The following is a 60,518-nucleotide window of genomic DNA, read 5'->3' on the forward strand; positions in this document are numbered from 1 at the left end:
TCCACACCTATTGTACGGTAGAGCTGTTACCGGTTACTTCCTTTTGACACTATACGAAGTACAAACTAGATAACCAATTTGATACCAGAATAATTCTCCTTCAATGTTGGAAATTAAAGCACTTTTACTCCTATAGGTAATAATGGACGAGTTGACACAAATCACATAGTAAACCATTACATTTGTCATAATTCATAACTCCACGTAGAATCTAAAATCGATTTTTTACGAAAACTGTTGTTACGTATATAATATTCCTGTTTCCAGTGATTTTGTATTCGTTTTTCCCTATTGTTTTTAAATTGACTTGGAATTTTACCGATTAAAATCTCTCAAAATAGGTAAAAACTAGATCCAATTTGCTAATACATATTATTGAAACTAATACATTTTTCGCTGTGCTTATAGAATCAAAAATTGAATTGAAAGTTATAATCTTTTATTATTTATTTTAGACTATATTTGTATTAAATAGGTAACAGACAACAGCGCTATCCGTAGTTAATGCTCTCGAGCTTTGATATTTGTCAAGTATTAAAAATTTTCGAAATTCAAATAGATAATATTATAATATGTGATAAGGCGTTCAAAAATTGTAACAACGTGTATTAGTAGATAGTTATAATATTATATTATAATCTAAAAATCAACTACCTATAACCTAACTTATTTGTACTTATTAAAATAATTAATAATATATACATATAGGTAATATATATAAATTGCCATAGTAATTAATTGTTATGCTTCCTGTAATATCCCACTAACATTTATTTCATACAGTTGTAATTTGTAAATCAGAATATATTATTAAAATATCTATTAAAACAATGTCATATTATGCCTTTCTGCCAGATTCAAAAATATAGCCCGGTAAAATCTGTAGAACCAATTCCATTGCTGTTTGAATAAGCTCCGATACATTTGGTATACCTTAAAATAAATAAGAACAATGAATGTTTCATTCCAAACTGACAAACGTAAAATGTATGCATGTAAAGTGTTTTTCTTTTTAGCTGTAAATATATGGACAAAAATATTAAATAATTATTTTCCATTTTAACCCATTACACAAATATTGTATTAGTTGAATTTCTTTTACTCCAAAAACTTTAAATCCCTTTCTATTATTCTATAATTTTATACCCCACTTGATCAGTGTTTCTCAATCAAACCGTTTTCGTACCACCGTCCACAAGTGCGTATTAGAACGCCAAGTCCTATTCGGTGTGGAAATCGAACCGCTTAAACCTGGAGTTCGTTTATTCAATATAAAATATTCCGTTTTCGAAATGCGTTTGGCGAATCCGCACCAACTAAGATATAGCGTAATAGTGCCAATAATATAGTAATTAATTATATTGTTATATTGTTACCTAAGGTTAGGTTTGACGAAAAGAGTCCCCAGTTTTCGATAGTTAGGAACGAATCATACAGTTAAGAGACGAACATACATCAGTCACATTTCACGTACATGGATATTACTTACTTGTAGGAATATGCACAGCTTTACACCCCACATAGACGACAGTTATTTAAGATTTTATTGTATTACACATAGTAGGTATTAAAATAGTCGTGGAACACATGGTATGATGATATTTAGTGAATACTACAGATAAATATTAAACACAAGTAGGATTATTATGCACATTTGAATATTGTCGTCGTTAAATTAAATAATATTATTAATAAAACAATAGATGTTACGAGTATTAGTGTATTTATTTCAAATTGTATAAATAAATAAATATTACCTATATTATATTATTATATAAACCTATCCAAACTATTCAATATTAACTATAACATTTTAATCATTCATATAGGTATATAAAAGTTATAATTATAATTATATAGGTATACCTATTTATTTATAGGATTTTTTAATCATGAAAAATGGAATTTTTATTTTACGTTATTCATACCTCCAGATTAATTTATTGTTGTTTATCAATAATCACTTATAAAATGCGTTGAACTACTATTGTCATTGTTTACCCATTTGAATAATTTTTAATACTATGATAATATATAGTTACCATAACTATCAACTTCAGGTGGGACTGATTGAGTTTGAACAATTTGCATATCTGGAGGACCATTACCATCTATATTTTCTGTTGTTTTGATTGTTTTGAAATACCGTATAATTGGACCACCGTCTGTGTTTCTTATCATATTACTTAGAGTACGCGTTGTCATGGATCCTGAATTCAGTGCATCCATTCGATTAAACCCAGTGCTTTCAATGTCTTGTTGCATCTGAGGTAAGTCAGTGTTAATGTTTATCTGGTCCCCTTGTCCGGACTGAATATCCGTAAATGCAGGAGTAGTTGAGCCCGTCTTTGAATAATCAGAAGTATAATCTTGATCAAATGAATATGGATATGGGAATTGTGGTAGTGGTGGTGGTTGTAGATTTTGTTCAAAGTATTTCTGATATTCACCCCCAATAAATGGTCTAGAATCAAATGGATTTGCTTGTGGACCTGGGCCATGACCTGGGTGTGGACCTGGACCATGACCTGGGTGTGGACCCGAGCCATGACCTGAATGTGGGCCTGGGCCATGACCTGGGCGTGGACCATGACCTGGGCGTGGACCATGACCTGGGCGTGGACCTGTACCTTGACCTGGGCCTGGACCAAGTCTAGGTGATCCGAAATATTGTTCTTGTTGAGAATCTGACTTATATAATGAACCAGTATTTGGTATTTGGTATGTTAAATATTGATTTGATATATCAGTATTGGGTAATTGATGATCGTTAATCAGTTGACTTCCCATCTCTCCTTGTCTATTCAAAACTGTTGTTATATCTGATTGACTGTAATTTAATTGTTGGTCTGGTCCATGCTCTTGCATCATGTCAAATAATAAATTTGGTTGAGGTTCACGTCCCATCGATGGAGGTAGTGGTGGTAGAAATCCGGCAATGAAGTCGTCGTTATTTTGCTTTGGTTGAATCTCCATAGAAATACCTAAATCGTGACTCCCTGGTCCATGATGTCCTTTTGAACTTCCATTACTTTCACTACTATCTCTTTTATTTAACTTTCGTTCCTTATTACAATGACACGACTTCTTTTTATCCATAGATGACTCATCTGAAGAACTAGCTGAAGATGAAAAAGACTTACTTTGGCCTCCTCTTACATAATTAGTTGATGAATAATATTCAGAATTTCCTCCACTTCTATTTTTTGATGATCTTGTATTACGACTATTTTTAACTCTTATTTGCCCATTTCCTTTACTTTTTCCATATGATATATTTTTTGATCTGCCTCCTTTATATGTTTTCTTTTTACCATTTTTCTTTCTTTTTTTCCCCTTACCATTTCCTTTACTATACCCATTAGATATAATATATGAAGAATAATCCCCAGATGAAGCTCCATCCATTAAATGGCTGGAAGAAATCATATTACCATTATACTTACCATTATTATTATAGTTACCACTATCCATACCATTACCATTACCATAACCATAGCCATAACTATAACCATAACCACTGCTTTTTTTCATTTCCAATATTATCTGAAGATATGATATGATTTGAATTTACGATATCATTTGAGGTAGACATTCCGTCGTCAATATTGTAATCTATTTTGTTATCATTTAAGTCATCAAGTTTAATTTCATCAGCTGCTCTTCCATTTTTTATTATTGTTGTTTTGGTTTGTACAAACGAGCCTGGATTCTGAACAGCTCCAGTTTCAGATATTGAATTTCCGAGTGTATTAAATTTGTTAAAACGTATTTGTTGTACCCCGGATGGGATCCCTTTATTAAATACATTATTGTCCCTATCAACAGTTGTAGTAGTTACTGTATTATATCCTAAAGGGGTTGTTATTGATGATGCAATATTATTTGAAGATGTGTCTTCTCTATTAAATCCTATACTAGATGTACCTAAATCACCATAATCATTGTTGTCATTTATATTATGTTGTTTTAATATTGTAGTTTTCGTGCGCCTGAATGAACCTCCTTTTCGAGGTTTTCGAGATATTCTTTTAGAATTATCAAAACCATTTCCTTCGATTATATCTTCTGTTGTTGAAATTGCTTTTATTTTACTATTTTCATCCATTGAATTGGATTGTGAGGAACTTGAACCTGCAATTCTATCATTGTAATTTGTGTTTGCAGAACTCATTGTAGATATGATACTATTTGAGGGTAGTGCGTTTAAATGATGTATTCTATTATAAGATTCATTCAATTCATTTGACGGACTTTCACTTGTAGTTGTTTTTGTCACTGTAGTGTGTATTATATTTTTTTTATTACTTTGTAGATCAGAAGCTTGTTGTGAAGGTATTGATGGTAAACCAATGTTTTCCACAGTACCGATTACACTTTCTTTCAATTTATTGTTACTGTATATATCTTTCATTGATAAATCGGTTTTTGGGAAATTATTTCCATCAGATTTTTTTATAACCGTTTGTTTTACCACCTTTGTAAAAGTAGTTGGTACATTAGATTGTTGGATGATAGGAATCGTATTAGGAAATAACTCGTTATTTATCTCTTGATTTGTATGAGTTGTTGTTGCATATTTAGTCATCGAATCTCCATTATGTTGAACTAATTCAACTCTATGAATAACATTGGTATCATCATAATTATTAATATCATGAAAGTCGTCCAAGTGATCTAAATGATCTAAGTCATCAGAGAATGGTTCATGATCAATGTCATTGACACCTTCACATAGTGCCAAAAAGTTTGATGTTAGCTATTAAAAAAAAAGTTTATATATGGTTAATCATTGATTAACTAAATTATTGTACTAAATAATTTTTTAAATCATAAAACAGTTTATAAGAATAATATTGTAATATTGTAATTGTAATTTTTATTTATTTAAAAACATGTATTAATTAAATATTTTATACGTAATTAAGAATTATTTGAATTTGTCTACTCTCAAAATTACCTAACCACTATCACAAAATTAAATACCATGTCACAAAATTACCAAATTTTTATAAATGGCTTTTGAACTGCTATAGAAATTAATCAAAGGTCGTACAATCATTACAATCCTAAATATACGCATATATTCTAGTTTATTTTTTGCATGTTGATTAAAAAATGTAATTAATTATGTCTAATTACTGAAATTGAATGTGTAATTTGACACTTTGTAAATTTATCACGAATATAACCTACTTTACCCTATTGATATAGGTATCATTGTATAAAAATACATAATAAATACAAGAATTTGTCGACTTACCAGTATTGCCGTAATTAAATACAGGTTAGTTCTAATCTTCATTGTAAGGCTGTTGTAATTATAAACTGAAACTGTTTGAAAATGTGGTATTTCGTGATGTTATATTGTTTAATAACTGATCGACATAATTTGTTAATGTCAACGAGTCAACGTATGTCAATTATGACGTGAGTGTTTCTTTAATTGACAAACAAATGATTGAATAAATAAATTACTTTTATTGTCAATAATATTGGCATACTTATATGATACTTTTAATTATCGGATAGACAGTTAAATGTGTATGTATTCTTTTAATGCGGATTCAAAATCCATATTATCATTACATATTATACTATGGTTATTATTTGTAGTTAACCAAATTGTTTTATAGTTCTCAATAGACAATAGTAGTATATACCTAGTATTCATTGTTGCAAAATATTTGTTAAACATCTATGATGGCGCCACTGAATTAAATATAACAGAATTAGTAACATTTTAAACATGTAATGGCACGGAAAACATATTTCTTTGAGCATAGTTTTATAATATTTTTCCAAACATATAAAATCATTTCGTAAATTTAAAAAAACGTATGTATTAATAAATATATATTATAAATTAATATTCAATTTTATAATTGAATAATACCATAGGATATGTCAATACATTTAAACATATTTTTTTTTTTAATTACCTATATGGGGTATTCAAAAACACATTTTATTTAGCGTAATAGCGTATGGTTTCAAAAACATTAATAACATATTATTCAAAATATTGTATGATTATATTGTATATATTATTATTTAAGTAGGTAAAGGTTTTTAATTAATTTTACTCACAACGTAGTACGTGCACCTACTTGTGTTTAAGTACCTACTTACCTATTATAATTCTCAAATTGCAATATTCATTGAAAGCGCATTGTATTATTTTATTTTATACAAAACTGCTTTACCAGCTCCCCCTTTTTACATGATTGTATAACACTGCTGTAATAAAAAATGTGTAACATGTCTATTTTCTAGTTACCTAATGATTGTTTCTACAACAATTTTGTATAACATACAAATAAAATGGTTGGACGTTCTGAAAAGTAAAAAAAAAATGTAATTTTATATTTTATTTATTAATTCGTATAATATGTACCTTGTTCAAGAAAAATACTTATTGCAACGTGAAATAGCTGGGTTCAGGAAGATTTGATTTTAATTATTAAAAATTCGCCGTTTAATCCACATGACCCAGTTTGTTATTTATTTATAGTGTATACTCTATAGATAGTACTCTATACAATAATATTAATACCTATACCCATTTTCAAAAGAGAACTTACCGCTTACGCGCTTGTCGAATGATTCGATTGGTGCGTCGAGAACCACGTGATCACGCTAACAATGGGACATCGGGATGCGCGCCGCCGGACATAAATATTGGTCGTCTACCGGTATGTTCTCTTATGAAAACGGGGGGTACTATTTTAAGGGATTCCACCCGGTGATTTTCTGTCTTTCTCAAATACACGGGCGATATAGGATTTTAGACGTATATTCTTCGCTAAATATACCAATTGATCTAATGAAGCGATAAGAGATGTGAAAACAGATTTGAATTCATCGTAAAGTCTACTTGAAATCGACTTTCCCACATTTTTGATTTTAACTTCTCCAAAAATTGAAACACATCAATTTTTTAACTACTCTTTTATAAAAACATTTTTAATATTATCCCCGGATTCCTAAAAACGTTATATTAAAAAAGAGTAGTTAAAAAATTGACGTATTTCAACTTATGATGGAGATGTTAAAATAAAAAATGTGAGAAAGTCGATTTCAAGCAGACTTGACGATAAATTCAAATCCGTTTTCATAATTCTTATTGCTTCATTAAATCAATTGGTATGCTTGGCAGTTGGCAGAGAACATGACAATTATCTAAAATCCTATGTATCGCGTATGGTGTTAGACAAAAACAGAAAATCACGGTATCGGATCCCCGGTTAGGTTAGGCGCCCGGTGCCGATGCCATTTTGTCCTCAAAAATACACTCTGCGGGAATAACGATACCGCCTTGTAGAATCAACCAAATTTCATAATTCTTTTTTTAATTGCTAGAGGGAAGTATTCTACAGCCCGCGTCGATCTCTGTTTTTCAACATTTTATTCTCAAACTTTATAATATGTCTAAAAAAATACAAGATAAAAAGCATTTTTTTACAATTTCTTTAATACAATTATTTGAAATAAAATACAAAATCAGAGATTGATGCGGGTTGTAGGAAGTCTTCTTCTTTCAGATAAAAAAAAATAGTCATCAAAATCCGACAATTCTACAAAGCTTGAGAGTTATTCCCGTAGTCATTTTTTTTCGATATAATACACCCTATCGACCCCGCCTAAATAGGTATCGGGTAGAAGATTAGTGAAAAAGTCTCATAATTGAGGTGGGAACTAAAATATAAAATTTAATTTTCAAATTTTATAGAATTGTTGAAAATTTGAAAAACTGGCACCGGGACCCTTAATGTGTAGGTAAATGGTTATAGTTATTTCTTGCTAATTATAATCACAATTTCGAATAACTGTATTTTTTTTAACAACAAAATATTTCAGTTAAACTATATGAGTTAAAGTTTATAAAACATAAAAAATAATATTGTTTACCTACCACTTTTTGCAGTCAAGATTGGTTTGTTTAACTACATATATTTTAAAATAGCTATAATATTATATACTTTATTTGGAATGATATTATGTTTTAGGTCCCGATATTTCTGAGTGCTTGTACCCACCTAATACCTACTTGAAGTTTATGACATTCATTACAATGCATTGGGGGGGGGGGGGGGGGGGGGATTTAAATGTCGTATTCCAACACACCAAAGTTTTTTTTTTTTTAAATCGGCGAAATATATTTAATTACTTATTTAATATAGTATATCTTACAGAAACAACACATAAAAAACCCGAACCCCTATGGTAGCTGACAGCTGTGCGTAACCAAGATAATATTACTTCGCAATAAACGCCAATCACTGTTGCAATCAGTGGCGGCTCGAAGGAGGTATATTTGAATCATGTGATTCATAGAAATATTAATGGGTGGGTGGGTGGGTGTCCTGTGGTTGGGAAAGTTAGTTTGAAGAAGTTTTAAAAGTTGGTAATTCAATTAGAAATATAATGTTCATGATTTTAAATTATAACAGTGACAGTAATTTATTTTATTTTTATTAAACATTCATATAGGTAATTTATATAAAAATAATTTATAATTTGTTAGGTAAGACATGATATTCTATACTATAAACTAAAAAACTTTAAAAATAACAAGAAGTAATGGTTACTTATAATCGTTATTTGAAAGTGCACATAAGTAATTTTTAAGGTTGATCGGAAATTTAAAAACGTACCTAATTTATTAATGATAAAAATGTAAACTTGGATAAATAATAATTTATAATTATAATTATTTTAACAATTATTAAAATGTGAGTCAAGAAAAAAAAAGTTCAAGCCGCCACTGGTTGCAATATTGCACAAATATCTTGAAATACTGAAAAACAATGCAGTTTAGCTCACGGGTGATTTTTGGGAATGTTTTAGGAAACCTTTTTTTTTATTATTCATTTACGTAATTTACAATCTATACAAAGTTATGTACAATGATACCTACGCAGATCATTCCACGAATCTACTCGAAAAAAAGTAAATTTTAAAACTATTAAATACCATCGAGTTTATTATTTTAATGTGTGCATGCATTTATATGATATGTATCTACTATATAAACCAACTTTTTTGGTTGGTGGAAGTAAATGTTTCAATCCCCGCCCCCTCCCTCAGTCATCACAGCAATTACCTAATTACGGCAAACGTTGTTTGAGATTGTAAAATATGTGCTTCGGGCTTCGATTCTATTAATTAATGTTCACATGTTTGGTGTGATTTGTATTTATTTTTTTTTATTATTTAGTTGTCGCAGGCACGGAACTCGCGTTTTATTACAAGCTCAAAGTCTAAAGCTGCTGTATAACTGTATTTTTATGTTTAAGGGCATTTAATTTTACATTTAGGCATTTCGCATTTATAGCACAGCATGATGTCTAAAAAAGAATTTATTTTAACACGTCTATATTATGATGTGTATTTAATGAAGGAATCTACTACTATTATTTTCCAATTATGTACCTAGGTTTTCTTTTATCAGACATAAAAGTAAACGTAACTTAATTTTGTTTACTGCCAAAGTTGAAAAGATATAATATAAATCCTGTATCGTTTTATAAATGTTGTAGCCTTGAATGTATCATTGTGCAGTGTTGTTATTATTTGTCATATAAGTTACCAATTGTGTAATTTTACTGACCAAAATCAGAATTATGTTTTGAAACGTGTGTATTCATATACTTACAGAAAATAAAGTTTTCAGATGCCAACTTTTAAAGGTAAATGTTCTTACAATACGAATCTGAATTTGATTGAATCCTCTTGCAGGTATTACCTATATTGTTGTATTATTGTGATTTTAACACTGACGGCTAATTAAATTCATTCGTTCGTCTATACTTAATAATTTTTATTTAATAAAATCCAATCCACACAATTTTGAAACAAATCTTTTAATTATAAAACACAAGTATTATTTGTTAGTGTAATACATTTTAACTGTAAAAAAAGTCAAAATAATTATTTTTATACCTTCATTTTAAATTATTAAAATAACACAGTACATTTAAAAATAACAAAATTAAAGTTGAATACACGACTGAATAATAACGTCTTTATATAATAACATAATACAAGTATTGTATGTCGGGTGGAATCTGGATAAAATGGAAAATTGAGTTGGACGTAACTGAGTTTACGTAACATTAGCAACATTGGTCCTTTAACAGTTCTTGTACTAATTCTTCTATGTCCTAATTAATGACAAGAATACAATTCAAAACATTACTTTAGTATAATTTATTTATATTTTATGCTATTATCATCATAACTTGAATGATCAATTTAAACTCCCACTTAATACTATTTGGTTCGATTTGCTTATTTATTAAGTCTTTACCTACATTATATTATTATGATATCTATTCTTTTGTTTACTATTTTAAAATATTTTTAATTTTTAACGAAATGAATAAATTAATCTTTGATGCTATCGATCTATACTTCTATTAAGTTCTATTTTATATAACAAGTGCAGTAGTGCGCTGAAATTATAATATTAATGTTTACCTTAAAACTGTCTGTCGCCGCATACCGTTGAACGGGACATCCGTTCCTGTCTACTACAAATTTGGTAAAATTCCATTTAATAGTTCTGAAAAATTGTCACGTGCATTATTAAATATACTCAAGTCTACAATACAAAAAAATAATGAATTTGAGTTCTGGCAGCATTACTTTGCGTTGAAAGCACCCGGTAACTTATTCTTGAGAAATCTGTACATCGGATGTTGTGTTCTGCCATTTACACAAATTTCCGAAAATACTTCAAATTCAGGATGGTTATTTGCGAGCTCTTCGGCTGCGATATTCCCACCGATGTTCTATTATGCATGCAAAAATAATTTTTAATGACTCATAATTCATAAGTGTGTAATATGTATGCGAGTTCTAAAAGCACTGTAGCGGTAGGGCATAAGACGAAAAGACATATACTTATAAGTTATATAAGTTATAAGTTATTGACAATCGTTATAACTTAAAAAGAATTATATAGTTAAACGTAGTCCAAAATCATCGTAATGATGTATCTATATTAGTAAAAAAACTTATACCTAAATTATACATACTACAACCTGGTTAAAAGCAAAAATTGTGAATTTTCTAAATATAATATAAAATATATTTTATTTTAAATTTTTAACTTATATAAGATATAGCTATTCTATAATTATATACAATTTATTAAAAAAAACTTATCGTGATTTTTTTAGATTTGACATTTGCTTATAGGTATATTTTGGCGTTATACACCGTATTAAATCATTTAAAAATTTGTTTTTTGGATATGGCGCTTACTTGTATGCGTCATACTAATAATTAAGTACGAAGATTACAAATTTCCTCTGTAAAGTTAATTTACTCTGAAAATGTACTATCTTAAACGTATATGTAAAACTAACTAATACAAACGTGTTGTACACTTGTATACCATTTTTTTATAGGCCTAGTCGATAAATTATGCTTGGAATTTTCAACAATTTAAATTTTAAAGCGCTAAAATGCACCTTTATACCAACAAATCAATTCATAATTCAACGACAACTGATGAAAACAACAGTTTACAGTAATTAATCAAACATGCGGTTCATATATTATAGTCATTACCTGTAAGAAGTCGTTGCTGGGGAATACCAGTATTTCTAAGCCACATTTCCTGTACTTTTGGGCAAATTCCGACAGAGTGCAAACGTTGTCGTATGTGAAACCGCATGCTGACGCGTAATTCACAATGATCAACACTTTTCCACTGCAATCGAAATATATTATACATATTTTATCATCGTAATTAATAATATATTATTATTATTATTATTTGATGTATGCTTACATCACGTGGTCGTGTACCAAAATAGATATTTGTGTACAAGTCGGTCATTCAGTATGGTTTAATATTATTTGGGCGGAAGTGGTGGTGGGGGGGGAGGGGGGGCTGTGTCGGCTGTGTCAATAACTCACCAACACCGATAGAAGTACAGCTAGTACAGGACTACCTATATAAGTCTAAATAAAATAGTTTAACAAGGATCCTTAGTTTTAACTTTTACCCAAACAGCATTTTGTAATGATAATATTATAATAGTATTACAATAACGTTATACTAATATTATTCGTTATTACAATGTTATAATAATATTATTAATCAAAAAATTGCTGTCTGGGTAAACTATGAAATTAAGTTAAAGTAGGTACCTCCTCTTTTGTCAGATTTATATTCAATTAATCAGTCCTATAAAGTTATTATTAAATAAGAATTCAAACCCGTGAAGTCAATTGCGACAATACATTGGCAAACATTTTTTGGACTATTCAGGTCCATTTATATTCAATTCAATGCCACGAGCCCATATTATGTATTATTGTGAGTATTAAATCATCATGACTTGATTTATTAAAATAAAAAAATAAAAATAAACTACACTTTTTTGTGATTTTGACAAATTTTATCAAACGCTTATAAAATAAAATTGTACCAATGTATTTTCGATATTTATAAATTGCTTTTAGATCAACTTATATGGAACCAAGCTTTCAACAATTTTACATAGGTATCTACAAACAAAAATGTTACCATACATGTTATTATATCTAAAAACGGTGAAACATTTCAAATGTCTTTGAATAGCACAAAAAGATCCAAACTATTTTGAATTTGTTTGTGAATGAATCATCCTGTAAATCAGTATTATAATGGTACAGCTCTTCTTATATACATACACATACACATATTAACTACCTATATAATATTATATAATCGCAAACATGTCCTGAACTGACTGATCAACGTACAGCCTAAACTATGATATCTAGAGACTTCCATAGTACCATCGTACCACCATGTAAGGGTGCGCTAAGAAAAGATTTTCCAAAATTTGTATTTTAAAGAGGTGCTGACACAAAGACTTTGAGATGCATGATAGAAATCAAAAATTGTTTTTGTTGATAAATTGTTGTCGCTTAAATTACATTGGTACATGTTACAGATTATAATGATTTTTCTATAAATGAGTGGAAAAGAGTATTTTTTTTTAATAATATATAATATATGGTAGTCATTGGTTCCTTGGGCAGATGAGATAAAAACATGCATACAGTTGTCGCGTTTATGGCCTCAAATAAAGAAATTATGTCTTAACGCAATTATGAGAGTTGAGTGTACGTTTGTAGCTCACGCACTCAAAAACTATATTAGACAGATTTTGATGAAAATTTCAAAGCGGTCTTAGAGATAGAGATAATATCAAGAAAGTTTTTAGAGAGTATAGGTAGTCTGAACTACGTTCGAAAATATACCAAGTGTTATATCCAATCCGCCACAGACGCATTATCCATCTCGGTCGATTTCGTTCACACAAAGCTAGCGAGTTACACTGACGCCGAATTTACCGTGAACAGAGGTCCACCTACACTAAAGCCAAGATATACACCAATAAAGCGCTATATTTTTCATTTTTTTCAAGGGAGAAGGTGGGTTATAAGGTACTGCAGCTACAGCAATTGTACAAATATATTTGTAATAGTTACATATAGGTTAGGTTAGGTTAGATTATACCGGAATGGATGAACAGGATGAACGAGACAACCAGGGTGGCGGACTCCGGTCGGCCCTAGAACACAGAAGGAAGGTGCTAAGTCTCAAAACTAACTTAAATTACCATAAATGTCATGTTTAGGGGGGGTAAGTCGGGGTATTGTCCCGTCTACCTCCCCCGTATGTATAAAATATTTGTTTGCTTTCAAATAAACGATGGCGGCGTCGCGGCAGTAATGCGCAAGCAGTTCCCGCGGCGTCGTCGGTTATAAACTGGAAAAAAAAAAAAAAAAAAAAAAGGTTAGCCTAACCTAACCTAACCAGAATATGTATACCAGCATCTGTACTTTGAAGCTTAGCCGTCAAAGGTCGTCGATCGATCCAAAATTGTTCCAAAATTATTTACAAAAACCTATATGCGGCGCGCACTTACACGTATTGTTTCAAACAAACGTTCTGTCCGTTGGGTTTTTTCGCTGTGTATTTGTAAATGTTGCCGCACGAGTCCTCGTCGCAGTTATCCTCCTCCGACGATTTGTCGCATCCGGAGCGTGACGATTTGTCGAAGCCTGTGGGTAACGATTCAGAAATGTCGGCCGGCGTCGGCCAGTCGAGAGTTTCGTAGGGAAATCCTTGGGAAACCCTCGCAGCAATTGGCTCCGCCTGCGATAACAATTAATTAAATTAATAACTCGTAAACGTGTAGAGTATCTTGTTTGCATAAGCATAATACAGTTACAGAATATTGTTTATGGATTCGCGAACGATAATGCGTCAGCTCAAACCTTCGACTGAACATAATATAACAATAACCCGCGAGATATAGAATGTTCCGACCATAATATATACTCTCGTAGTCACAATTAGGCACATCCCACAGCAACACGCACAGAACGACTTCGAAGGGACACCCTTAAACGTCGTTTTCAGATATGGATGGAACTATAGATATTAGATAATAGATTCTATGGGGAACGAGAAAATGTGTGCAGGTAACTTATATTAATTTTAAAATGGTAGTTTTAAAATGTTTCTAGTTAATAATAATTCATAACATTTTTCATTTTATAACCTGCTTGAAAACTATTAATAAACAAGGTTACTCGTAAGTTGCATAATTGTTAATAACATTTCAAAAATATTTAAGACTCATGTTTAAACTTGTTTTGCTATAACTTTATAAGCATTTAAGATAACATTTTAATGACATTGGATATTCAAATGTAAATTAACGATTTTAGTGTTTTTTTTTTGTAATTCAATAAATATTACTGTAGAAACTTTTCATCATTCCGTACAATTTTATTATCTGTATACAAATAAACCAAATGTATGGTCTATATCATTAAGCTACGTTATCACAAGCCTATATTTACACAATTCACGGTACACGCATTAAATATATTTAACTAAACACATTAAGATTTAAGACTATAAGACTTGTAAGTTACATATTATGACGCATATGATGTTGTTTGCGGCAAACATTGTTTAAACCAAACGAACTATGGAAATACTATTAAGTAATAACAATAGGTATATAATTTTATGTATAATATTATAACTTATAAGATAAACTATCCATAGAAATAGATTTTGCAGATCTGCCAGTCTCCTGCTTCTCTCAGAAACGTTTTTTCGTATAGGTATCCGCAATGATTTTACTATTGGATTCAAATTTACTACACATATTCTATCACAGTGACCTACTCAGTGACAATATTGAAACGGGGCCCATCATTCTTGTCATTTTTTGTATTACACAGTAGAGACACGTTCTGTACAGCGCACAACACATGCGACGTTAAATGCCCTTTTTATTTAAATAAAAATGATCATACATATTATGTTTTTAACCTATAGCGTGTTGTTTAAAATTTTGATTGATTTAAATATAGTTATTTACATATTATTATTAAGTGATTATATTGGATACCCGGATCGAAAATACATGAAAACTTATCAATGCTTATTTATACTAAAATGTCTTGAACCGTAATTTGTTATTACTTAAAATAATCTAAATATACTGTCACGAAATATAAGTCGTTACACACTTAATCAAATTGTACTACCAATTTTCGAACTACACATAAAAAAGGCCTAATTTTAAACATTTATACCAATATACCATACAGCAAAAGCGAGTCCTCCTGCAGGTTTTTAGTTATCACACTAATAAACTTATAAGTTATAAAGAGTAATAACTGTAGACCGTTAACTGTGAACTATATACAGTTCTAGTTCTAAATTCTAGTTAGGTATCCTATCTATAATATAATCAAGGTTATAAATTTAATGCACTAATAACCTGTTAAATCAGATTTGTATCGAACTTATAATATTTCTTCCGCGCAAATTTTACAACTATACGATTATTAAAACATACTACATAAACATAAGTTATATATACATGATACCTTTAAATGCTACATGTATTGTATATAATACATATACATCAATATAGACATCATAAATATCATATTAATTAGTATATCGCTGTTGTGTTTAAACAACCCTCGATAACTGTGACCGGTGTGACGTGTATACAATAATATAATGTGATATGAGTACTATAGTGTATACATATATTTTATGAACGAGTTTGAGTGTATATATAGGTACCACGACCGATACCGGGGGTTGCAGTGCAATGTGCTGCAGGTGGAGGTGGTGGCAGATCTCCTCCTGGCTCCTCTCAGCGCGTGCGCGCGCTTTTTCGCCCCCGGCGCTAACATCATCGCACAGCGGGAAACTTTAACGGCCTACCGTTAAGCTCTCTGCCCACCACCATCGATGAGACGGAGTTTGAAAAAAAGTCGGGCGTCCTTCCCGAACGACTGCAATGATATAATATAATCGAGCGCTACGATTGGCGAGTGCCGCGAATTTTCACCCCTCCTGTAGCGTTCGATCATATATATATATATATACACATATACCTACTTAAGCTAAATTACAGCCAGGGGAACAAAAAATAAAAACATCGTACGATAGAATTCGTTACGATGTATCAGTGATAAAACTTAAAGAAATATATAAGATTGTCGGCTTAGGTTCCGGGTTTGCGCTGTTGCAGTCAGATTATACGACAAGACTCACTTTTACGCATACGGTATCGATAGTCGATATAAATATATGGGCACAAGGAGCAATACACCGGCGATCGATGTCCGGGGAGGGGGTGCGTAGACTTAGTTTATTTTTTTTCATAACTGTACAAACTGCAAATAAGTATTGTTTTTGTTAGGTATCTATAGTTTCTAAACTAAAATTGTTGGTTAACAGCAGAAGCTTTAGTACTATGTGCAAAATTCCGATATGATAATGAAAACGGGGTCTTCATGCGGTATACATAATTTTGGCTAAAAATGCTCAAAAAAATAGAAAAACGCATAAATATGCCAAATAGGTAAAAAAAAAACCTCTAAATATACAAAATTATGCAAAATTAAACTTCACATACTTAACCATACTACCTTGAAATGGACTTCGATGTCATCTAGAATTAAACTCGATTTAGCGAGATTGATCTGCAAACGCATGAACTTACAAGCCCTGATTATGAGCAATCCTCAGAGAATAAACATATTCCCAGTAGATCCTATTATGACTTTATCAAATAAGTTTGACCACCCCAGACCCCTGAAATATATACCTATACCTAATATATAATGCATATATAATGTATCCATAGAGGTATGCCATATGCGTAACACGACTTGATGAATTTTAAAATGTATACATAATACATGTGGAGATGGAACTGTGGATGGTTCATACATATAGTTCAGGCCATTAAATCGTATAATATAATGCGAGGGAGAGTAGTGGACTATAAGCACTTCCCCTATCTATATAGTTTCACTGTCGCTGGGCGTTTGATAAATACATAGGTAATATATTTATCATACACAAATACTTGACCATATAATGCAGGTAATATTTGTCAACATACATTGTCGACTTTTTACTTAGGACCTACTGCGGAGTCCGGGACATAGCTGGTGCTACCGCGATAAATGGAAATTCGCAGGAAAACTGAAATTATATACGTATATATTAAACAACGGGGTCGAATTCACCACGAAGTTGACTTTAATGTCCGTCACGCGCGGCTTTATACACCGCCGCCGTGTCCAGCATGCAAACTTTTCGTAAGTCGTTTCCCCACAAGTATATTGGACGCGTATCGCGCGTGCGCGAAAAGAATGCGCCGTAATCATCGTGTGCGGCGGGGGGAGGGGGGAAATATAATATAACCGTAACAAAACGTACAGCATTGTTGACCTACACTCACGTTTCGCCCCGTTCGATAGATAAACGAAGAGAGACGATATTATTATACCTACCACACGATAAGTTGATGTAATAGTTCTTTTGAGTGGTATTTTTAGTAATTAATTAAAAAAGTTCGATTCGGTAACCGAGACCGTTTTAACTTGTCCGTGTAGCATCCGATGATGTAGAGCACTATAATATAGTCACTAAGACATCAACTGATCAAATACATAATATATATATATAATATTATAAATGTGACATACACATATTATTATGTACGTATATATAATATTATTATCTATATAGCTGCACAGTGCGTGGTTGGCGCGTTCGTTTCAATGCGACGCATTTTATTTTTATGTTTGTTTGAACACACGGTAAAACATGGGACGCGGGGGTGCGATACAGTACGATACTATGTTGACGTGTGTGTACACGCGAGTAAATAATAATCGAACTGTATAATAATCATAAATGGAACACACACATTGGTACGATTTAATTGCGTTGTATACGGTATGTGTTTCACTGTGTTTGTTTGACTTTGTGCTTACATATACATATATAAACGTAGGTATATAATCTACTCACCTCCGGCCTAAACTTACTTAACTAGGTATTTGAATTCTTCATGAACATTAGTTATTCCAATTTAAGAATATCTACACGAATTAGTATAATATTTGACTATGTACATCAAACTTCTTAATCATAAGAAAAATTAAAAATGTTTTATTTATTTTTTTATTTAGGTAGGTAAGCAAAAACGTATAGAAAATAATAATTTGTGTACCTACCTTCTAATAAATATTCTATTCATTATTTTATGTAAAACATATTGAAAGAAAAAATACCTAGGTATGTAGCTAGCTAGTATGAGAATACTGGACACTGATTAGAGGGGTGTACGTGACAAAGCTTCCCAACGAGTCAACATGTCATATACATATATGCGCAAATAATTAATTGTGAAAAAGAAAAACGTTTCAATCACAAAAAAAAAAAAACACTAACTAGCTCTGCTGTATAGTATGTTTTGAATGTACCTTATTTCGTCGTTTGGAAGGTAAACCATTGCGTCAACGATTCTACGAGTTACGACAAATCTGAACGAAACATACCTAATTCAGAGAGAATCGCGAATGAGACTTTTGAACTAGCATCTAAGAAGAGTTTATTTTATATTATCATTATTCATTAGTATTTTTTTAATTCGTTAAGTCGAACTACTGGTTAATGCCAAATAGGTACATTTCTTGCAAGTGCTTATATGTATATGTATAATGTATCAGTAAATAGTAAATACTGATAACCGACGAAGCGTAGAATGGTGTGAAAATTTTGAACGTCCATTGTATAAATAGCATTCAATTAGTCTAAATATTTAAAAAATTTCACTCAGTAAAAAAAATAAGTTTCTAGACCCTACGATTAATATCTATATTTTGAATTACCTACAAAAATTTACAACATTTAGCATAAGATGCTTAAAAAATGAGATAATATATTTTCGATATTATTTAATTTCTATAAGAAAAACTAATGAGAAACCTTGTACTGAGTTTTAAAACATTTTATTTTGACTGAGAAACAGAAATTGTATTGATATAGTTCAGAAAACAATTAATATTATCAAATTATCTACAAATTTCTCAAAAACAGCAAAATATATTTTCGTTTAGAATCTAGGATGGCCCCGGTGACTTAAATCTTTATTTAGTATAAACCATGGTTGAGTAACGACGATAGAATGAGTGATACTATAGATAATATGGAAATCTGTAGGCTATTCGCGAGCAAAAAAAAAAACGTCCGGTTAACCACTTAAACGATATTATTATAATTATTCTTTATTAGCATTGTAATGAACGTAGTTTGCTACTTGCAGACCGTTCATCCGGCCGATCGGTGTGTCGGTACATAATATACAAATTAAATATTATTATTTATTACTATTTTAACGACAATGCCCATTAAGGTGTACCTTCCTATGTTTTGTGCAATTGCCATCTTTGACGTTACATAATTATTATTGCAATTTCATAGGCGTGCCTAATTACAAGCATTAATTTACCTATACTATATACTATTTACTTATAAATTATACCTAATATAATTTATAAATTTTCCATAATAGGTAGGTACAATATATTATAATTAATAATTGGCAATACGGGTGATGTTACTATATTAATGAGGAAGTGAGCAGCGTTACAGGGTTGGTTACCTACCCACAAAAACACATGCCGTCGTCTTCTGTTTTACTTATTTCTTTTTCACGAATTAGTATAATAATTAATATATTATGTATGGTGCCTACGGGTTACATTACCTAATATAGTAGTTCACTAGTTCATACCCAATACCATTGATTATACAGAGAATCTACTATTCTAGAGACATCATTTTGAGAATTTATATCAGATATAATATCATATTATCATATCACTACAATTTGATACAAAAATCCAATTTTTTAGATTTTGACATTTTTCAATGACATTCTATTATAATTATAAGTACAAATCTTTTTTTACGTATTTAAAATGTTCAACTATTACATAGATTTAAATGTTAAAGTACCTATTCCCTAATAGCTCTTTTTAATTCGTCAACGTTACGCGAACTTAATGCATTATTAAATCGGCTGCCATTCGTCGCGAACAAACGTTAATTAGTAGACATTTAGCGATAGCAGGTACCACTATAATATTTACATAATACTTATGTATTATTTTTATGTGCATCCGAGACTCGAAAGTATTACAAAATGTTGTATTTTTACATCTGTCTCGGCTCGTTACAGCGTTTGCGGCAGGTGCAGGGTCGGTCTATAATATCACGTACCTACAGTCTTACGGCGTACCTATATATTATTATATATTTATATACCTACCTATTACCTATACATTATAATTTATAGCTATTGGTGTTGATATGTCATACACTCATACGTACTACGTACCTACTATTATACAAAATATAGGAAACGTTTCTATTTTTGCTTCTCTTTGGAACGATCTCGACACGGATAATTTGGTTTGAATAATAACAATTTCAATTTCTACGGTAATTACTAACAAATAAGTACTACCAATCACATTTTTTTATTCTGAATTATACCTTATAAGTTCTTATACTAGTAAGTTATAAATGGCATAATATAATAGCGTACCTAATACATCTATTTAAGTATGTACAATAACTTCTTGTCTTTTGGTTGTATAAGTAAGAATATACCATCTAAAAAGAAGGATGTTGTAGACGTAGAGTAGTACCTTTGGATGGCACTATGGCGGGCAGGTAATTGGTTAATATACTTATTATAATATCGTTAGAAAGTTATGAACATTGTACATATATTTACTCGTCGTTTTTCTAAATTACCTATACATTCACGGTAACATCCAATAGGTCTTATATATCAAATTTGACATGCTGCTTTTTTAAAAATAACTACCGATCAACAAACCATACATTACTAAAAGGATGTACATAGTACATGAACTGGTATATCTAATATAAATAATTAATTTAAATAATATTTAGACCGAGTGCGTACGATTATAATTTTTAACATTTATGAAAATTGTACTGAACGACCTCTAACCTAACCTACCAAGTTGGAATAAAATAAATTGGAGCATTATGCATTTAGCTTAACATATTTTAGAATTCAATTTTAAATTGTTTGATTTTTGTCATAATTTTGATTGTTGATAGGTTATCTATTTATTTTAGATTCTGAGCGAACTGATGAATCTAACCTAACCTAATATTGATTTTACAATGATGAGGTTTTTTTTATTTACTTTTTGTGTATGTAGGTTAGTATACACGACAAGTAATCAAAATAATACTTTATTTTTTAACTATGATTGTGGTTTTTATTTAGATCGAGTTAATACTTTTAGGAGGTCAAAATAGAAAATTCTCACTACTTATCAATAAGGTCAAAAAACAATAAAAAAATTAAGAAAAACGGGAATTCTTGCGCAAAACCAATTTTTGATCAAAATCGATTTTGTTATTTTGTTGTAACTCAAAAACGATAAACTGTACTTAGATACTTGAAATTTTTACCAAATGTTTATATTAGCATTTTCTGTAACTGATTAGATAGGTACCTATAATTGAATATTATTTTCTTTAAGTCGTTAATGACATTTTGCTTGGCTAAAATGTATGAGTATTTAAAACAAGATTCCTCATAAGTGGTTCATTTTTTGAAACCAAGAAATATAAAAATACATACTCCTTTTTTTTATAAACATTAGAAGTTCAAACTCAGACTAAATTAGATATTTAAATGAAGAATAACGATTATAGTTATTTTGTTGTAATTTAAAAATATTGTTCATGTACTTGAAACTTTTAAAGTACATTAGTATTTTAAACACACAATGACATATTCAAATGCAATGTTTTATGCAAAAGTTAATTCAACATTTACTAATAGTAAATTAAATTACATTAATAGCAATAATGTCATAGAATATGCTTAGTTATATTGGCTGGCCGTCTAATCTCAAAATCGTTTTTCGTATGCAATGATTTAGGTATCATTGAATTCAAATTTAACACTTCCATAACAGTGACTCACTCGACACAAACCTGCTGTACAGTGTACAGCAGAGCGGTACTCACTAGGTACTCCACATTTTTTATGAAATAGATAGGTATTGTTATTTTACATTTTATCATACAAATATCATATTTGAAATATGGAATATGATAATTTATTACACAATGAATATAAGATACATTTGCATAACAATACGAGTTCAATTAAAATAATAATAATAAGTTAACTATTGTTCAGTGTATTTCCAATCAACAAATTGTAGATGTACCTAATTCTAATAATGCACCTTAACATTATATAAATATTTATTAACGTGTATACTATGTGAACCTGCACTGAATACATTACCTACTGGCGTATGTATGAAATTATGAACATAAAAAATTTGTGTATTAATTTTATTAATTATGATTTATCTATATTGTTTTCTATAAAAACAAATTACTTTGTTTTATAAAAAAAAAAAAGGATAGGTAAGCGCTCTATTATACTTAGTTTGATGTTGACTGTATCTCCTTTTTGAGTAAATCACTGTAATGTATAGATATCTTAAATTTTAATTCAACGATAAGTCATTAAATTCGAAAACTTTGATTCTTAGCAAAGACGCCTTATTACAAAGTTTATATTTAAACTTTTAAAATTTAAGTATATCAAGTATAGAAAATGCTAACATAAACATTTTACAAAAATGTTAAGTATCTACACGTATTTGTTTTTATATTTTCAAGCTTATTGACCGAGTCTACATATTTTAAAAATTATACGCTGTAAAAAAATGCTAATACAAACATTAGGCAAACATTTCAAGTATTTACAGTTTTTTTTTGTTTTCTAATTAAAATAACAGCTGACTCAGTTGAAAGTTAATTTAGTATTTTTCCAATTGTAAAAGAAGTAGGTACTGGGAATTTTTAATTTTACTAATTTCGGTTCATATGAGCAAATGAGTATGGTCCCAATGTGTCCACATTAAGCGGAATCCACTGTAATAATCAAATTAGGTAAATAAATTTATAAATGTTGTGCAAGTGAAGTAAATTAAGTAATATATTTCAGGTATAACTCTAATGTTATTCAAACAGTCTTATCAATTTACTTACCCAAATCATAGCGGCAAAAATTAGAAGAATATATTCTGGAACCTTCATTTTTTTTTTTTATGAACGTTAACTTTTAAATTATTTGTATGATGTTGATAACCGTTTGACAGTATTTTATGTGCAGCTGCTCTTTGAAACTTGATACTTATAGATTTATGCAACTGCCGAGCTGACAAAATGACAGGATACATGATTTAGTAAACAAATTGTAAATAAAAACAAATAATTGATTTGATCCATATTTTAACAAACAACAAAAAGCATGCATATACACAATTTTATTGCCTTATACATTGAAGATCAAAATTATGATTACGCAAATAAAGTTTTCTAAATATAAAAAATAAATAAATAAAACAATTCTTAATAGCCAATAGGTATAATATCTTGCAGCCTTATTAATGTAGTGAAAAACAAATTGAATCATTTAAATAGAATAAATTGAGATATGAAAGATTATAATTATTATTTTGATCATAAAAGCTTTTACAAATATTTTTCCAAATTCTTCTCCAAACCCTGAAAAATATAAAAGTAATATTATAATAAAACTGTACACTTTAGAGTTTAGATGAATTATCCTTCATTTTTAAATGAATAAAATAAAGAGTTTAATTTACACTAGTGTTATACCAACCAAATACTTGATACAAATTATTAAGAAACAATAATATTCTAGTTTGGAAATTATTCAAGCAAGATTATAATATCTAAAATATTTATAAAAATAGATTAGAGATTAAAGATAAATAGCTCTGATATAGCATTTTCGAACGATAAACTTGCAGTTGTATTGATTCATAGTGACAATGATAAATGGAGGAAGGTAAATTTCCATACAATAAATACATAATGTTTTTTTTATTTTGGTAGTTATTTCTTTCCTAGTAATTTAAAAACTTTTATTGAATTCAACGTTAAAATAATATATAAATTTAAACATACACATTTGTAAATCAATTAAGTATTGCCCAATATAAATTATTTACTTAGGCTGAAATGAAAAATTAAAAAAGTATAATAATTACCCTATGAAACTTTATTTTAGTAAAACTTTTACTATTTAAATAATTTAAATAAAAAACTATATTACCAAAGGGCTAACATTAGCAGCATGCCTCTCAACGGGTTGTCCATTCTTGTCAACAATGAATTTGGTAAAATTCCATTTAATAGAACTGAAAGGTGAAAATAACAATTATGAAATTAAATTAATGTTTAAATTACATATAGTAAACTTATATGAAGAGGGACTATGGTGTCCGTTCTGATGCCGGTTTAAATCTCGACCACGGGCAGGCAACTGTCTAGAGAGAGCCGCCATCTCTCAACCGGGCATGGCAGAAACCTACAGGTTCTTTACGGGAAATTCTGCCAAAACCAAACACACGTGTTTACCAAAAACCTACAGTACCCTTCCCCATAATTGATAGAACAAAATGGCCTAAGTTACAACCATGACCCCTACAATAGCTAATGGCCATAGTTGCCAGGCTCTAGACCATTAAAAAAAAAGCTTATATGAAATTATATAGACACAATTTACAGATAAATAATAATCATATTATAACATTTGGATAAATTAAAATTAAAACTTAACTTTTTTAAGTGTTTTTTGATGAGCAATACTTTTAGTATTAGTGTAAGTATACATTTATCTACCTAATAGGTACCTATTAATTATAACTATTTATAAATTATGATATTTTTTTTGTAGTTTTTTTTTACCCTTTTTTAATATAGGAATTAGATGCAATCAAAGCACCTACGTATAATTCAATGTTTAATCTTTTATTTTTATGTTTTAATGTAAACTCTGGATCCACAGCTGGATCTCTTGAACTAGCCTACGGCGGGCCCCATCTAAAAAATCTACTATGACAAGTCATAATTTAGGTGATATTGTATCCACATGATTATAATAATAATATTAATAAGGGATTATTTAAGTTAATACTATATTATTATGTAAAATAAATCGTAATATTTACAATGTATAAATTAGAATATATTCTGAAAAGTAGATATTACAAAAATTAACAAACAATTAAATAGTATTTCATAAACCATAATATTATACATAACATAAATATTAATTTGTCTAAAGAATCATTCAAATATTCATTGTCAGTACATTAAAATATAAAATTACGATGTTTACTTACTCAATCAATAAACCGCCTTGTTTTGATTTCAAATATTTCCATAATGGATGTGCGTCATTGCCATTGACATCAACTTTTTCAAATATGTCAAATTTAACATTTTGTTTTGCAGTAAAGCTACAAATACTATCAGCATCACCAGGTTCCTATAAAATATATTATGATATAAGCAATGGGTTAAGTATAAATAAATATGTATAGCATTGATATCCAGATGATAATTGTATCATTGGTAAGCAATTATTATCAATAATTTTAAAGTAAATTAGATTTTAGTTCTTATCAGATATTGATGAAGATTATTTAAATATCTATATACTGCTTTTTAAAATGTCATATTTAATATAATATATTGATACATATTAAGCATACATAGTGAATATTGATGTTATAATTAAATCATTTTAAGTATTTAAAGTTTAGAAGAATTAACAAATATTAAGGTTAAATGCTTCCATAGCTGAATAAACCTAAAATTAAATTGATATAAAACCATTGCAGATAATGGCTAACTAATGATACAATTAGTAACATGTAGGTGTAATATGAGAAGTTCAATATATAATTGAAATACATAAAAATTAAATTCAAAACATATTATATTGACGTCCGGTCAATCGCCAACATGGTAGTAGAACATTTTCCACTGGTGATAAGGACATACTAATTAGACTATTTTGCATACTAGTCTTATTTAGACTCATCAACAAATTTAGATATTCACTTATTAAAATAAGACTGTTAAAAATGCAAATATGTTGCACATATTATTTTTAATATATTCAAAAACTAACTATGGTATTTCAAATGAATAAATGGAAAAAGTAGTTAGTAAGATTTAAAATAAACATATTAAGATGTTCAAATAAATTTTTAATATCAAAAATCATAAAATGGTTTATTTTAATACCTATAGCTTGAAAGATTATATACGATTCCTCATAAGTTCATCTTATTGAAATTAAAAAAAAATTAAATTTAAAGTCACATAATAAACGATGGGCTGGAATAAATTGTCCACATACGGCAATGGTCGAGCGGTAATCCCTAAATTTATTATATTACATAGAAACATGATTAAATTAGACCAATTAGAATATTAAAAATGGTGGAAATTTTAAAAAGACTAAAGATAAATTAAAATTTTTTGGTTTAAATAAATTAAAAATACTCTATTATTATTATTGTAGATTTACCTGGCCTCCAAATTGATTACACGGAAAACCGAGAATTTTTAACCCTCTGTCACGATACTTCTCATCTAGCTCGATTAACTCTTTGTAATGCTTAGATGTATAACCACATTTGGATGCTACGTTTACAATGATCAACACACAACCTCTGAGAAACAAAAATACAACAAAATAAAGGTTAGTTTTTATGAAGCTGTTTCATTATAGTACATACTTGTATTTTTCCAACGAAACATCTTCTCCCTTGATATCTTTTACTGTGAAATCATACACAGATTTGGCATTCTTCCAATCTTCAGCCATTTTGTTCGTTGTGCTACTAAGATTTTTGCTCTGAAACTAATGCATACAAATAAAAACCCTGACTTATTATATAATTTTTAGTAGGTTCTAAGGAGGCTTTGAAATGAGTAATAGGTACCTATGTACATAGTTCCAAAAACAATAAAAATGATTACATAACTATCATCAATACATTACTTACAGACAAATAAAAGCTAAACACCAAAGCAACTACCAGTACCAATACAAACAAAATGCTACTAGTTGAAATGATTACCATTTTTTAATTAAAGAATGTATATTAATTTATCAACAACACCTATAGTTCTTTTAATGTATATTATCAGTAGACACATTGACCTTGATGATAACCCATGGTCATATAATTATCATGTGTAGTAACGTTGTATAAACGTTTAGTTATACGTAGAACTAGTGTAGTTATATTATATTATATAAAATAATAATATTATATTTTACCTATAAAAATTTCACATTTATATATTATTTACATTGTTCATGTAAATAATAAATAGCATGTAAATTGGTGATAACAATTTATTTATTTTACAATTTCCATACAAAACAACATTATTTTGAGTTTAATAGGTTCATAACTCTGCCATTTTTATAAATATATGTTCAACTCTATTAATTTGAAGTATCTATTACTAACATTAATTACTACATAAGTAGAACATTTGCAACTTAAATGTTCAATAATGCACAATATTCTGTATCGTCTGTCATATTTTCACTAATGAAAACATAATAATATATTACTATGGTGACAACAACACTAACACAATTACCGATAAGTATAATTGTTGTATTACTAGCGACCCGCTCATGGGTGCAATTCTGATACTAAATACTACAGAATGTCTTTATGTACAACGATTGTGTCCATAGCAACCTTAAATAAACAAAAATGTCTATCGTACATCTCAAAATTCCTGTTTGAGCACCTCCCGGGGGTATTTCTCTACTAAATCATGCATGTTATATACACATAAACCTTCCTCTTGAATCACTCTATCAATTAATAAAAACCGCATCAAAATCATTTGAGTAGTTTTAAAGATCTAAGCATACAGATTACAGACAGACAGCGGGACTTTGTTTCATACTATGTTAATTAATATTATTCATTGGTATGGTTCCAATCGTCATGGTAACTAAAATGACCTGGGTCACCTGGTCACTTAACCCACGCTAATAGGTTCTATAATTGTGTATTAATATGTATTAATAATATTATATTGTAATGTTTTTCTAATCAACGTTTTTTAGGTTAAGTAAATCAATTTCTCCAATAGTTAAATATTTTTAAATATAGTCAGATTATCAGTCGATATATTTTTTCAATTGCTTCTAACTTTGACAAATAAATGTGGATTTTAGTTATGCGAACAATCATGAGATCGTTGGGTGTGTAAGAACAAAAATAGTTATAATAAAGTGTACGTAATTCCAAAAAGAAAGGCACCGGAATCAAAATGCATAGATTGCGTTCTCGAACAAATACGCGATCGACTAACGAAGTCGGCCCTATAGGTCTAAAATCAGAAATCTAAAACGCCTAGTCCCGCCCTGTGCCCACCGAATCAAGTACGATAACTTACTTTCGGGTCAAGCCTGCTCGACCACTACAATACACGATGACGACGAGAGCGGCCGTGGGTGGTCACCGTCGATCGTCGCGCGACAGACGATCTATCAAAATACAAAAAACCCCCCCGAAACGCCCTACGATTTAAAATGTGCAGATACTCACGATCAACGACGACGAAACGACAACAGTGGACGGCAACAAGCGGCGGAACAACAGGCCCATGATAGCGTCTCTTGGCTTGGTAGTGGTTTTCGCGGAGTCGGAAATCGCCGACGTCGCGCGTCGGGCGAAATGTCTATCGCGGACCGCTATCTGTGCCGCGCTCGGCTGTAGGGGCCGACGGTTTTGTCCGGGAGATGGCGCTGCCGGTTACGCCCTCTCGAGACGTTCGTGTTTTCAGCGGACCGACGGGTACGTAATTAGAGATAATTGACAATTATTATTATCACCTGTATAACGATATTATTATTATTACTTGTTTGATGTTGTTGAAAGAAATATTTATATTTTATGTTCGTACGCACTCTGATTTTTGTCCGGTGGCCGGTTTTAAGGTGCGTGCGAACGTCGTATGGTAAAAATCCAATCTGCGAACGACTATTCGACAACGGTTACACAATAATATTATTACAATAATTATTATTAGCGGCGAGCACCGCGTTATTGATTACTGTTATTATCGTTGTGACGGTGTCGTAGTGTATTCACGGATATCAATACTCGTATCGGCCGTCTTCCACGGTGTTTGATACCGACTGAGCGACTAATACAATTTTTTTTTTCACTCCTCGAGTCCGTCCGGAAACGAAAATAAGTTATATTTACCCCGGTTATTTGGACGCGGTACAAAATTTTTTTTTTTTCTAAATGCATAGAGCGCTGGTTACCTATGCAATATCCCGTATTCAGTTACAATACAACGTCAGATGATGAAACGGGAATTTACCAATTGCGCTTAAAAATTACCTTTTCCAATTGCACTCAAGACGTCTCACACACGTACTATACAAATCCCGGAAAAAAAACCCTAAGTGATAATATATTCAGAGAATTAGCATAATCACAAAATATAATATACAATATATTTGATGTGCTATCAATATTATAAACATTTTATATAAATTAATTATACATTCAAATATTAAACAATTAATTATATATTTATATTTATATTTTTATCCAATTTCTATGCTGGGCAAGTTAGTCACTTTTTTCAACTAGTTAAAGTTAAGTTACTTTAATATAAAAAGTAATCAAGTTAGAATATAAGTTAGTTTCTGAAAATTACCAAATTTCTAAATTAGGTGGTTAGATAGAAGTTAGTTTTTTTTTAGTTTAAAATATAAATTAAAAAAACCATATTTTCAAATGTAATGCATTATATAAATTAATTATTAAGTAGATGGTAACTAACTTGAGTTATTGGTGAAGAATGAAAAATTAAATTAAACAACTGTTAACTGAGAATTTGATACAATTTATCAAATATGTAGACAATAACCTTAATTTCTTAGAATATTAGTCATTAGAATACAACAAAATAAGAAATTGAAATATTCGATAAATAAAAAAATAAACTACAAAAATAACTAGTTACTTATTATTTTTCACGAGTTAGATTAGATTATTTTACACATTATATTCAACTAGTTAAGTTACAAAATTAATATGAATTAAAACTAACTAGTTAGTGCCCAGCTTTGTCCAATTTATTATAAAGACATTTAGAATAAAGTAAAAAGATATATCGCATAAATCTTGATTAAATTATTATCATTTTGGTTTTTTCCCGTGTTTTTTTTTCCTTGGTTTCTTTTTCATATACTTACTAATTACTATACATAGCAAATTTCCATTTATGTAAAAATAATAGGTTTCATTTAAATAATAAAATAACTTTTAGTTTTGTACTTCAGCGGCATAACTAAAAAATAAAAATAAGAATTTAATAAATAATTTTGTTGTACACTTGTACCTACATAATGTTAAACAACAAGATTCAAAACTACATTAACTACATAAACTACATTCAGGTTTACAAAAACAACAAACATCTTGTTGCCAAGTGCATAAGTGTTTGGAAATTTTATTATTCGTGTCTGTGTCGCAGTAATTACTAATCAGCATTAATTTGTTACGTCTTGCGAACGTTACGAATAAATTTACCTACTTTTGTCTAAAAGTTAAATCGTATTTTCATATTATAATCTGTTTATTCAACGTATATCATAAAATTAACATGTCAAATAGTGCAGCACACGACAGTAATTCATCCGTTATCCAGGAACTGCCCACGAACGAAATTATGCTACTGGTGTTTGACGATTTTCGGTCAAATAGACCGAAACCGATAAAGATAGTTGCGATTTCAATAGTTTGCCGGTGCACAAACGGTTTATGTCGTTACCTAACATGACCTTAATGAAAAATTCCGCAGCCAAAGCACTAGAGATCGGATGGAAATCTACGCACATTATAATGCTACTACCGGTTGTCGACGATACCCAGAAAAATAAACAGAAACCGTCGAAAACCATTGATTTCCCTAGTTTGCCGGTGAACAAACGGTTTATGTCGTTACCTAACATGGCATTGCTGAAAAATTTCGCAGCCGAAGCACTAGAGATCGGGTGGAAGTCTACGCCCAATATAATACTACCGGACACCGGTTGTCGACAACCTCCGGAAAAATAGACAGAAACTTTCGGAAAACTGCGATTTCCATAGTTTGCCGGTGCACTGCAAGAGATCTATATGTCATCGCCCAATATGGCCGTGGGTGCAAATTCCAGTAGCGATGCACCCGAAATAGGATTGCAGCCGTCAGTTACGTCCACGGAGTTGCCGGTTTCCACATCCGATTCACCGTGTACCGGATCGTCTATTGCCTCATTGACGACACCAGCTGCCCCTGTATAGAAGTTAGCGAGATCGAGACGTCGTTATCCGTATAGTCTCGCCGTCTTCGCTAACAGGTACAAGAGGTAGAAGCCGGCGTGCGGCTTAAATATGGTAACGGATACGGTAACACGCGTCGGCCGTAGTGATGAGGGGACGGACGCGGTGGTAACCGCAGTCACACCTATAGACGTCCGCGCCGGCGTTCACTGTGGAGCCGGACCAAGAACTTCGTGAGGCGAATGTTCTGTCGTGGTGCGATCGCAGACCACGCAGACGTATATTGATGAGTTTATAATATGGTTATATTATTTGGGCACCGGATTTTAGACGTCCCCTCCCCCCGCCGCACTTTTTTGTAGTAATAATTCTAATGAAACGTCACACCTTTTCACTTTTGTATCCGGCCGGACAAGTGTTCGTGTTCACCGGACGAACATGTCGACAGTTTGTACCGAGTTAGGGACAGGTTTGCCGCGCGTACTTAACTGTGTAACCGCAGGCTCTTCGCCGCGAGTTTTGTGTTTCCGCGTCGCGGTCGTCTGTTTTCGCGCATTTCCCTTACTATAGTCGTACGCGTTGTTTAATATTCGCTTTGCTTTTTCGCTGTAGTGATGTATCCGACCTCATTGTATCACGACATATAATTCTAACCCTGAACAGGGGAAATGTTGTGTAAAAAATGTATACCTATCTGAATAATTATAAATTGTGACATGCTACCGCAATAATGTATAATATGTAAATTGTATAAATAATATAAATTTCATATGTAAATTAACTTGGATAAAATTGTGTGTTATGCTATATAATATTCGGTTTTTATTTGATGATATTATTAATGAATTTGTCAACATGCTATTGTGTAAAATTAATTAATGCGGCTTAGAGAAATTCTATGTATTTTGTTCAGGTGTACTTACGGTTTTTTTTTTTAATCAGTGTACATTCTCACGAGGAACTTTGTATTAAGTTATCAAGCTTTTTGACTAAAGAAAAAAAAAATTTATCAACAGGGTACCTACTTCGAAAAAAACCAAAAACACTGCGATATCACGGAAATAATGATATGCGTGTAATAATGATCTCCGTGGATTTGCATTTCTCCCAATTGCTTAATAATAATTATTAAATTTATATTTTTATCTAGTTTGTTCTATTTTAGAATATGACTTTTTCATTTAAATGATCGTCAATCTTGCTCAGTGGCGTTCATTCTGCTTGTATTGTTATTAATATTTTATAGGTAGGTACATTCTATATTACCTTAGCTAATAAATATATTATGTTGTAAGAACTTGTACTGAGCCCACTATTATAGGGCGTAATATATATTATCAATTAAAAATAAAATATCTTTATAACCGGTTCAATGTGAGACGTGAGTACACACGATTGATGACAATTCGATATTAAATATTAATTTTAACGTATAAGAGACACTAAAAGACACTAATTATTTCAAAAACTTTTAAAATTCTTGCAATTATTTTTTATACATAACTTTAAGTCGTTAAAAATCAACCTTTTTCTATAAATAATAAATTAAACTTGTTTAATAAATTATACTTGTCCAAAACTTTATTTTTTATACATCGAAATACTCCGAATAATCCAATATTATTCTGATAACATTGATAGTAATGATTTTCTTTTATCCAAAATATGAGAACTTTTTGCAGGTCGGACTAAAGCCCTAGCTAATTTTCATTTCACTTTAAATAGGGAAGGGGCAGTTGACCAGGGCCCCACGGTTCAAAAATGTATTATAAACCCCGTGGTTTTGAAGTGTGAATTTTAATTAACTTACGTGTTTTCGGTTTTTTAATTATGTATTAAAATTATAAAATACTAGCTGATCCCATGCACTTCGTTGCCCGTTAAATGTATCAACTCTTTATGACTCAAACTTTGTTCAATACGTTATTTAATATTCGGTGTACGGTGTTCAAAATTTATCTCAACTTTTCTATTGCCTGGAATAAAAATTCTGATTCGCAGCAGTACATTATCAGGTAGGCAATCTATCTGCGGTAGATCGCGGACCCCGCGCTGTTTGTACGTAAGTGTATGGTTTAACTCTAAAGTATCAAAGTTAGAACCGAGTTTATCGTTTTTAGTTAATTCCACCTACGGTGGATTAATATAATCAATTTATACAAATCCTAGCCTAACCTGATCGTACTAAAATCCGATGAATAAAAAAAAAACAAATTTAACCCTTTGTAAATTAACCTATCTTTTTCCCAGAGGTCTAATCTATCCACAAACATTAATATAATTTATATCTTTTATATATATATATATAGGTAACTAAATAAATACACAGACTATAACCTATACAGACTAAACTCTGGAACTACTTATCAGATCTTCTTTATATATATGTATTTATATATATGTATATATATGTATTTATAATATATATATTGACAAAAGATAATAATACAAATCAACAAACATACCGGATTAACCAATAGCAACCGATATATTATACACCGGTGTGGATTTTCCTAAAATGTTCTTTCATATAAACTTTCTCCGTGAAATACTCTTTCGTTAAAAAAAAAAAAAAATAAAAAGATCTGATAAGTAGTTCCAGAGTTAAGCCTGTACAGACATTTTTATAGTTAGATATTATAATATTATATAGAGATATTTTATATTATAATTTATATTATTTAAAAAGTAAAGCAAATAGTATTAAAACCCATGGTAACCATCTATAAACAAAAATTTCCCGGGTTAGACGGAAGATCATTATCCTACTTCTAAACAATTATTTTGGGTAATGATTTTTCTTTTCTTATTTTAAGTTCTACTTGATTTTGTTCATTTTTTTCCGTCGAACTCGGTTGATTTACATTGATATTTTTAATTTTCTTAAAATTAAATATTTTTCTTATTATGATAATTGACAGTATAATTATTAGTAAGCAACATAGTGTTATTAAACCAATTACATAATAATTTATATAAATTGAAGATTGCTTATAATCTAAATTATCTTTTGGGATAGTGACTTCATTATCATCTTTATACTTTGAAAATACCATTTCAGGTGATACAAATTCTTTTATTGTGTTAGCATCGTGTATATATTTAGTTAAATTTATAGTTGGTATGAAGTCTGATTTTAATTCTGAATAAATTGTTCTAAACGGAATCATGCGATAACCTCCTGAAATTGCGGAACATTGTTCGCTCAGTGATAATATTCCTGATCCAGTTAATACTTCTGTAATTGAATCTTTATTGGAACACGTTACAACTAAATTTTGCTTTGTTACCGTGAAAATCCACGAATTTGATGACATAAGCTTATGAAAAATCCCATGTTTAAATGAAGTGTATTTTATTTTACAAAAATCTGCTAATTCTGTTATATCTGAATAAGAAATTAAATTTATTTCACATTCGTTTGATGTCACTACCCTTTTGGCTAAAAGGTTTTTACAAATTTTAAAACGGTTTGTATCAGTACACAAACTAACATCGTTTTCGCTTAAGTTAATAAAATATTCCTGATCAATAGTTATGGCTATAAACTTAAACCTAGGTTGTATAAACATAAGTCTCTTATTTTCTATATAATATACTGGGTTTGGTAGAACATTATATAGTTTATACATGTTACTTAATACTAAAGGAATCGTATTGATGAATATAATTAAATCATTACTTTTAACGATTGTAGTTTGTATTATTCTATACAGTTCAGACATACCAGATACATCTAATTTTACAGGAATGTTTAAGTCAGGTGAAAGATTTAATTTAATTAATTTCATTTCATCTAAAGGGTGTAATTTCCCATACATAGCCGAATGTAAGATTTGAATAATTTTTCCTACTTCTAAAGCATATTGGTTATATATTAAATTTAAATTTAATAATACTTTTTCTTCAAGATTTATATGATCTGTTTTGAGAAAGTTCTTTAGAAGTTGAATCATATTTTGTTCATTTTTTGTTACTTTATTAGTATTTACAAAATGTTTTATCGATTCTTCATTTATTATTTCGTGTGATAACTCTGTTAGTTTTGGTATAGGTACCACAATTTGAGTTTCTGTTGGGTTAGTTATACTTATGAGAATCTGATGATTTTTTACTTGATTTAATATATTTCCACATATTATTTCACTATTTATATTTTGAGCGTAAACTAGTATGCTCTGATGTTCTTGAATTTGTAGATCTGACACATCTACTGGAATAATTGTTTCACATCTAGCTGGAATAGTTGTGACGTCATCTAATGTTGATGTAATTTCCCCTTTTCCTACGTCAATGACAATTTGATTCTCCGTTAAAAATGGTTTCCCCAAAATACCATCGCCTATAATTGGAAAATTTTTCGGAACTACATGAAATTCACTTTCGGAAGATTGATTTCCATTTATGACTGTCAACATTGTAAATCCCATGGTCTTAACTGTTTGATCATTTATCCCCTGTAACATGAATATTTTTGTGTCTGATACTTGAACATCATCGTGAAGCGCATCTAGTTTTATTAAATTAAGATCAGCCCCTGTGTCTACAAGTAGCTTTACGATCTTTTTTGTACATTGTGGAATTTTATATAAAGCATGATTATCAATTAATTTGGTTCTGAATGACAAGGTTCTTGCAGGTTTAAGGCTATTGTTTTTAATGTTTTGACCGATTGGTTGCCCGAGCCACTCGGTCTTGGTCCATTTCCCGAAAACTGTCCATTGGATTTATTTGTTTTTTTCTTTTTGTAACATACATCTTCGGAGTGCCCCGGTTTATTACAATAAGTACATGTTATCTTTTTTACATCTTTATTATTTGGATTTGAATGTAATTTTGATTGAACATTTTGTTGGCCAGTATCTTGAACGCGATTTCCATATCTACATTGATTTGTAAAATGATTATTACGATTGCAAACTTCGCAATATTTTTGATTGTTATTTCTGCCTTGGTTTCCTCCTTTAAGTATTCGTTGAGTCTCTTTTGATGATTGATAAATTTTTTGCTCTTCAAGACTTGCCTTCATCGCATCTTCTAGTGTTTCAAAGTTTCTTGATTTAATCACTGTTCTTAAATGAGGTAATAATCCTTCTACGTATGTCGTTAAAGTAATTTCTTTTATATATGTACGTATTGCTGTGGCATCTGTGGTTGATTTTCCCTTTGTGCTCACATTACATAATTCATTTAGTAGATTTTCAACCTTTGTAGAGTAGTCATGAACTGTCTCTCCTTGAGACTGTCTTGTTGATGTAAGTTCAAGTTGTAGATACCCTGGTGTACGTTTAGCACAAAAATTTGATTCGAGTAAATGTTTAAGTCCTGCCCAATCTTCTACATCGCGATGTTGAGTTATCGCAAAAGCTTTTTTACTTAATTTTGTACGAATAGCTTGTAACAAAACTGGCTTTATGATGTTATCGACATTAGACATTACAAAATCACATGCGCTAAGATAAGGATAGATATCAGTTGAATCTTCACCATTGAAAAAAGGAACCAATTTAATGGCTGTTTCTAAAGAAAGAACTGTATTGTTCATTTTGGAAATGATACACGAATTATCCACCCCCAAAAATTTTAAACCGAGTAGTTCGGTATTTTTATTTAATTGTTTTGGTGTGTTATATTCACCTATTTGATCCGAAGGTACTGAAGTTGAAATATTACCCTTAGTATTAGAGAATAATGATTCTACACTTCTAGATTTCCTATGGTATCTTTTATTTTGGTGTGTTCGTGACCTAGTATTTGGGCCAGTATATTTTAAATTATCGTCAAAGTTATTTGGTATAGGAGTATTATAATCTTTATTTACTGTAGATGTATCTGGGCTCCTATCACTGCTACTACTATTACTTCTTGATTGAGTAGACATACATTAAAAGTGTTAGTTTGTTATTATAATGTATAATAACAACAAAACAAAACGACAATAATAATAATAAAAAAAATTAAAATTATGTTAGTAGGTCAAAATAAAATACAGTAATTTTATTCTATTATTCAAGTTAGTGATAGTAATATTATTATTATATATAATAATAATAATAATAATAACAAGCGTCACTATAGTCTACATGATATATAGTGGTGGGCATATAACATGACAATGTACTGCTGCGAATCAGAATTTTTATTCCAGGCAACAGAAAAGTTAAGATAAATTTTGAACACCGTACTTACACCGAATATTAAATAACGAATTGAACAAAGTTTGAGTCATATAGAGCTGGTACATTTAACGGGAAACGAAGTGCACGGGATCAACTAGTTATATATATAAAAATCTCGTGTCACAATGTTTGTCCGGGATGAACTCCGAAACTACTGGACCGATCTTGATGAAATTTTTTTCACTGTGTGTAATTTGGTCCAACTTAAAATATAGGCTAATTTAAAAAGGGAGAGGACCAACTCCTGCAGGAGGTGCTCAAACGGGAATTTTGAGATTTCCTATGGAAACCACCACTATATATCATGTAGACTATAGTGACGCTTGTTTATCAGAGTATAATAACGCCTGTATGTAGGCGTCTTATCTTAGATATTTTGCTTTTGCACGACAAGACTATTGTATCGGTCCTGTCGGCAATTCAGTCTAGAACCCGACTCATTCGAGTTAAGTAGTGTGCTTCTAATATATAAATTACATGGTTAAAATTAATAAAGTAAAGTATTCTTATTTAAATCAAATCGTGTATTCTTTTTAATAATAAACAATCAACATTTGATTATCACCCGCTACACAGAGAACGGTTTCAACAAATTGTCGTCTTTGGATACAACCAAGTACACAATATAAAATATAACAGAACATCACGGGCATATACGGTGGCGTTCATAACAGTCAGGTAGGCAATCTACCTGCGGTAGATCGCGGACCCCGTGCTGTTTGTAAGTAACTTTATAATTTAACTCTAAAGTATCAAAGTTATACCAAGTATGTCAGTGAACTCTTCCTAAACGGGTATACTAATTGTGAATGCCGAGTCTGTCGACCAATATCTCCTCCTCGCCCACGAAGACGTGGCATTGTTTCATGTACGTAACTTATATGTGAGTATAATACGCTCAATATTTACGTAATTGCGACACATCTAATATCAAAACACAGCGTACAAAAAAATTAAACGCATTGAATGATTTCACGGGAACCAATAATTATTATTATAATAGCTTTAAACCCATGGCAACCATTTATAAACAAAAATTTCCACCGCGAATCTCTAAATCCCCGTTCGAGCACATCCCCTGGTTGGACCTAGGGGGATGATTTGTGAATCTAAACCACCCGGGGAGTCACCCAAACGCATACGAAAAAATTCATTCAAATCGGTCCGACCGTTTAGGAGGAGTTTAATCACAACACACGTACAGTAGAATTATATATTATATAAAGATATATAAGACAATACATATTATTAAAACATACTGGCCACGTATACCTATTTTTTTTTATAGTACAATAAATACTAATATGAAATCGATACCCAACATTCGCGGTTCATACTTCATAGTAAAACTAATTTTTGGTAAATTGGAATCCCAATTACCCATTTACCCATAATAATTGTATACAACCATTCGCACATAATAATATTATCAGTATGAAATAAATATTAATGTAGCTTCTCAGTTCTCATCGTAGTATAAATTATGTTAAGACATGGTGTTTGCAGCTCTCTTGCGATGGTCTAATATATTGTGCTGTTAGTTTTGATATTAGAGTGAATTGACCAATTATCAAACTTTTAGCCTTTGTAGGCAAGAACATTATCTGTGCTTAAGCGTCGGAGATTTTTTGATATTTTCATTTTCAAACAAGATATGGGCATGCGAAATATTACAACTTAAAAAAGCACATATTTCACTTGAAAATTAAAATATTGAAAACTCGCCGCGCTTAAGTACAGATAATTTTTTTCTTACCTAAAAGTTTGTTAATACGTAAACTTACTCACTCTAGGATCTAAACTAAGAGCACACTATTGAAACTACTAACTAGTGAATGGACATTTGCTATGTCGTACGTGTGTAAGACGGAGACAACAAATGCATGGTATAGCGTAATTTTAAGGAGACTTTTTAAATAGATAAAAAAAACTAGGATGTATATTTAAAAATATTATTATTTATCACACGTACCATTAATTTATTATAACATATAATAAGTAATGTTATATAATATTATACATTTTTATAATTAATTAAATACATGAATTGCTTGAGCGTAAAAACTTCGTAAAAACTGAGGTAAAAAATATAAAATAATTCACTCTAATTTTTAAGCTAACAAAGGTAAACGTAATCTAAGACGTAAGACTGAGACAAAAAATGCCCGTGTAGCGTCTCTTGAGTATAAATTTGGATGACATTAGATATTTAAACAAAGAATAACACTTGATACTTTTACGTATAGATATTACATGTTATATACGTACCCAATAACGTTTTCAAAATATTTTAACTAATTTTAAGCTATTGCCTTTTTGTAATAAGAAAGACCTACAAAAACAGACACTCCTAGGGAGATAAATAATATGTACTTGGTTTGTTATGTAATTAATCTTAATTTTTTTTCAACATAAATATTACTTTAAATTGTATATCTTACGTCGCTCTACATGGTATTTACTACAAAGCATTGCCTCAAGCTTCCTTGACGAACCATCTGAATTAGACAAAAGTAATTTAAAATCGTTATTACACAACTTGGAATTTGAACATTTATACACATCATGCGTGCATTCCAAATTTGTTAGTACTTCTTTATTTATTTTGTTATGTTATTTGTTTTTGTTAGATTTACCATAGAAGATGGTATATTGTTTTAATGCAATATTGGTATATTTATATAATATTTAGTAAAATGACAAAAATTGAACATAAAAATAATATATAATTATTATTATGTTTTTCTCGCTCACAAGAATCGAATGTGGTCGTTCAGCCGACCATGCAGTAATACCCGAAACAAATGAAAATGTGGTGTCGTACGACCCGGGGGAAGTTTGGCACCGAGGAGGAAGACTAACCATCAGGAACAGCCGCAGTGTTGAGCACAGATAACTTTAAAATTATCTAGATAAGATAACAGATAATGCGTTGAAAATTTATCTAGATGAGATAAATAGATAACACTTAAAAAAATTATCTAGATAATAAATAAAAGATAACCACATTTATCTAGATAAAAAAACGGATAATTAATATTTAATATTGTAGATCCGAGGATAGTAATAATTTTTTGGTTGGGCGTTTTTCTTCTTCTTCCCAAGTTAGGAGTTCTGCGTCAAAAATGTATTTTATAATCTCCATTTTATATGCCTTTAATTCAGTCATCATGCACATGCTATGAAAATATTCAAGAGTATTATTTTATTTGAATTTAAATTGTTTATTAAAATCAGTTATAATGGTAGGTACTATAGACTATAGCAGAACCTACACTAGTACCTATAGAAATATGAATACAAAATGCAAGTCTTCCTTAAAAACTATTATACTAAAGTAATTTTAATTAGACTAAATATTACTTAATAGCTATAAACTATAATATAATCTGCATAATAGTCGACAAGGTTTTTTATTTTGGGTACTTTTATTTTAGGGTATTTTAGTTTATTCAATGTACTTTATTAAAATAATATAGTACCTATCAGTTAGGCATAAACTTATAACTAGTATAGATATATTTGAATGTACAAACTAATACTGTTTTTTGCAAAATATATATTATGTAAATACTTCAAAATAATATATTTGCACTTAGTAGTTAGTAATATTAGTTATAACTAATCAAATAATACAATTCAAAATATTTTGAAATTACGCTTACTTTATAGTGATTCAATAAGTTCCCGGTAGAACCTGAGTACGCAATTATCTTTTTAGTGCAATTTAAACAAGTAACTGACATTTTTGATCCGGTGTTTGAAATCTTCTTAAAAAATTTACCATCTAATGGGTAATTTTCTTTTTCATCGATTGTTGCATTAATTTTAGACGATATATTATTATCTTGGATATCTGATTCGCGTTCGCGTTCAGACGGTCCAGGATTGTCGGTTTCAAATTCATTGTCCTCATGTTGTCTTTTAAGTGAACGAAAAGATGTTATAAATTTATTCATTTCGAAGTAATACGTTATAAAATGAAACCGCGATATTTGTAGTTTAAACTTGAAGACACAACAAGTATCAACAAGACCACCACATTAAACTCCGATAGGTAATGACGAATGACGACAAACGAATGCGGAAAAAAAAGAACTATGAAATTATTTGATACAGCTAATGCCTAATAGATTAATCGATACTCAGTAATCAGTATGCGTATTTTAATTTTTAATCATTTTATTAGAAACAGGTGGTTCTATTTTCTCCGTAATTGTGTATACGTATCAAATGTATTATCAATATAAACACAATTAAGTGGTTGGGTCCGTAGACGTTAACGCATAAACTATTTTTAGCTGAAAATGTTTTTTCCCGCAATGTCGACTACGACACATTTTATCGGGCCAACGTTCGTACTCACGTACACCAACACTCACCGTGTATAGTCCGTTATTATCATAATATTTATTATTATTATTATTACGAAACGCGGTGAATATTCGGGATTTTAAAATTTCTAAATCATTGACTGAATAATTATGTAGATGATTATTCTCAGATAACCTATTTATTTATCTAGATAAGATAAAAAGATAATTATTTTTTATCTAGATAATGCACAACACTGGGAACAGGCGATTGTACAATAAAGACGGTAGTCTGATTCTGTTCGAACTCAGGGGCGACTCCAGAGAACCCCCCCCCCCCCAAACCCATATTTCTAAAAACTGTATACTGTTAAAAACAAGATTACAAAAAAAAAACACATCTTACACCATCGAAAGTTTTTTGAAAATTATTACTTCACCCCATCATAGGTCTCTGGAGCCGCTCCTGATCTCAGTTTAACGGATCAATATTATAATATTAACGTCAATATTTCTCTACAGTGCCGTAGCCTGAAACTATAGGAGTTGGAGGCCCCTAAAACACAGAAATTAAATTATTAAATGCCTATACTGCAATGCTAGGCATTAACGAGCTAATAAGTAAAAAAAATGTCACTTTTAACTTTAAACTTAATTTACATATTTATGTATTCACTTAACTTAATAAGAAAAAAAATAGTTCACTTGCCCAGCCTTGGAGATTGCTGACAGCTGCTTACCAATTTTTGTAAATATTTTAAAAGTCATTCATGTAAATACATTTAGGTACTATATAATATATTATTATATACAAGTTTGTATGTATGAATAATAGTCGTTCTACGGTCAAATGATGGTCGTATTAAAACGCCGTTAGGTGAATTAACGATACAGAAATGAACATAACATCGCACATTATAAATGGGCAACCGAAGGTTTGTTGTTGAAATTTCAAAACAAGACGATGTATTATTTATTTTGTACGGCGCACCTATTATTGTATTGCAGAGAAACGATAATATATACAAATTAGCTGAAAAGCGAATCCGTCGGTCATCAATCATCGGGTCCGGCGAAAAATGATAATACCTATGTGTTTTACACACGAGTTACGCATAATAAATGTAGGTGGTACGAACACCGAAAACGCGCGGACGATGATGCATACAAGTGATGGAGGGTACGGTTGGTTTGAACATCATGACGAGTATGACGTGTGGCGAGGATCTGTTACTAAAACCCGAGTGGTAACCCATCCGGGAACTAATGACGCTCACTCAGATAATCACCACACCACACCACCCACCCCACCGGACACCAGGCCACTGAGTTGAATTTGTCTACACCGTAGTATCGTACTTTAAAATGTATATATTAACATTTGGACTTCAACAATATCATTTTTATTTCTAATATTAAAATTTCAGCAGAGTAATAAAATATAATTTTTAAAAAAGGTGGGCAAGTGGGTGTCGCTCTGCTGCACAGTAGGTTACTAGTGGTTCGCCTGTAATGGATGATGTTAAATTTGAATTCAACGATATAATAATATCATTGTATAAGAAAAACGCTCAATGCACGGAAAACGCGCTTGACGCATTTCCACCCCGCGGAAAACCTGTTTCGACGGGGTGGAACGCGTTTCCCGCGTGCTGCTGCTGGGTCCAGCCTACTATTCAGCTCACAACAATATTCTGCACTGTAAAGTCCGCCCGATACGGCGGCGTCCTCCTTCACTGCGTCGACCAGCGGCCCGTCCTCGGAAAGTGGAGTGGTTTTGTCATGCTCCGACTTCGGGGACGGCGCGTCGCCACTGGCCAAACAAAAAGGTTCTACTACGTTCTCGTCGCCTTTTTGAATTGCACGGTCTAGCGTTGCGTCCTCGGGGATCGTCGCACAATTACCTTCATGATCCAAATAGCTCTGTGATAGACAGCGCTTCGCCGCTGGACGATGATGCTGTTGATCGGACGTGGTAAGCAAGTATTAATAATTAAAACGAATACTTTTATTTGTCGTGGACTGTATACTCCGAAATGTCGTATATTTTATATGTAAAATAATTACCACAGTTGAACTAATTACTAATAAATTGTTTCGGAAGACGCGTTGCGCACCAGTAGAGTGTGCTTTCCGTGGCATTTGTCGAACTGTCAACGGTCTACAACGTTGAATCGTATCGCTAATGAGTAATGACCGATTTACTTTATAGTCATACCACCACTATCGCCCATCGGAAACCGCAAACTGACACGCGACAGCTGTATTCCTGACCAAGACAAATATCAGAAGTTCCACGAGTATTATTATAATACGATCGCCGACATACTCGTAATATGCATAATCGCCGTTTATGACGCTCGCCACTATTCCTTCTAGATTTTTGAATGCCATGGTCATTCAATTCGCGTTCGGTGTTATGGTTAATGCAACCGGTCGCGGGCAGTGGCGTATACATAACTTTTGTATGGGGGGGATCAGTTGCAAACAAATTATTATGGAACAAAAATACCTAAACCTAGGTATGTGCACATTTAAATACCTAATAAATGATAAAACATATATATATTCAATACATTTTATTTTAAATTCTACAAGTAGTTATATGTAGTTATGACTTGTTCGTACAACTGACATAATATTTGTGATTGATTTTTGTTTTTAGATAATAATATTTATTATTTAAGCTATTTTTAGCTATTTTTATATTTCTTTTTCTAATGTATAGGAAAATGTATTATTATACGCACGGACATGCGGGCGTCGTCTCCGCCGCGTTGATATCGGTGACGGTGGCGACTGGCGACGGCCCGTGGCTGGTCTGCCACATATTATTATCTTATAATAATTTATTATACTTGTATATATAATATACATATTATCAAATATCACATAATACGATTATATGAATATGAAATAAATATATGATTACTGATTAATATTAAGTAAATTATTTTTAATTAATTGTTGAATGTGTTAAAATAAAAATTTACAAAAAATCCTTGCCATTTTTTTTCCTTGTAATTTCCTTACATTAAGTCATTAAGAACACTATTTTATAAAATTTTAAAAAAGGCCTATTGGGGGGGGATCTGACCCCCACATCCCCCCCTTGTATACGCCCCTGGTCGCGGGAACGTTGCAGAGGTGACCAGTAGCACAACACTGTAGGTATATCAGCACCCATTCGCCAGCTCGTATCCTCCTCCCCTCCTGCTTAATTGTGTCTCCTGTGCGTCGTATTTTATTTTTACTTTATAATTTTAATTGTTACATTTTTCACAAAATGTTACTTTGTATTTTGTATACTAAATTCTTTGTCTCCCCTTTTTTTTCAAAATCATTTTTCCCCTTTTCGAAATGTTACCTATTTGTTTTGGTTCAATTATAATAATTTGTGAACACAAAAAATTTTGTTTCTTATTATTTTTATATTGTTCAGTATATAAATCATTTGTTAGGTACATATTTAACGACTAAAAATCATTAAAACATATATTTTCAACAAAAGAGTTCGTTGGTCGTTTATATAGAGTAGGTACCTATAATGAACATTGACTATAGACATGCGCAGTATAAACGTTACACGAATATTATAGTTATATTTATATTATGTCCCAAGAAATATTGAAACGACGGACCATAAATATGAAATCATATTTATTCACTATTTCCATATGGTCTGTGTTTAAACCTCCAAACACTAAGCGGCATACGCGACGGAAACTGTTACATAATTAATAAAATCATAAAATAACCTATAACACTGGCGGGTACGGCAAGGATAGGTATAATATAAACTGTACATTGTGCGAGGTAAATAATATGTATTGTGTAGAACGTGCGAACGTCAATATAATCGAACGTCGAATAGTTTATACAAAATAATATTTAAAACATATTCAAAGTTATATTTCAGTATTTTACATATAGCTGCAGCATGTCGAAAAATAATACTTTTTGAAAACATTTCGTGGGAGGTTTGAACCCCCCGTGTGGCCATGTATAATATGTATCGGTACGACGGTACACGAATATACAACGTGCCTGTGCAGGTCGTGGTAGGTACAAGACTTACCAAGTATAAAGTGCGACCAAATTAAGACGATGACCAGTGAACACGGACCAAAATGGTTTTAGACGGTTATCTGCAGGTCATCATCTTAACTTGGTCAGTGGTCACACTATAATAGGTACGTGATCATATTTTGTTTTCGACCGTCACGACGCGCGCTGTAGGTAACCGTGGTATAAATAATGCGTGCATGGATCAATATGGTCATTATTTAATGACCGTGGCAATCTTCATAAAACTGTGATTCAGAAAGGAATTTTTATTTAATTGTTTTAACGCTGGGTGATAGTTAATAGTCAATGCATCCATTTCATTTTTGTTGTCAAAAGAACCATACAATTAATAACGTCTAAAAATATCTGTTTAAAAATCTTATATTTTTTTGGAAAGTCGATACAATTTTCTAAATATTTTATCATTACGGTTGGACCTCTTGAAAAAAATCAAGTTATATGAAAATGATACGAGTAAAGTTATACGAATCTGATATTTCTATATCTATAGATCTTCATATTCATCTGTAAGTTTATTCTGGGAATAATTACACGCGACATAATGTTAGACCACTGAAGGTGATGATAATTCATTTTTCATTCAAACACGTTTGTTTAATGGATATTTGAGTTTTCCAAAAACCATTTTCATTTAAATACGCCACTATGATACATTGATACGTATAATATAACAATAATTTATTTTATGTAGGTATTATATATTATTGCATGTGTGTATTTTAGTGTTGAATTATTTATAACCGACCATAACGTGTTATTAATCAATTTCGTCCATTCTCAAAATATGTACCTCATCTGTACGGTTTTAAATGTCTGTTTAGGCCCACGTCGTTTTACATCAATCTATACATACCCAATATATACGACCACCACTCCAATGACGCATAAAACGAGGTCATCGACACATCTTATATATTATACCTAAAACCTATAGTTATTTTCTTATTTATTAATATTTCAAATAATTGATTACCTAGATAAATAGTTACCTGTATTATATTATACTTATCATTTAATACTATTGTATTACAACCACCATGTTACATTGTTACAAGAAATATAACTGTACAATATTTAACTATTATAAATACCTATGTGGATTGTGATTTTTAGCTAGGAACGTCTGATTTTAATTGATGTTTGAAACAATAATAATTTGAAATTGGGATAATAATAGGTATAACAGAAATATATGTAGAAGAATTGTTTTAGACTATATAATATGGTTGTCTTTGATGAGGTCATATTCTTCTGTATAGGTGTTAGATATTATGATTTTTTTCTTGAACTTTGCGTATGACTGAAAGGAGCCTTAGTCGGTAGAATATCAGGAGACATTTTTGAGGTAGCATTATGAACGAAATATCTTGGGGTAATTTTTCTTTTGAAAGGTATTTAAATTTTTGTATGACAGGCCACTTCATAAAATTGCAGGGTGTGCATCACAAAGTGCATTTTTCCGGTATAGTTTTCGAGATCTAACTCAATTTTGACGTATATAAATTATAGCCGTCAGTACGCTGCTACAAATTGCAATACAGACCCGTATTACACACAATCGAGTAACTATATTATTTTCACTGGCGTTTTAAACAATTTTCAAACACAGCATGCTAATATCCGATGGCTTTGCAAGTCGATTGATTGTAACCAGCGGGCAAATGAGCTACAAATTCAATTTTGCGCTGCGAACCATTAATTTGTCAAATTAGACTACTCGAATAAATAATACCGCCAGACGAATATTATGCGATCGATTAAATGTGTTCAATTTGACCAGTGTTGTAAATTTCATTGTTAAGTACTTTAAACATATTTTCTAGTATAGGTTCTCGGAACCCACATTAACGTAATTTTGTTTTTGGTCACTAACCAAAGTGTTCATAAAGCTACTTCAACGGCATTGTTTACGATTCAATTTGATTTATTAATGCTTTTGACGGACCGCCAAAACGTCGATGTGGGTGGCAGTGCGGAGTTGATACAAAATAGGTAATGAATGCAGAACACAGCACAAAATGTACTTTAACAATACTTTTATATTTACATCACCAATATTATAAATTATAATAAACGTACAATGTGATTAACCATGAGATGGCGATTATGACAAGAGATATAACCATAGACTTATATTATTATTATTATTGTGTACTAAACAAAGCCCGTAGGTGCAAACTAGCATTACCCGCGGTATCTAATGAATATTGATGTTTTATTTATTCAATTAATACGACAGTATTTTTCGAGTTGAAAACGTAATTTATTTAACCTATTTTATTCAATGTTAAGTTTGAAAAATGAAAAGATGGGAGTATTTTTTGAATATCTAATGGACTTAAGGACCCACATAAAACATTATGATTTATTAAGTACGAATTGTAATTTATAATTATTCATAACAATTATATTACTTAGGTACCTACTTACTAAATTATATTTTTATAGTAATTAATAAAAAGCAACTATATAGTGAACTCAAAAAAGTACTCGGTTTTTAACTATGGAAGATAGTCAATTAATCACAAAAAAAAATATTTTATGAACTTCTCCATTTACAATGATGAAAGAATAATGATCAAATAAAAATACATTCTTGTGACATTAATAATTTATGTAGTGACGAAGAATGTTAAAGCTAAATAAAACTTATAAGCTAAGTATAGTGTATAGAGTGTCTTACTGTCTTGCGTATTAGATAGGTACTTAAGATTTTTTTTTTTTACAAATACGAGATGGAATTTACACGTAAAGGGGCCTCACTACCACGTCTTTTTTTGTCAAAAACTCCTGTTTCTAATTCCAACGATACGTGTCGACAATTATCACGATTTTCATTCTGAAAAAATATTCGGATTATCCGTAATATATACAAAGGAACAATCGAGCCACATTTTCAATTTTTATAAATAATGTAAAAAATTCAAAAAAATTCAGAATTTCCAACTTAAATATTCAATTAACTAAATACAATTTTAAAAATGTGCCTCGGTCGATCCCTCGTACATGTTGTGGAAAAAAAGAATATTTTGTCAGAATGCAAATCGAGGTAATCATTGCGACGTATTGTTGGAATAAGAATCCTATGTTTGAGTGAAAAATAAACAATATCACATACTGATATTATGTGCGTGCGAGTGCTTGCGAGCTAAAGTTGACCCGCACGGATGCCACACACATTAATAAGTAATAATAATTTACGACTAACACAGATCTCGGGTGGCGACGACGAGATTAGTAATTGCCTAAATGATTCTCCTTAAATCAATGCCATAGCGAGGCCCCTTAATAATATTATAACCCGTTTACGTTATCCTAACTTTTAAATCTTATAAATTACGTTCCTGCTTCCTACCTGTAGATTCTATTCGAAGAATTTACTTTGCTCTGTATCAATGACTTTTCAAAATGGATTCTTGGTCTAGGGAGGTCTCGCTAAAAATGCTTTAAGCACACTAAAACTTCATTATAGACAAATAATTGTAATCTGACCAAGTACAAGTTTAAAATTGTACAAGGTTCTACAAAAGAAAATTTCGAAAAAACAAAATGAAAATGTTTTATCTGATATAAAGTGTATTTCAAAAAATAGCTAATACATTGGTAGTACGAAACAATACTTTACTAGGAAATTGAAATAACTTTGATAGTAAAACTAGAAAAGAGAATTTAGGGCATATGAATATTAAGTTTACAAAAAAGCATTAGCTCAAAAAATCGTTGACTAACTATAGGTCCCACATATTTCAACTCAATGCGCCATTTCAATTTAAAAACAATTTTTATTACCGAACCGCCGATCACTAATTTTACCACAAAAAAACAACTATCGGTATAGTGAGTTAATTTGGAGAACAAATGAAACGTATACACGGGTCGAATTACGATGACCTACGTTATTATAGTACCAAATTAATTATCTTTTTTTTTTCAAAATTCACTTTTACTTTAATGACTAAAAAAAAAAAATCGAAAATCCGTATCCTATAACGTATCCTATACGGCTATACATGACCTAGAAAATATAATAAAAAATTCAAATATTTAAAAAAATTAAAATTGGACTTCTAGAAGTATATTTTTTTCTTCCGCTTATTGGTCTAAATGTACAAAAAATAATGGAAAACTATACGAAAAAACGATTTACTCTCGCAACTGCCTTAATATCGTAAATAAATAATATATGATAACAATATGCATACGAATTTAGAATGCTGTTGTTGTGAATTTCAATATATTTCTATAATCTAATATGTGTAAATATTTTGTATTTTCATTTATTTAATTTAATGGTACCTATATTGGTAATATTGTTATATTTTATATTTTTTTTTAATATTGCAAGCAGAGATATACGTATAAAGTATACTGATGTAACTCTCTGTCTTCCTATATCCGCCACAAGCATGCTTAAAGGTGATAGCCAATAGGTATTATTTTAATGTTAAGACTTAAAATTATAACATAAAAAATTTTTTCGTAAGTATTTATTTTATATAATTTTATAGTTCATTACTATAATAGTTATTATTCTAATACTAGTCAGTAGTTCTAAACAGTACATTATATATTATATTACACTGTACACTGTATATTTATTTGTGGGACAATAGGTATAGTAAATTAAATATATTCCTATAAATTAGATTTTTTTTTATTTTTGCTGTTCACAAGGTCATAGAGCATACCTATATATATTGTTTATCACGCAAACTTTGATATTTTGTGTGAATTCGCAGGGCGTAGTCTTTTTTCGTAATTATATACTTCAATACTTGTAACGACGGGCGGAAGTATACTGAAGTGTACATAGAAGTTAAAATGTTGTATACAATAGTGATGATTAAATAATGATAATAAATTGATTGCGTGATATTTTTAAATAAAAAGTATATTTCAAATACCGTGCACAACGAAATATATCTATATATTATCTCTAAAAAAATAAGAATTAATATTATTATAGGTACTTGAATACCTATACTTGAAGTATAAGAAATTAAAATATTTGAATACTTGGGTTTAATGAAGTCATTAACGAATAACGCAAATATATCATATAATTACGTTGAGCACTTGAGCGTTATAGAATAAATCAAATAAATTAAAATTGTTTTATTTTAGGTAACAAAATTATGTAAAATGAATATTTTTTTTCTTTTACCACATATTGTTATTGTTCCTAAAAGAACAGATTGTATATACCGTATAAATAATAATAATAATAATAATAAAAAAAATGAATTTAATAATGCAAATATTTTGAATAAAAATGACATAAAGTTTACATTTTAACGAAAATATGTAGGGAAAAAAATAACCATCACAGAGGCTCAGTCACTCAGTGGTATTATTAGTTTAATAACTATAACACATTTTGACATTTTAAAAACCAAATTCTTACATAGGCGATAATAATTTTGTTTATACTCAATTCAGTGATTGCAGAGAATACGTATTCTGATCTGACAAAGTATGAAGTAGGTAGGCTGAAGCTAGTGGGTTAGATGTCCTATGGAAATTCAATTATTATGTACAAGTATACTCTCTGACTAGCGGACAAAAGAAAAATTAAGAAAAAACTGGAATTTTTACGCAAAACCAGTTAAAGACTTTTTTTTTTCTTAGTACCTAAATTAAAAACGAATAACCTTAAATATACTAGATATACTTTTATCTAGTATCATATTTAATCTTTTGTTTGTATACAAGATAAGATTTTTAAAATACTTTGTCTCTTTTTGGACTATTTATGGACTCTTGAAATTAAATTTATTTTTCTTTGAATGTTGGTCAAAAAGTTTGTAAATATAATACAAAGTCCCTCATGAATTGTTCAGATACCAATTTAAAAATATCGGAAATACGACGACGGTACGATTTTTTTTAGGTAATAAATACTTTACTTTGTGTATAGAGCGTAAATGTGTGTTTGTCTTAAAATGTATGATTGTGCATGTGATCAACGGATATTAGTATATAGTAAATTTTTAATATGATCGCCCAATATTTTTCTAAAAATCGACTAGTCCTTCGCGACTCTTACAGAGACCCACTTAGATACCTACCGTAGGTTAAAGCTAATCCGCTGACCGGTACCTTATGAGGTAGACTTGTCTACCTTTTTTTATATCTACCTAATTAATGGTGCCTAATGAGTATTTTTTCATAATTAGTTGGTATTACAATTTACATCTTGTTATTTATTTATTATATATAAAAAAATTTAACGGCCTAATGATGAAATGGCTCCAACAAGATAATATACCTAAGCAAGTTGTCCCGGATCAATTTGTAGAGTTGGCCAAGCTCCAAACTTTGCTCCCCCCCAAATAAAATCTTCTTCCGTACGCTCCTGGCAGAAGCTAGTAGGTACCTAATATTCGTAATGTTTCTAAACCACGAGACGATCAGACGGTAAATAATACAATAATTGATGTTTAGAATTGAAAATAGAAAATTAAAAGGCGTATTTGAACTGGGAAAATGTGAGTATAACAAAATATACTTCTTTCCTCAATCCTTAGTTACTTACTAAGTATCTTTATTTTTAAATCGCGTAAGAAATAGCAAAATTGACGGTATCATCTCGCGTATTCATCTGCGTAGTAGGCTTAAGTTAGGTTTGGATTACAGTTAGTTTTAAACCGCTGTTTCCACGTTGATAACAAATCGTAAGCCCAACGAAGGTTGAGTTTCGTTTAAATCTCGAAAATCATTGGCTCATATATATATTATTATTATATTATCGTATTGTTCATATATATATATAGGTACCTATACACAAAACGACTACGGTTGCGGCGGCTGTGGCGAGATTATATAAGCTTTAGAGAGAGAGAGAAAAGAGAGAGGTTGACGGTGAGATGGTGATGATTGGAGGAAAAGAGTAAAAAGGTATATATAACGGCGGCGACCCATAATAATTTGAATTCAGAGTGGCGCGCGCTGGACGAGAACGGTGTGTGCGTAGAGCGGTACTATATTGATCTGACGGGGTTTCCGCGACTCGCACCGTCGTCGTCGTCGTAGTCGTCTTTGTGTTCCTGTATTATCTGGTATTCTGGTGAGCATGTATTCGGATATATCGTATTATTATATATTGTCTTCGGTGTGTGTGTGTGTGTGTGTGTGTGTGATAGAGAAAGTGAGAGAGAGTGTGTGTGGTGTATCAAACAGGTGTGAGTCTATAATATCAGTCTATGAATGTCGTTGGTGAATAGTCCGGGGAGCCTATACCTGTAGGCTGTAGCTGTAGTAGCTGGTCTCCTTGAAACGTTTTAATTTTGAAAACCTTTTGGAAATAAACAATTCCATGTGCACGGGTTTTATTATTTGATGACGAAAAAAAAAATGAGAACTGTCACCACCTCCTGGTAAAAATTCTGTCGGCCCGGCCCGTTTAGGTTGGTGCGGGTGGTGACAGATTAGTCGCACTGTGATAGCAGTTTTGAGTGGGTTGTGTAGCTGGGAGGGACGGTGGAGCTTGACGTGAGCCAGGATTTACCGCCAATCGAACGCTGGTGAAGATATAACAAGCACAATCAACCCTCTTAATTCTTGTTACAAAACTATTTGAAATCTGAAAGTATATTATATCTATGTATGTTTGCGCAGATCGACTGTATAATACAAATACATTAAGCATACCGAGAAAACAAAAATCTGTGAGCACCACTAAGAAATTGAAAATGGCCAGTGACCTACATATTACATTGACCATATACACACGATGTTATACAATAATAATATATTTTAATACGTCTATGTCTCGTTTAATTCAAATGTCTTACTATGGGTGAAAGTTGTCGGATGGAAACCAGTGGCGTCATTTCAGTTTTTGAGAGGGAGGGGGCAACGTTTTTGACCAGCCCATAATAAAACTGAAAAAAAACCACTCGCTAACAATTACATTACATTACATTACAATTGCATTTTTATCTCAATACAATTAATAGTCTTCTTACATAATTGTATGCTTACTATAGTTACTATCACGGTTATCTGAGATAACCGTGGTTAGTGGTTTATTAACATGCTAACCATAGGCGGACATCGGGGGGGGGGGGGGCTTAGGGGGACTTAGCCCCCCAAATATTTTAATAAACCCCCCGAAATCGAAACTTAATTCGAAATTTTATTATTGATATTATTTGTTTCAATAATTATCTGTTAATTTTTTTTCGAAAATTAGCTCGCGTGGTCACGACTGATCTGACGATAGAAACGGTCTCTCGCGTGCCGCGCTGAAATAATAATAATAATAGTTTTGTTTTCAACGTTTTTGTGGTTATGTACTTTTAGCGGTTATTACTAAGATAATATTGGTTCTGTTGTTAATATTGACATAACTGATATAAGAGTTTTGTCAGAAAACCAAACAGTATTCCCTAATTTGCAAAAACTATTTACCAAAGCATTAACGATACCTATCAGTTCAGCAACTTGCGAAAGAAGTTTCAGTGCAATGAAAAAAATAAAAACTTGGCTAAGGACATCGATGCTTCAAGATAGATTCAGCAATCTTTCTATACTATATATTGAAAAAGATATGTCCAAAAATATTAATAGCAATGATATTTTAAATATCTTTGCTGATAAAAACAGATATTTGTTATTAAAATAAAATTAATTATTAATTATTTTTAAATATATTATGTTATTTTTTTTTTTATTATAACAAACATTTATATTTGTATTAGTAATATTATATACTTATGTATAGGAAGGGGGTGCGGGGGCGAAGCCCCGGCGAGTCACTTTACATTTGATTGTTATAGCCCCCCTAAAAATTTAACCAAATGTCCGCCTATGATGCTAACCGACCCGTGTGTGATGTATGTTTTCTGAGAAGAATGTCCTCGGTTTACTCGCTTTTTATAATTACAAATTATCAACCTCAAAATAATGTGCACCACTGACCTATTATTATTATTTTTGAATGAAACGATCAGAGCGGATAATACTGCAGGCAACCGTTGTAGGCCGTAAAACGTAATTAATAACAATTTTATGAAGGTATTCAACGTTTAATGTTACATAATTTAGAGGCGCACTATGAATATAAATAGGTACTTCAACATTCTTCGTCTAAATAGTTTCGTTTCATTTCATAATAATATATGTCAACGTTTACTTTAAAGAATAGTGCCATTATAGTGGTTAATTAATTGAGTCTGGTCTTATTATGTTATATGTACGGTTAAATTAATTATTATAACAGTTTGTGTTGTAGGTGTATGGCATAATGTAATTACAAATTCAAAGCATTTTTGTTTACATCTACTTTTGTAGTTGGCGGGTAAATATGTCAAAATGATATCTAATTAAAATTTAAGAGTGCGTGTACCTATATATTTTTAACTTTTTTTAAAAATAATTGAGTTGACATCCATAATTAATTTGATTAATTGCAATCTAAGCTATCGAATTAGTTTTTATTTATCAAATTTATTTTATTGAAAATGAGCACCTGATTATATAGCGATATTCAAATTGAACATAAGTGCGTATTTAATGCTGATTTTATTTAGCTTATCACCTATTCAAAACATAAAATATTATATTATTATGTACCAAATTCCATAATTATTATAAGTAGGTACCTATCGTATAACTGTCCAATACATATTATTATTATTACTATGGAAATTAAATTAATTAATGGCAACTAAAGTGCAATCTGAAATTGTGATGATTGGAATTTATTGGTCTTCGGCAACATCATCGTCTCTACATTGTTGATTCTTTCAAAATCGAAATTGACTATAAATAACGTATCGCCGTTTCTTCCTTATAAATCTCGTACGAAAGGAATAAAATATATAATATATTTTTTTGGACTACAAATGTCCATACAAATGTATATAGGTACTGCAATTTTTATGTAGTTTCTAACACAGCAGCTATATAAATGGATTTCAAAAACAAAACATTTTGCGTTCGAAGTTTTGCGAGAAAATAAATAAATCCTACAGTTCAATATTATATATTGTTGTTAATATTTCATTACTCGTCGTATTATTGTGCTCGCGGTCGTACTGAAATTCATACTTTACAGTTTCCAGAATTTAGTAGTTGTGTCATGTTTATTTACTGATAAATTACGTCATTTATATATACCTATATATTAGGTATAGCCGGTATAGGTATTCTAATAAATCACGTTCACATAGTATATAATATATAAAAGTAGAAAACGCGATTTTTCAAAATTTTGTTTTGTTACAGTACACAATATTCAGTTACTGCTGCTGTAAATTGTAATATTATATATTATCTGTTTAATAGGAGCCAACGCAATTTATTTTAAAATCATATTGCATGATTTATTCACATATTACGATAATCTGATGCCCGGATGATTCGTGCATCGTATTACGTATAATATAAGTAATAAGTAGAGGTACTCGCAGACGAATTTTAACAAGACGGCAATTACCTAAATCGCTCATATTATGCAAGTAAGGCTGCTGTGAGTAGCAGCAGCAGCAGCTATTTCATTATTTCAATTGACTAAATGACGTCTCGTCATGCGAACCTACCCTGTATATATTATAATTTATAATATTAAACGGTACTGACTCGTCTCACCGGCAATATACGTAAACATTTTCGGCACTAATTAACGCGACTAATTACACGGCATAATATACATAGATTATAATATGTTATACAAAGGTACTACATACATTAACGTGCTCTGTATACACACTATAAACACACACAGGTAAAGGTAAGTCGTACGCCTATAATTATTATTTATTATATTATGCCTATGTGGCTGTACTTTTAGGTACGCGACAGTGATGATGCTACCCGTGCATTTGTTGTCTCCGTCGTACTGTGCGAAATAGCAATCATTTTCGTTCACTATAGTTTCAATATAGTATGCTGTTAGTTTTGATAATTTAGAATGAATCGACCTATAATCAAATGTTTAGATAAAAACATTATCTGTGGTTAAGCGTCGGATTTTATTCGATATTTTAATTTTTAAGTGGGATACGTGAGTATTTTTAATTTTTGATATTTCATACATCCGTATCTATTGTTTGAAAATGAAAATATCAAAAAATCGCCGACGCTTAAGCATGGGTAATGCTCTTACCCACTCAAAAGTTTGATGATTGGTTCATTATCTCTTATATCAAAACTAACAGCACGCACTACTGAAACGAGTGAACGAAAATTTGCTATACCACATACCACATACGTGTGTAAGACGGAGACAACAAATGCATCCTCTTAAATATAATATAAACGTCGTAATCGTACCGCCTCAATAATAATTTGTCGTTACCGCTTTTCAAACACATATTATTTTAGGGTCGCTCGGATGAAATTGGTATATAATATCGTAGCGTGTTATTATTATTAGTTATTACTATACCTATACACCTATATATTATACGCGTGTAATATTAATATATATGTACGTGTGAACTAGCTACATACACACCTACATACGGGGCTTTTAACTTTCGCCGAGCGAGGAATTATACTGTCAACGTGTGTGTGTGTGTGTGTGTGTGTGTGTGTGTGTGATGTACGTGATATGAGCACTGAGCATATTATATGCAAATTAATTCGTATATGGGTTCATATGCGTAAAATCATTAATTAGGGACGTGAAACGTGCAGAGATAGAATTTTTTCTTGGAGGGCTTATTGTGTCAAAACTGTCGTATGTAGGAACAACAACAATTATTATACCTAATAGTAATAATAATAGTAAAAACATCGAATACGTATTTCATGTACAATGTACTATACTATGTGTCTATGTGTATCATGTACAGAAAATAGGGTGTCGTTCCCGCCGAACTTCTCTACTATAGGTATATTTCATATAGTTCATACCTATTAATTGATAATAATAATAGCCACGAACATTTTTACGGCACGCGGTCGATCTGCATATTATGATAATATAATACGTACCAACAATGTGTTATATTATTAATAGATACATCATCATATAAATAATTCATAATAACAATATATAATAGTAATTATAACTACCTGTTAACTACGACTATGATAAAATCAAATAAAAACGAAATCATTACATTACCAGTACATTACTATTTACTAGTAATACCATATTACTATATTAGAATCAAGGTGTATTGATAAGGTGTCGTCACTTGTTTGAAAATTTTACTACAGATGGTCGTTATCACCGGGAGCGCTGTATGTCCTAAAGAGGCCGATAAATGAACAGTTTTGTACACCAAGGCTATAGAAAATTGAAAATATATTATGATTTAAGGGATAAAATTCAAAATTTTTCATTGCATAATGACTTCTATGTTCTAAATTATTTATATGCATGTATTTAAATACTTTCTTTTAATCAAAAACAATTATTAATATTATTGAATATTGTCATTTTTAAATTTCCTATTAAAGAAAAAATATATGAAAAATGTGAGAGTTAATTCACTAAATTATCATACATAATGCTTTCAAAGTGTTACAATTAACAAATAATAATTATTAATTATTAATTTATTAATATATGTATTTTAAATACAATTCATAATATATTGATATTGAGGTTAATACTAGTATTCATATTACCTATGTGTTACCAAAATGCATATATTTTGAATACCTTTTTATAAGCATTTATTACTCAATTGTACCTATCACCATTGATTTTAAAATATATTCATAGTAATTAATGTATATTATAAAATCAATGCTATTACCTATATATTATTATATATTATTAACAGAGATCCTGGGGCCTGGGGATAGAAACATATCTATATGCTAAATGGTTGATAGATTTATATGGTCATCCTAGATCAGTGCTTGTTTTCTTTAGACTTTAAGCATTTATGGAAAAAGTTTAAATGCTTAAATTTTAATACTATTATTAATATTTTTCAAAAGTATATTAAAACATTAATTTACTATACATTTTAATAATTTATCTGTGTGAAATAGTACATGTAATTTTAGTATATACCTAATCTAGAAAAAACAATTAATAATTTTGATTAAGGGAGCCTTGGCAGTTTTACATTAAATTTAGGGAGCCTCTTGACAAAGAAATTTGTGAAGCACTGTATACTAGATTATACTGTAAAATATCTAAATATATATAACTAGCAGTCCCGGTAAACAATCATGTTTGTAATGTTGCATTTCAATTTAAAAACTTCATATACATTTTTCATTGTATATTTTTCTAACATAATTTGTAGTTATTGATGAAAAATATAAACAAAATTTTTGACAAAGGTTGGTTGCTCAATACACAGTCAAATATTAATCAAATATATCATAACGCATTATGTCAAAACAGTTGCTAAAAACAAGAAAACACCAAAAAAACTAAACAATTTTTCAAAATTAGTTTGAAGTTTATAAGATAACTATTATTGAATATTATTATAATATAAATAATATAATAAAATATGCAAATTATTTTAAACATGTTTTTATAGTTTTTTATGAGCACTAGACAATAATACTCCACTTTACCAGACTACTATTAAAATTAGAAGCAGAATCATAATAGTTTTAATTTAATTTAAAGATTGTAATTAGGTTGCAAATATCCCAAGAAGTGACTAAATTATACATCATAATATTTCATAATTGATGTCTACTTGATAAAAAATATTTAAAACAACAAAGCAAATGTAAATTAAAATTACAGGCTCCAATTATTATAAAATATAATATATATTAGATGCTAACTCCAAAAAAAATAACATTTTAATTCATAGTTTTAAGGCATTTTGCATTTAACAGTATGAAAAAATAGGCCTTCATAGGACAAGAAGCGCGCTCTGGTGTCTACAGAACTGTGGTAATATTTTCAATCAAGAGTGTATACGTATAGGGGTCCAGAGTGACGACATTTTATCAATACCAGCGGCGTATTTAGGAATTGCTAAAGGGAGGGGATGAGGTACTGAATGACATATGTAATAGTGGGAGGCTTGGCCCCCCCACACCCCCCTTTGAGGTTTCCTATACTTACTCGCTACATACTGTACAGTTTGCACAGCATTTAATACCAATTTTAGTGAATAACAATAACATATTATTGATTATTTTTCATTGGATTTGAAATAAATTTCAATTTTTAATTTACACTCAAAAAATATTCTTAGAGAATTAACTCTTTAACAATTACCATCTTACTATCACCACCTATGTCCAATAACACAATAATAAATTTAGTACAAAAATAATAGTATCATAAATATTTATTTTTACTATAATAAATAATAATAATTACATACTCATACTTGTATTTACTTTATACTAATAATATACTTATAAT

The 60,518-nt window shown here is 30.5% G+C and overlaps 4 protein-coding genes and 1 pseudogene across 7 annotated transcripts; 1 reads left to right on the forward strand and 4 right to left on the reverse strand.

The window, feature by feature from the left end:
- Positions 1-650: 650 nt before the first annotated feature.
- LOC132941315 (putative uncharacterized protein DDB_G0282133) lies at positions 651-5,648 on the reverse strand. Its single transcript, XM_061009323.1, is given in 4 exon segments — positions 651-933; positions 2,043-3,522; positions 3,524-4,759; positions 5,264-5,648. Coding segments are annotated over 4 exon segments (2,853 nt in total). The 5' UTR covers positions 5,306-5,648; the 3' UTR covers positions 651-838.
- A 4,158-nt stretch (positions 5,649-9,806) lies between these two features.
- On the reverse strand, positions 9,807-23,637 carry LOC132940270 (glutathione peroxidase-like). The gene is made up of 6 exons (XM_061007767.1): positions 23,477-23,637; positions 13,938-14,167; positions 11,581-11,722; positions 10,651-10,796; positions 10,483-10,567; positions 9,807-10,166 (listed from the first exon to the last, which is right to left on the reverse strand). Exons 1-6 carry the CDS (start codon positions 23,522-23,524, stop codon positions 10,119-10,121), a joined length of 699 nt encoding a protein of 232 aa, XP_060863750.1. The 5' UTR covers positions 23,525-23,637; the 3' UTR covers positions 9,807-10,118.
- A 65-nt stretch (positions 23,638-23,702) lies between these two features.
- LOC132940271 (uncharacterized) lies at positions 23,703-29,489 on the reverse strand. Of its 4 annotated transcripts, XM_061007769.1 has the most exons (7): positions 29,256-29,489; positions 28,894-29,180; positions 27,049-27,173; positions 26,838-26,982; positions 25,642-25,787; positions 24,570-24,654; positions 23,703-23,995 (listed from the first exon to the last, which is right to left on the reverse strand). In XM_061007769.1, the coding sequence occupies exons 2-7, from the start codon at positions 28,951-28,953 to the stop codon at positions 23,963-23,965; spliced, it is 594 nt and encodes a 197-aa protein (XP_060863752.1). In that variant the 5' UTR covers positions 28,954-29,180; positions 29,256-29,489; the 3' UTR covers positions 23,703-23,962. The 4 variants fall into 4 exon arrangements, with proteins under 4 accessions (XP_060863752.1, XP_060863753.1, XP_060863751.1 ...); XM_061007770.1 differs by lacking the exons at positions 28,894-29,180; positions 29,256-29,489 and adding an exon at positions 28,742-28,887; XM_061007768.1 differs by lacking the exons at positions 28,894-29,180; positions 29,256-29,489 and adding an exon at positions 27,319-27,465.
- Positions 29,490-31,187: 1,698 nt separating this feature from the next.
- LOC132940696 (uncharacterized) lies at positions 31,188-31,916 on the forward strand (annotated as a pseudogene).
- Positions 31,917-40,643: 8,727 nt separating this feature from the next.
- Positions 40,644-41,952, reverse strand: LOC132940058 (uncharacterized). The gene is made up of 2 exons (XM_061007460.1): positions 41,474-41,952; positions 40,644-40,987 (listed from the first exon to the last, which is right to left on the reverse strand). The coding sequence occupies exons 1-2, from the start codon at positions 41,765-41,767 to the stop codon at positions 40,970-40,972; spliced, it is 312 nt and encodes a 103-aa protein (XP_060863443.1). The 5' UTR covers positions 41,768-41,952; the 3' UTR covers positions 40,644-40,969.
- Between the last annotated feature and the right edge of the window lie 18,566 nt (positions 41,953-60,518).

The sequence above is a fragment of the Metopolophium dirhodum genome, chromosome 3, assembly GCF_019925205.1.
Source record: "Metopolophium dirhodum isolate CAU chromosome 3, ASM1992520v1, whole genome shotgun sequence".
NCBI classification, from domain to species: domain Eukaryota; kingdom Metazoa; phylum Arthropoda; class Insecta; order Hemiptera; family Aphididae; genus Metopolophium; species Metopolophium dirhodum.

Bases quoted from the DNA above. Each gene is read 5' to 3' on its own strand.
- LOC132940058 (XM_061007460.1), bottom strand. From the start codon at position 41,767: ATGAATAAATTTATAACATCTTTTCGTTCACTTAAAAGACAACATGAG.
- LOC132940271 (XM_061007768.1), bottom strand. From the start codon at position 27,396: ATGGTAATCATTTCAACTAGTAGCATTTTGTTTGTATTGGTACTGGTA. The intron at 26,983-27,048 runs GTATGTACTATA...TTTGTTTCTCAG, and splicing joins GTTTCGTTGGAAAAATACAA to AGGTTGTGTGTTGATCATTG. The intron at 24,655-25,641 runs GTAAGTAAACAT...TTCACCTTTCAG, and splicing joins CAAGGCGGTTTATTGATTGA to TTCTATTAAATGGAATTTTA.
- LOC132940270 (XM_061007767.1), bottom strand. From the start codon at position 23,524: ATGAAGGTTCCAGAATATATTCTTCTAATTTTTGCCGCTATGATTTGG. The intron at 10,797-11,580 runs GTAATGACTATA...CATGCATAATAG, and splicing joins CCAGCAACGACTTCTTACAG to AACATCGGTGGGAATATCGC. The intron at 10,167-10,482 runs GTAAACATTAAT...GTCATTAATTAG, and splicing joins CGGCGACAGACAGTTTTAAG to GACATAGAAGAATTAGTACA.